Source organism: Mycena indigotica, assembly GCF_014461135.1.
Source record: "Mycena indigotica strain 171206Taipei chromosome Unknown Mind.scaff0007, whole genome shotgun sequence".
In the NCBI taxonomy this organism is placed as follows: Eukaryota; Fungi; Basidiomycota; class Agaricomycetes; order Agaricales; family Mycenaceae; genus Mycena; species Mycena indigotica.
In genome coordinates this window covers 1,095,422-1,166,239 of record NW_023503006.1, presented here as the reverse complement: position 1 = coordinate 1,166,239, position 70,818 = coordinate 1,095,422, and the positions used below count along the sequence as shown (strand labels likewise).

Genomic DNA, 70,818 nt, shown 5'->3' with positions numbered 1-70,818 from the left:
CACCTGAGGAGGAAGTTGGCAAACAGGCTGTCGTCAAGACCATTTTCGGCGACAGCAGTCCTCTTTCCGACCTCGCCGAACTCGAACACGACGAACCCTCGGCCGCTGAAGGGCCCCTTGAGCCCCCATCTATCCAACTCCCCCCTCCAGTAGCCCAGACTCCTGCCGACGAAAATCCTGTTAACGAAAATCCTCTTGACGCAAACCCGGTCGACGAAAATCCGGTCGACGAGAATCCGGTCGACGAGAATCCGGTCGACAAAAATCCGGTCGACGAAACTCCGGTCGCCGAAAATGCTTCTGTCGTCAGCGCTAACGAGGCCGACGGTATGGATCTCGATCAGCTCATATGGCTGCATCTATGCAAAAGATGTGGGTAGCATCCTAGGGGGGTAATGCAAAAGATGAGGGCAACTGCTTGGAAATTAAATTAAATAACACTGTTTTCTTGTTTGTGGCTGCTATATCAAGGTATCAGTGATGGGATCAATGGCAGCTAGGTATGTTGATCAATGTGGAACGATTTTTGATTGCCATCAGAGCTTTTGATGACTGCATCTTGCTACATCAACCTTACTTAATCGATTATTAATTTTTTGGTCCCTGGGCTTATAAGTCCCAAATATAATATTACGAATATTCGGCCCAAAGAAAAGGTGATTGATCTTCCTATATGTATTTTTATATTAGTCATATCTCTTGATTCCAGTGAGAAATTCATGAAATACATCTGTCACAACATCTTTTGCATTACCCCCTTGGGATGGTACCCACATCTTTTGCATAGATGCAGCTATATGTACTGTCTCGATGAGCAGGAGGAGGACCAGCTCGTGTCTGACCATGAGCGCGTGTATGACGTTGAGCAGAACCTGCTCGGGGGTGAAGTGCCGCCCAACGAAATCATCGCAAACGCAACCACTGTCGAAGTCGTCAGTCGCTGACTCGTCAGTCGCTGACGCGATGCAGGAGCCCAAGAGCAGCAACGATCAAGCGGCTGTCCACCCAATGCCGCCGTTTCAACCGAAATTCTACAAGTTCGCCCCTGCTGTGCAGCTTGCTCTCCCGAACGAGAAACCCAGCGGCAGCGAAGAAAAGAGCAGCAAGAAGAACAGCCGCCAGGAGAGCAGTGATGAGAGCAGTGATGAGAGTAGTGAGGAAAGCGATGAGGAGGAGAGCGATGAGGAGGAGAGCGATGAGGAGGAGCAGGCTGCTCAACGGCCGGGAAAAGACGGCCGGGGAGAGCAGCAAGGCGGCCAGGAGGAGAGCAGCGAGGAGGAGAGCGATGAGGAGGAGCAGGCTGCTCAACGGCCGGGAAAAGACGGCCGGGGAGAGCAGCAAGGCGGCCAGGAGGAGAGCAGCGAGGAGGAGAGCAGCGAGGAGGAGAGCGATGAGGAGGAGGCAGGCTGCTCAACGGCCGGGAAAAGACGGCCGGGGAGAGCAGCAAGGCGGCAAGAAAGAAGAGCAGGAAGTGCCGCTTCCCCAGGGCCGCTCTATCGACATCGAAGGTGGACGGCCTTGGGAGGTTGGTGCTTGGGATGCCAAATCTCGTGTCTATGCCATCAATAAGGTCGAATATTGGCACCCGCAGCAACGGCGCTGGCGGAAGTGGGCTGACTGGGACTTCAAAGAGCTGTACCCAAGCGACTATCGGCCGTATTACGTGGGCGACGACGTCATGCAAGCCTTGCTTCCTTCGGGTCGCTCTATTGCCATCGAAGGTGGACTGCCCTGGGAGGCCGCGGGCGTTACTTGGGATGCTGCAGGTCGCGTCTATCTCAACAAGTTCAACCGCTACTGGGACCCACGAGCACGTCTCTGGCGGGAGTATCACGACTGGGATTACCAACAGCTGTACCCCGAGGACTATGTCCCATATGCTGATTTTGAGTCGTGGCAGCGGAAGACGGGCCCTAGGTATGACCAACCACACACTCAATGTACCCATACTGACTAATTACAGGCCTAAGGCAGCAAATGTCGTCAATATGAACGACGAGGATGAGGATGACGGCGGGGGGTAACAATGGAGATGCCCAGAAGCCACCAGCACCGAGGGGAAAGTCGGTGTCGCTGCCTCGCAATGAGGCAGAGCTCAGGGCCCAGCGCAACAAGGCTTCCGCAAAGTATCGTCAAGAACACCCAGCGCGGAGCCAAGCCTCTGCCGTGCAATCCTCCAATCGCCGCCGCATCGTCTTTTTCTTTGCGGAGGAAGCATGCAACATCTCCGCAAAAGGCGAAGGCGGTAAAGACAAGCCTATCGCCCTTATTCGACAGCAGATCAAGCAGAAGTTGGGTGTGAGTGTTTTGCCAAGCGTTGAAGAAATGGAGAGGCACCCGGGGGTAATGCGCCGCCAAAGGAACAAAGATGCTGGTGCTCAAGCTTAGCTGACACTCCCGTCAACAGCTCCGGGCACGAGCAAGTACAAGTCCAAGGCGATTATCGACGACTCCGATGAGTCAGTGTTTCTTCGTGGCCGAGCACATTCTAACCAGCATACAGCAACAGTGATACAGCTGTAGCTGCAGCTCCGTCTTCCAAGAGCGTGGGGAAGAAAAAGGCAAAACCCCCAGTGGATTTGAGGTAGGATCTTATCGCACATTCATCAGCGACAGCGACTGACTCAGGTCAGCGATCTACCTGTTGTGTCCTTTGCGGACATATCTTGCGAACCTCCTTCCCTCGTCTACACACTTCCTGAGGGCTGCATCTTCCCATACACCCAGACGGCAGTGAAGACCTGGTCCCAGCATGGCAAGTTATTGGTCGCTTCTACTAAGGGCTTTTATGTCCGTCTCGCCAAGGACAGTTGGTTCTGCTTTGCAGACAACCTTGGTCAACATCACCCCAAGGCTCGGGAAATTCTGGGTGATGTGCTTGAGCTTACGCCGACTCCTGGTGGCGGAACTAGTGGTGCTGACCATGCCAACACTCAGCCAGACCTGCAAAGCAAGCAAGGGTGAGTGACTAGTTGATGATATCACTCACGCGTTGAGAATATCACTGACGTTACCAACTTTATAGTGATGATGGACGTGCTCCTGTGGATGACCGCCGTGATGGCCCATCCAAGCAGAAGAAGCACAAGGGCGACAAGCTGTGAGTTGATGATATCACTCACGCGTTGAGAATACCACTGACGTTACCCTTTTAGGCTCAACTTGGCGAAGTTGCCCAAAGGGCCTGTCAAAGTGTCCACCAAAGCAAAAGATAAGACCACCCAAGTGTCAGTTATTCTGCTGATGCAGACCATGGTGACTAACATCTAAGTAGCTTCGACGGCGTGGAGCTTGTCCGACAAAAGCCAGGAGCAGCTAAGGGCCAGTCCAATGTGCTGTCCTCAATCCCTCCGCTGCCCTTGGTCCCATATGAGCTCCCACCCAACACCGAGATGGATGACGAGGGAGTACTCCCTGCTGGGACCCGCATCAATGGCCCAACCTTCAGGTTGGAAAATCAAGTAGACATTTGCTGGTCCCGCCACGGCCGTGACTGGGGAATGTTTCCATCGGGTCTCTGTATTCTGGCCACATCTGAGCATGGTCAAGAAGAGGACACCTGGTTCGAGGTTGGGGATTGTCGGGGGTTTCTTACTGAAAATGGACGCAGTTACCTGATGGATATCGACTGGTCGTTGTGAGCTTGTACTGCTTTTGTCGTGTTTTTTAAAATATTTTGTATACAAAGAATAGAATGCACGATTTGCTGTCCTGTGATGTGGGATCACCAAGGCAGTGATGACTGATGCACGCCAAAATGACTGATGCGGTTCGTGTGACTGACGTGATTCCTATGGCTGACGCACGCAAAAATGACTGATGCGGCTTGTGTGCCTGATGCACAGCATCAATGACTGACTCGGAATGCTTGTCCTTGATGCTAATACACTTAGAAAATGAGCAGTAGAGCAGATTAATGATCAATCAAACTCTAACCAAATCAAATCCTAACTATTGTGTGTGTGTGAGTTCGGGGTTTCGAGTTGCAGGAAACAACTAGCGAATTTAAAGTTTACTTCAAAGAATTGTTGTTAATTATTTGAGTTTGCTTTCAATTAGAATGAACAAAAACAAAGAGTTATGTGATTGTATTGATGGAGGAGCAATATGGCTCGACTCCCCTGCACCTGCAATATTAGTAACCTGCAATTTACCTGCACCTGCACCTGTTTATCCTGCACCTGCACCTGCAATATTACTGTGCAATTTAGAGAGTTGATTTCCACAGCAAAACTGAATAGATGTGACGGCTGAGGTGTCACAAACTACCAGCCTTCTGGGGATTAATTGATTGCCTATCACAAAATACATGCAGCCTTATATACCTAGTGGAACCAAATAACACCAAATAGCCCAAATGCTAATAATTCGACTTCCTGTGACTTTATGTGACGTTCTATACCTTATTAGGACGCTCTAGAACTCCGAGTCATAGAGGCTGTGGCTCTAGAACCTTCCTGGCGCTTCCCATGAGTCATATTTACTTATTAGTCCGTTGGAGTCATTCATGAGTCATACTCTTCCACAGCCTTCTGGGTGCTTCCCGGCTAGAAGCCTGCACTGCCTGGCGCTTCTTATGACTCCAAATGACTCTCCCACTGAACCTTATCTGCGCTCTAGGGTCTAGATGAGTCCAGAACTTGTACAACTGCTCATAATTGATTGTTTTGCATGTTTATGCATGTTTTTGTGTTCTGAGTGTGCAAACATTGAAAATAAAATTATTCCAGTGTTTAGGACGATTTTAGGCGTGGTCTATTTGCCTGCCTATCAATGCATTAGTCGATGCTGATGTGCCCTTTCCCCCCTTGAATCCAACACAAGTTTTATTCTATTTTGTTAACATATCTAAGTATAGATAAAATTGAAGAAAAAGATGAAGTCCTCTTAAGAGAAAAGGCTGTTCATATTGTATGAAATATCCAAATCTCTGTGCATCGGTTGGCGATTATAACGTTGAGGGCGCATAGATGCATGGATTGGATCATAACGTGCAGATGACTGATATGTCCCTCGGGATGGTGTGTGGTACTGCCAGTGGTTGGTAGGCGTCAGTGACTGACGCGTTGGTGATGGCTGGCCCTGGGGTGTTAGTGACTGACGCGTTGGTGATGGGTGTGTGTGGTACTGCCAGTGGTTGGTGGGCGTCAGTGACTGACGTGTTGGTGATGGCTGGCCCAGGTTTGTCAGTGACTGACACGTTGGTGATGGCTGGCCCTGGGGTGTTAGTGACTGACGCGTTGGTGATGGGTGTGTGTGGTACTGCCAGTGGTTGGTGGGCGTCAGTGACTGACGTGTTGGTGATGGCTGGCCCAGGTGGTACTGGTTTGTCAGTGACTGACGCGTTGGTGATGGCTGGTCTTGTTCCATATGGTAGGGGGTTGCCTGCTGATACATCGGTGATGCATGATTGTCATGTGGTAGCTGACGCGTCGGTGTTCCCCACTGATGCGTTGGAAACTGATGCATCGCTGACGCCTGACCTTGCATGAAATCGAAGCCCTGAGTAGGAAACTCAGAAATCATTGACTGGGCCTCCATGGGGATCACTGACGTGCCCGTGCTCTTCGACTTCCCTTTTCCTGCACCCTTTCTCCCCACTGTACCCAACAATTCCTCATCAACTCGACCCTGCTCCGGATCAAGAGACTCGAAATAAATCTCAAAGCCCAGAAGCAATGAATGGAGGCGCTGTGCAGATGGAAGATTCAAGTGTGACATGGAAACACCACCAAACTGGAAATCTGCTGGCCGGATGAGCCGGACGTTGTACCGGGCATAGTATGCATCCAGGTCAGCATCATTATAGTGGAGCTTTGGCACAACACTAAGCACAGGCATTGCAGCCTCTGTGCAGGAATGAGACACATTATGATCAAGATTAACCACTCACTCAAGGACCTCTTTAATAACTCATGACAACGACTCCGAAGCCTGCCAACAGTCTTGATGGGGCGAATTGGATTGTCATTTTTCAGAAACATGGCCATTCTGTCAGCCTCCTGCTCGATAGTGAAACTTGGTAGCTTGACAAGGTACCCAGTGTCTTTCATGGCATAGAATCCCTCCAGACCACCAGTTGTTATAGTGATAGAATGACCAATCTTGTTGGTGGCGATGTTTGGGATAATGGTGAGTGACGGTGTTCCAGTTGCCGTGTATAATTTATTGGCCTGAAGTTCACATTAGCTCATGCAAATGTCAAATCAGCCAGAGCATCTGACGTGTCAGTGATGGTGAGCGCGTCAGAAGCTACTGACGCGACACCGTTCATCACTGATGTCGCTGATGCATACAACGTGTCAGTCATGCCCACCACTCACCAATGAGTGCATCTTGTGCGCCATACCCTCAACTGTCTTGCGGTCCCCATCCTCCATTTTTTTTGCTGACTTTCGAGGGATGGCCTTGATATTCCTGTGCTTTCTGAGACCGGCCAGGAACTCATTTTTTTTTGCTGGTGTCCACTTCTTGTATCCACGCCAGTGGCCACCTTCCTCCTTGGTCCTGCGGGTAAATTCTTCATTGAGGACAGCCTGGGTGGGGTTGCTGCCTGAGCAATCTAAGCAGCTATCAGTTATGGAGAAATGACCACACACCTTCTTCCCTCAGTTCCTCAGCCAAGCTGTGCAGCATTGCATTGCGCAAATTAACTTGGCGCTCCTTGGGTATGGCACTGAACACATAGGCTCGCACCTCTGCCCTAGATGAGGGGAACTGCTCAACAACCCCTTCAATCAAGACATTGATTTTTTGCTTCAGCACAAGAAGTGCCTCATTGAAGGCAGCTGTGTTGGCGTTGCGCTTCCTGGCACTGTTGTGTACATCACGTGTGGTCGTTTGGGGGTTAAGGGGACTTTGGGCGGCTCCTAGTCATTCTGAGTTGGCCATGTTATGAAGAAAAAAAAGGTGATAGTGTCACAGCCCTCATTGCCCGTTGCCTGTCATGTCGGCTAAATCACTGATTCTTGACTGTCGCATCAGTTAGCGTCTGCGACAGTTGACGTCTGTGAGAAATTACTGATTCCGAACTCTCGTGTCAGTTGGTGTCTGTGCTATTGCTGATGCAGGCAATCGCATCATAATGGCCAAGACCCCAAACTTCCCCATACCGGCCTAGAGGCTTTCTGAGTAATGTAACAGACTGGGATTACCTGCCCGCCAATGTCACGCTAATTAGCAAGGTTTACAGTGAATATTACATGCCACAGCCTGTTTGCAGGAGTGATCGCTTCACATTGACTCCTGGATATCTCCATTACACAAGGGCCTAGAAGGGCTGCTAAGGGCTTAGAATTGCAGAGTAATGTTGCCCGAAGCCCAAAGGGTGTATCTCTTGCTTACTATGGAAGGTGAATTTTTAGCTATAGTTTTGGTAGTACTGAAACGACCAGATTGCAAGTGGTGATTAGAACTGTTTTGCTTCTGACCATGCTTGCACACAATAAAATTCTCATCGCCCTCAATCCATGTCTTACATGTGGTTAAGACCTGACTGGATAGTCTCTCTGAATGCTCAGATTATGTGCAGGCATCTCTGTGCCCCTCCAGGGACCAGAACTTAGATATGTCACTGACTCTTTGACTGACGTGAAATTATCAGTTACTGATATCAAACATATCAGCAATCTCGCGTCAGGCATGATGGCGACCAACATCAGTCATCTGGCTACATCGGTCATTTGCCCTCATCAGTTATCTCACGCAATCATGACGCGTATGTCAGTTATCTTGATGTCGATTGGTCAGTTATTTTGGCTTCAGATAATACAAGTACATAATTCTGCGTGCCAGCGACATCTGGTGTGCTGTAAATGCCCTGCCTGCAAGAGTGGCAGGAGGATAGCTGCTACTTTTCAGCCACAAGTCATCCCACTCCTTCAACAGGCGCCGAACCTCATCTCGCGCAATATCCTGAGCCCTCTTCCGGCTTTTTTCCATTTAGCTGGCCCTCCCATTCAACCTTCCACTTGTGGTCACGCCGGAGCAAATAGCCTGACACAATATCATGCAGCTGATCTGGTGAAAAGCCACATTCTGAGGTGCTGTCCTTTGCTTGGCCAAATGGTAGAGAAAACCAGTAGGCTAAAAATTGTTCCGCTGTTGCATCGAAGCCATTCTCTAGGAGAAAAGCTGACTTGAACCAGTAAGAACCATCCACCAAGTCGGGTTCTGGGCCAAACTCAGCCACAATGGCAGGAATTTTTAGGCGTGAGAGCCAGGACTTGCGGACTTTGCGTCGGCTTCGTGCTGCATTAGCCTCTTGCCGAACTCGCCGTCCACTGGGCTTGATCAGATAATGTGTTGACACTGCATTGAGTAGGCTCACTGGGGACTTGAATTGTACTTCTGCCTGCTTGCCTGTTGAGCTGCTCGACGGTCACTATGGGTTGGCGGCATGGTGGTTTCTGTCAAGTCACAGCAGTACTTGATGTGGTATCATCTAACGCCAACTCGAACCATGACTGACGTGGCCCTGCATAACTGACGTGATATCTTATACCTGATGTGGGCTGTTATGACTGACACAGGTCATGTATGACTGATGTGAGCTGTTGAAACTGACGTGGTCTACGTATGACTGATGTGGGATGTGATAACTGACGTCGCTCATGTATGACTGATGCGGGATGTTATAGCTGACGTAGCTTATGTATGACTGATGTGGTATGTTATAACTGACGTAGCTCATGTATGACTGATGTGGGATGTTATAGCTGACGTAGCTTATGTATGACTGATGTGGTATGTTATAACTGACGTAGCTCATGTATGACTGATGTGGGATGTTATAGCTGACGTAGCTCATGTATGACTGATGTGGTATGTTATAACTGACGCAGGTCATGTATGACTGACGTGGGATGTTATAACTGACGTAGTCCCTGCATAACTGACGTGAAGTCCGATCGCTGACGTGAGATGCCATGCATGACGCAGTTCATGTATCACTGACGTGAGGTCTTAGATGATGTAGACTAATGGCTGATGTGAGGTCTTGACACTGACATGGGTCACACCCTCTCCCAATCACTGACTTTGAACATCCTACTGAGTATCTGCTGCGACTATAGCTGCTGCAATCACTTCCCCTACATCATCTTCAATCTCACTGTCCTCCTCATCTCCATCTTGGGCTCCAGCAGCACCTGCAGAAGTTGGAACATCTTCTTGACCTCTGGGATTATAAGTGGTGGAATCAAACCCATGTTCAGTGGTAGGTAGAGGAGCTGCTGCTGCTGGCCGACTCACAGGAGTCGCAAGCCGGCTTTGATCTACACTGACCCCTGCTTGCACAATCCAGTGAGGTGCACCTAAATTCAACAGTGACCGGAGGTTCCTTCGATGCATATCGTCAAAGCGCTCTCGATCAGCACGTTGGAGATAGACATGGAATGCAAGCCCAGGATTGTTGTCAATATTCCTCAGATGGTTCTCGTAGGATTGAAGAAACTTGCTTTCATCCTCCATCCAAGTCCAGAAGCGGCGGATCTCTGTATGCAGCCGGGTAATCTCCTCATGGGCACGCTCAAGCTTGAAGTTCAGGTCCATAGCCTGGCGAGCTGGTCCTCCAGGTTGCGACCAGGGCTGATCTCGGATATTGATGCGACCGTCACGTAAGAGATCAAAATCAGCGACAAAGCTCATGTTGGTCAAGTCTGCATCAGTGAAGGTCGGCCGTGGCGGAGACAGGGCAACTGCAGCAGCATTATACTGGGCTAGATGTGTTCCAATGGTTTTAGAGCGGCGCTGTGCGGCCCGGTGGATATGCTGTCGTAAGCTATACCCTAGTAAAAGCAAGTGAGCCAGTTTCTCAAAATCAGACAACACATCAGTGACTGTGCAAATCACGTCAGCGACATGTGTCGCGTCAGCCAGCAGCTGACATACGTCAGCGACAGGTGTCGCGTCAGTTTGGCTGATGACGTGACCTCAGTCACTGACGCAAGAGCAATCACTCACCAGTTCCAGGGAGATGCATCCTGGCAACCTCAAAGTGGTGTGCCACTACGTCACTCTCCAGAGCATCAAGAGCCTTGTGATACTGACGGAGCTTGACAAGCTCAGCAGCCTCCTTGTATTCCTCACTGTCTGGGTTCCACCGTTCTGTTCCAAGGACACGCTCCAACCGCTGAACTTCATCAAGAGCTCGGTCATTCTTCTCTCTGGCATGTCGACGCTGGGTCTCCAGACGCTGCGTGATAGAGACAGATTGATTATAGTCACCTGATTCAATAATAGTGTCTGGGCTATCAGCCTTGACCCTATCCCACACAGCTCTGTGTAAACAAGCTGTTAGTTAATCTGTAGTTTGAAAGTCCCAGAAGGTAGCACATACTGAGTGGATGCAAGTTTAAGCAAGGCATGATAGTACTCCATCTTGGTGGTCTCAGCTGGTAGCTCCTTCTGCAGGCCTGCCAGAAATGCATGCTCAGCTTGAATCCAACTATTAAGCTGCTCTCGTGGTATTCCAAGCTGGTGAAGGAGACGTTCAAGGACAGGCTCTTGTGCAAGGATAGAAACTGCATCCTTGTACTTTGTCACCAATAACCTGGCTAAGATACATAACACAAATCAGTAAGAAATGAGGAATGAAGCCTGACTCACAGAGTCCCCCATATGCATCCCTTTTGTTGGCATGCTCTATATATTGCACAATAGTCTGCTGACAGTGGAAGCGAGTGGCTGTGCGAGTTGTCGAGACAAGGTTATTGGACTTGGAGAACCAAGCCTCACAGCCTTCAAAGAACTCCAGACCAACCCCAGTACGGTACCGTGGAAGATTGAGGCATTGACAGATGCGTGAGTGACCAGTTCCATGAAAGGAGCCGACCAAAAACTGTATTCGGTACTTGTGTGCCAGAGGCCCCAGCACAGGATGGCTCCTGACAGCCTTACCAAAGGTACAGTAAAGAACTCCAGACCAACCCCAGTACGGTACCGTGGAAGATTGAGGCATTGACAGATGCGTGAGTGACCAGTTCCATGAAAGGAGCCGACCAAAAAACTGTATTCGGTACTTGTGTGCCAGAGGCCCCAGCACAGGATGGCTCCTGACAGCCTTACCAAAGGTACAGCCAATGTCATAACCAAAAGCAATTGACCGCTCAAGAGTCCGTGCCATATGGTTTACAATTGCAAGCCCATACTTGAACCTAGAAAATGACACATCAGCGAAGTCACAAAAAAAATATGGCTGATGTGCTAGCGACACTCAATGCATCAGTCAACACACTCATGCATCAGCCAATTGCGCACGCATCAGTAGTGCTGACTGATGCGTCAGGTGTCACTAGCGCATCAGTGACTCATTCCACATACATCTCACCACTGCGAACCATGTCAACCAACTTGAAGCCAAAATTGTGGCGACAAAGACATGGCATGACTCCAGTCTCCTCATAAGCCTGTTGAGTCAAGGCAGTGAGACTTTCCTGCATGTTCTTCCAGTGCTCGTCAGGACAGTGAGGTTCTTCGCCTGGCTGATAGTTTGCATTGCGCAATTCTTCCTCATACTGGGCTTTCAGATCTTCAATGTTTTCCTTGGCCCACTTCTCAACCTCCTCCCGATCGAGGAAATAATCCCCTGGTGCTTTACGGTCATCCAGTCGTTCCTGCCGTACACCTGAAGTGAAGCGCTTCAGGCTGTTGTTGCCATCAATTGTACACTCCATTTCAGGCTCCAGTGGTGTCTCTTCTTGGAGGCAGTATTGGCAATGAAGGGCAAGTGTTTTGGATACGCCAATTGGGAGCATCACGACCTAGTGCAGCAGCAGATCGCGCATCAGCAGCGGCCCGAATATCAAGATATGCATCCAGGGCAGTGCGAAAGAGAGCCGGAAAGTTGGAGTTGCATTGGACCAGGTTCATATCACACAAGGCTCGACAAAATGCTTGGATTCCAAGACGTGGGCAGCGGAGAGAAAGAGTGCGATACATTTCCAGGGCGCGAACTGTGATAACAGTATTGATAGTCTCCACTGTACAAGGAAAAAGTCCCATCCGCACATAGCATGCAGCAAGAGTCATGCCAATATGAGGAACTTGGAGATGCGCCATCCGTGTGCCTTGATAGACAGTCAAAGAAAGGAAAGGAATCTCAACAACGACATACCAAAAAGATCCACTACATGAACTCGAGTGGTAAAAGAACCACCAACAGATGTCCATTTTTGCTCCCATGGGGCTGCTGCACAGGCAGGATCAGCTCTCCAATCCAAATAGGCATCCGTCATGCGATCTCTTTCAATGCGGAAGCCATTAACCACCCTTTGTATACGATCACTACGGTCTCGGATATCTGACCCTCTAATGACAGGTCAGTCAACTGGCACATTTCTCACGAATCAGTTATCACTGACGTGACAGCACTATCACTGACACGACAAATATGTCTGACGCATCAGTCATGGCTATCACGCTGGTGATAACTGACGCGTTAACCTGGACGTACCTCAGTGTCGTCATCATTTCCTCCATCAACCTGCGACCCTCCTCACGCTGGGCCTCAGTTCTACGAGCATCCTCCTCCACGATTTGATCCATCGCCGAATCAATCTGATCAAAGCTGGGGCCTCCAGTATCGAAGTCATCATCATCTGAGATGGCCCCGAGGTTGCGTGCTTCTTCATAGTCTTTCTCAACTTGTGCTGAGAGTAGTGGAGTTAAGAAATATGTTCGGAGGGAAAGAATACTAGGCACACACACCTGCATATGCTGCCTCTTGTGCCTCTCTAGCTTGCTCTTGTGCTCTCCTGCCCTTCTCAGCAATCTGATTGACTGTTTGTATGGGAGGGAGTTTTCTCTTCTTCCCCCCCCTCCTTGGTGGCTGCTCTTCACCATTAAAGTGACGGGAACCACTGGATAATGTGTTGGAAAAGGTTATTGGCATGAGACAAGCAGTATGATTGTGATTACTGTGACATTGTCTGCATGACTACAACACATGATATGTGTGATTGATATCTGGCCAATATTGACAAACGCATATTGTTGACGTGCACAGCATCGCTGATGCGACAATATCATTGACGCATTTAGTATTGCTGATGCAAAAGTATCATTGATGCTATAGTATCGCTGACGCAAAAATATCAGTCGTCCTGTTGATGTCATTCTACACCATGGTCCCTAATAATCTTCACCCCACCCTTGACCCCACGACCTTCCAGACTTTGCCCGTACATCCTGAGAAATAAATTGCACCTGGTCCTTCAAGAAAGCAAAAGCATCATCACGTGAACTGGCTTCAGAGAAACTAGTGAGAAGGCCTGCAAGCTTGAGATCATATGCAGCACATTGTGCAAGATCCCTTCTTCTTAGTCAATGGTATGTCTGCAGGTCAAGAGGAAATACAGACCTATCATTGAGGATGCGCACCTCATTCCTGCCAGAAACCACCCAAAGAGCAGCTGGATGGATTGGCAGAGCCACAGGCACAAGTTCCTTGGCTGTGGGTGCTAGTTGCATTGTGCTAGCCTGGGGAGAGGCAGGTGGGGTTGCTGTTCCACTGACTGTGGGTTGAGGCAAGGGGTAGACTCTGGGTGGAGGCAATGTCTTGATAGTCATGAGCTGAAGCAGAGGGGGAGGGATAGGACCAGTGTGCTTCTCTAAAAAGATTGCCTGGGCCACCTCAGAGACGGCAGTGCAGTAGTCCCGTGAAAAAGGGATGCTTGTCTGAAATTCCCAAGCAGCCAAGGCCTCCTCACTTGGATAGATAGTGTCAGTAACAACCAGGAATTCATGAACAATGGCGCACAATGAGGTATAGACCCCAGCATGCAGCCCTTTTGAAACCTTGAACCAAACTGATGGTGAGTCTGAAGCTCGGTGTGTCCTGTTTGTACGAACATCCTCCCAGATGTCGTAGTATGAGGAGAGAAGATCTTGATCAGTGGGAGTGTTCATGAGAGTTGCAAGTCAGGTGTGACGCCTCAGCTCATTCATCAACGCCCATCACTGACGAGCTAACTATCACTAACGCGCGCTCATCTGGTCTGACGCATCATCTCAGCACTGACGTGTGGGTGATTGCCTTGACTTGACTAGGACGAACGCTACATCACGGAGTTGCTATTCTCAGAAAGAAGCTGATCATGCATGACAGGCATGGCAGATGGCACTCGCTAAAGGCTAGTTAGCCACTGCCAAGCCCCCCTTCATGCCAGCTAACTAGCCGTAGTATTGGGGTACTGTAGGTGGAATTAATTTGCCTGGGTTTACATATATTCCGCAAAAGTCCGTGTTTGAATTGGTCTCGATTGCGAACCGGGAGCCTGGGAGTTGTGAGTAATCGGAATCGCAGGAAGAGGATTGAAGGAATCGGCGAGGAAAGTCTGGTGACCGAGACAGGCGCGCAGGGCGGGCCACAGGCGGGAGGCGCTCCGTTTCTCCGTTGGATTAACGTTATTGGAGAATTGAGTAGATACTTCTGACTGTGGACGGGAGCGATGGTGGCGCCGACGTGGCGACGACTGAGCGAAAGACGAACGGCAAATATATCTGCTCGGCACTTGGCAAGGGATCATAGGAAAATGCTGAGAAATCAGTATAGCAAGATGACTATGTCGCCAGCATCCGGCAATGCAAGCATTCTCCTTGACGGTGTTTTTGACTTCTGAAAGGCCGGCAAAGCCGTCAAAACAGCGCAAAGGACGGAGGATCTCACGACAGCTGACAGGCCACAGATCCCGCGCTGGGAGATGTATAGTTAGAAAAAATTAGAAGAGAAGCATGCAGGCAGGCATAACGTGCGCAAATGCCAGCGAGTGAGCGTGGCGGGCCCTGGATGGAGCTGTCGTTCTGATTCAAAGTCCGAAACAGATTTCATGTCAGGCTTGTCGGCCGCGTCCGCTCCCGATCGTCCTCGGTGATGAGGGTGTGGCGGAGAAGCCTTCGAAGTCTCCATGCGGGCGGTTAGCTCTCAGTGGCTGGTACCAATGTCACGCGCAGCGGTGTCTCCTCTTGTGGGCCGGGCTTGCCCAGAATGAGCTTGGTCTTGCATTTGTCTCCGTGGACCACAAGGGCTGAGATAATCCAGCGAATTTATTCCGAGGCTCGTCGCGGACCCGACAATAGATTGCGTCTAGATCCAAGCCCTGCGCCTCTGTCCAAGCAAAGCAGCCGATCGCCCGTCGCTTTCGATGTAAATGTGGCACAGAAAATGCACAAATAACTTGCATTTGATGCGCCATTTCCCTACATTGCAATCGTGGTTAGCTTTTGGGAAGTAAGGACCAGAAATGGACGAGTTATATTCGGGCTTACCAGGAACGACCTCAGGCGGGGACCTCAGTAGTTGTGGCTGGTGGGTGAGACGAGCGTCAACGCCTCCCACGACGCCATGCAACTGTCCAACAACGATCGTTCAGTTAGAACGAGCGACACAGCCATTCTCGTTGGACTGCCCTCCGAGAAGGTCTGAGTATTACAAAGGCATATCAATCACAGTGAGAGGGAACAGTGTAAAAGCTTACATCGAGCAGATCTCCCAATTCCTCGTTTGATTTGTTGCCTGCGGACAGCCTCTCATAGCGCGCGCGGCACAGAGACGCTAGAAGTTCTGCCAGCTTGAGAATGGCATCGTCTTCGTCGTCATGGCTTAGTGGCGTTCCCTCTGTGATTGACCGTTCCAACGCTAATTGGCGCTGAAACAGGTTCTCGAGTCGTGGCACAAGACCATTTATGGGAGTTGTGGGAATGATAACTTGGAACGCGAAGACCAGCCACAGCGAATGCGAGATAGAACCATCGTCGTTGAGTGAGAATCGAGCGTCCCGATATACCATTTCGGATTCCTCTATCAATTCCCAAGGCAGTATAGAAAGGGAAGGCATTATTGTCTCGATTCGGCCACAGTCCACAAATTGCGCCAGGTCTGTCGCCGTCCAAGTCAAGCAATCGTTTTCGTTGACATCCAGGATGAATCCGTACTGCACGAATAGTTGCGCGTTGCTCAAAGAGTCACCATATGTGTTGAATATTTCCTCGTTGGGACCGATCGTCCTGTTGGAGACCATCTCATAAAAGTCGTCTTCGTTGCGCTGTGCCTCTTCGTCGATCGAGTCGTTATGGTCATCATGCAGGCACCGATTGAGTGAGCCACATTCAGGACACACATCGAAATCACTCTACGCTGTCGATTTCAAGATGGGAAAACTCGGCGAAATGTGGATCGCACCTCCAAGTGAATATGGTTGTCCTGAATATGGTTGAATCTGGCTTTGATTCAACAATTCAAATAATATGTTGAACTGCACATACGCATCAGCTATTGGGACCATTGCAAGCCCATGGTAGGAGTCCACCAAAAAGGCACGCGAGGAGACCAAACCGTAGGCAAAACGGAATTCCGATAGACTCGGCGGAGATAACGGCAGCTGAGAGAAGACTGAGGCCGCAATTTCGTCGTAGTATTCGTCTACTTCCTCCTGCAGACTGTATTAGCAGGAAAGAAAAGAGCGATTAATGAAGCCAACTACCACTAAATTGACCAAGAGTTTCGCTGCCTCTGTTCCATTCAGTAGTTCCATGTCGAAGTCGCCCGCGCCACCGACCCAGAACAGCCCAGGGAGGTCTCGAGGCAGTGATTGCAGATAGCCATGCCACGCAGACGTTTCTCCATTCGCACTTGAAAGGCGCCTCAATCACTATATCAAGAGAAGCACCACGAAGTACAAACATCTCAACAGAGAGCGCCAAGGCTAGAGACAATTGGGCAGCGCGTCCGTACGGGCTGGCAGGTATAAGGTCCGATATGGGAGAGGATTTCACAGAGAGAACCGATTGACGCGGAATATGCACGACTGTGGTTGACAGTCAGCAAGTAAAAAGGAGCGAGCCAAGGCATACGAGTAGTTTCTGTGGGAATTTCAATGTCTTCGGAAACAACAGCCACGCCATGTGAGCCAGAAACGATTCGAATGCGCGGGTCAATCCAGAATTTGCGAGAGAAGCACCACGCAAGAAGCGTTTTGATTGAGTCGGAGTTCATATTCCTGTAGGTGGCGTAGACTCCAGGCCGCAAACGAGTACACTTTCTGGCTCACAACTCTTCTCGTAGACAGTGCAGTTGATTGTTTGTGGAGAAGAGTGACACGCGTGACCCGACGATCATTCCCTCTTTTTTTCGGCGACACCTGGTCGTTCTGTGGTCGTTTGAATGAGGTATCCCTTCTTCACCCGTTGCTACTCAGTGCTTACATTGAACTAGCTCAACTAGAGCACGCGCTATGATATGCCGCTGCAATTTGGATGCTGGAGCTGTAGCGGACCTGCCGGGAACGGGCCATTTCATGTGTGCGTGTTCGATGCTCTAACGGCAGTCTTTGAACTTACTTTGCAGTCTCATAGAACCACAGCCATACCAACTCACTCATAAGCCTGAGACCAACCACAACCTTGGAAAGATATACTATACGTGGTATGTCGTTTCTTGGTACTCTCTCAAGGTGGCTGACCCTCTCAGGGCGTGGCTCTTCGTCTGAGAGTACGCAAATACTATAGGAATATGAAGTTTTCATTCTGACCCCATCCCAGGAGGACCATCCATTATATCGTGAAAGTCTACCCATTCTTCCAGCCGTTCACCTTTCCTTCCATTTGGGCTTGACCCTGCCGAATCCGACTCATCCACACGCTCTATGTCCATCTTCTCAAGCAGCCGTGCCACTACATCGTCTCGCCCTTCATTCCTTGCTACTCCAAACAAGATGCACAGCAGGGTGTCGCTACACAACTCTGAGTCGACATAGCTCGTTGTGTTACCTTTGTCGTCGGCTTGAAAAAGGCAAAGAGCGAAAACAATATCGAGCGCCCAGGCCCGGAGCTGCAGAAGATGGTGTCGTTTGGCGACTTCGGCAAGCCTGAGGAGGCGAGGAATGTTGGGATAGCCGTGTTCTGGCCGAGATAGCAGGTGGATTTCGTATGGCCTGCCGAAACCAAGGTGTGTTACTGTTAATACTTGCTGGAGAGGTCACTTACAACGCGTACATAGCCCAACAAAAGACGCGAAAATCCTCCGCGGATCCGTTGAAAATCTGGCGGTTGGTGTCGGACGAGTGGCTGTCGCGGTCGCGAGAGAAGATTGCCCGGTGTACCTGCCGGTGTTACATATGACGAACGAGCGGCGTGTCAAAGCGGTACCTTGAAAACCACTCCCTCGAGGCAGATCGTGACATCACCCGTTGGAATATAATATATTTCGTCTTGTTCCAACTGCGAGCTTTCGAGTGTTTGGCTGGAGGCGTTACTTGGCTGTGGGCTTGAGGCCTGCCTCAGGCTTTCGCATGGGGGAAACGATGATGAGGATTCTCCGGGAGTGGCCATTGGTTTCATGAAGAAAGTGGCGTTGTTGTAGTTGGATGTGGCAGAGGCGAGGATCAACCTCGAACTTTTCGAATGAGACGTGGAAAAAGAATGTTGTAACCTCTGGTCGTCTTCGTCGCGTCTTATATCCCTTACTAAGAGCTTTGTTCTTTGTTGTTAGCATCAGCGGGGACTATCGCATAAACACAAAGAAAATGACTATAACGTTCACCTGTCAGTATTACTCTCCATTTGTTGCTGGACAAAGGCTAATTCAATGTGGATTGACCTAACGCCGGTTGGGAGGAACGAGAATACATGGAGGCGGAGCATTGAACATGGGTGTTTATACAGATCAAGCTATGGACTGCTTGGGTCTGGTCCTAAGAAGTAGCTAGCAAGGTCATCAGGTATTTCATTTGATTCCGAGGCCATGGATCGCAAATGAGATCCAACGCATTCAAGTTCGTAGCGGTAAAATGGGCTGTCCGGAAGAGTCTTTTCCAAGGCATTTTGGCCGCCGTAAATCCAATTCCGGTCGCCGATGTGGGTGGGATAGGGAATGCTTTTGTCCCAAAACGTTTGGCAGGGTTTGTGGTCGTGGCAATCTGATAGTCGTGGCACGAGATAGGGTCTGTCGGCCGCAGTTCGCATACAGTGAGACAGCAGGGCATGTCCTAACAATAGCCTATTGAGCTGCGTGTCGGTCAGGTTGAAGGCGGAGAATCCGAGCTTTGGAGACGCAATTTGCGGCCCTCTAGTCAATCTAGTGCGGAGATTCCAGTATATCTCCCCTTGGAACTTTCTCCTCCCATACAGTTCGCCTGCGGTCAGGGCTCGACTGTGGGGGAGGGAGCCATCTATGATGCGCGCAAGCCAGGTAGACTCGACAAGCTCCAACAGCTCGGGTGCGGAATCTTGGCAGCGAACGGCCAGCATAAGCGTGTGTTCAAGTTCGTCTTCAGCGGCGATCTTGAGGCGGGCGGGCACCGCATCGGAGGCATGACGCGCCATCATCCACGCCCACGCTTCGTACTCCAAGAGCTGGTATTTATGCGCGATGTCGAGCACACGAAGATACATCTGTACATCAATGTCGCCCGGTTTGGCGAGCATTTTGTACATTTCGGTAGGTCTGGAGTAGCTTATCAGGACTCTAAACTCAATCACTTGTGAAGAAAAGACTACACACCGAGCAAACATCGCCCAGCAGAGGGCACGAAAATCTTCTGCGGAATCGTCCAGCGGAATGGGTGCCAAGTCGTCGTCGTCCTTTGCGACGGCGAACATATCTGCAAACATTGAGTTGGCGTCCTGACACAACGCAAAGCGAGGAAGCTGGACGGAGCTTGAGTAGTATTCTGGCGCAATCGTCTCTATCCAACTAACTTTGAACAGAACTTGCTCGACAAGAAACGTGCAGTCGCCGTGTTCGAAGTAGTATTGTCCGTCTTTGACTGGAGGAGCTGGCAAAACCGTTCTAGATTAAGAGCAAGGACATTGGTTGACATTGGAGCCTACACATTACGGCCATCTTTGAAGGAGAGGAAAGAGAATCGACAGGTAGCACCGCCACCAAATTCTTTCCACAAGACTGTCATGAAGTTTCCTCTTCGCGGCCCAGAACCCATGAGTGCACATGCGGTGGAACTGTCGTTGCACAATCTAACGTGGATATGACTGCAGCCCCTTTCGTAGAAAGTGCAAGACCGGAGCGAGACAGGAGCACATCTCTCAATGCGCCCATCGGCTCGGGCTGTCCTTCGTTTTCCTCTGTCCTCGCCTGTGCGCGTATTCGTGGCCGTCCTGGTCCTGGCCTCTGTCTTCTACTTGCGCTCCCCTGAAAGCTTCTTGCGGGGTGAGACAAGGAAGGCACCTGGGCCACCGGTGTTATTGAAGGGGTTTCCGACGAGGGCTTTTGCCGGTGTGTTTCTCTTCCTCACTCTCGAGTAGAATAACTGACTTCAAACCCAGACAACCTGCGCCCAGATGTGCAGTATATCACGACGTGGGTGCATGCTGGCTTCAGTGAGTGCCATGTTATTCACATACCACTTCCTCACTATTACAAGCCAACGACGTTATCATATTCGTAAGACCGCTTTTCTACCCGTCCTTCTCCTACTCATCCAATCAAGATCCACTTACTGTACCTTGCTCTTCTCACTCAACGGGTCCCCATTATCCCCCATTTCGTGCCAACACACATTCTTGGCCCGGAAACCAGCCAAATCGACGGTTTCTCTGGACCCGACCTCGACTTCGGAGAAGTTTTCGATCTCCCGCGGTACAGCCGGTTGACGAATCAGGCGGTGTTGGAGTGGTGGCAGGTGAAGGACCGGGAAAGCGACATTGTAGACCCTCTGGGGTGCTGGGAGGCGCTGGTCACCAACAAGCACCACCGACGAGCAAGTCCTCACCGTCTCAAGCTTGGTATGTCGACCAAATGAATCTGGGGCTTGTCTTATTATTGCACTAGACGTTTCATACACAACCGCACCAAACTGGACGAAGATTTCTTCTGACCCACACAATCCACATCTATCCTTCTCGGCCCTCATGGCGCTCACGTTCCCGACAAAACGCAACCAGCATCTAATTCCACCCACACACTCTCCGCTACTCAACCACACACTCCCTCCGAACGAACATCTTTTCTGCTTTGACAATCTTTACTGGGTGTGCGAGATCGAAGAACACGACCTCCAATATGAGTGGAGCGCTGCGTGGCGGCTTGTGGGTCAACACCTCCATTGGACACCACAAATACTCTCTTTGTCGGATGACTATCTGCGACACGCATTCGGTCTCGAGGCCACAAACGCCCCCATCCCACCATTCATCGCTGTTCATGTCCGTCGTGGCGATTTGTATGTCCTATCCTACTTTATTGTTAGACTTTGGTGATAACTTTAGGACAGTGCAGACCCAAATACGTGCGACAAGTTCCCCTCCGAAGAATGCTACGCGCCAATCTCCTTCTACCATATGCGTGTGAAGGAAATGCAGGCAGAGCTGCTCGCATCCAACGGCGTCGTCGTCCAACACGTCCTGCTTATGTCAGACGAGCAGGACGAGACATGGTGGGCACAGGCGCAGGCTGCTTACTCTTCCGAGGGTTGGGCGAGGGCGAGCCATGTAGAGCTGCAGACGGTTGAGAAGTATGGGATGTGGTATCCGATTCTGATTGACTCGGCGATGCAGACACATCGGATGGTGCTGGGCATTGTTGGCACGATGAGCTCGACGGTGTCGGTGATATCGGGAAAGCGGATAGCGAGCTGGAACGAGGGGACGGCTCCATTGAAGATGGTTCCGTATGGCCAGTGGATAAAAGAGAACCTAAAGTAGGGTTTGAGGGACATACTTAACACTCGTATCTTAATATTGGGCTCGCTGTCGTTCTAAGACTGATGTATAGGCAACTGGACTGAAAATTCATTGAATTTTCTCGTGTTCTGTATTGTTTATCCCAGCGTAATGCTACTAGCAAGAGCTCGACCCATTTTAGCGAATAATGTAAACTGACATTTACACGCCCAGGCCGCCTTGCTGTGTACTAGGGACAACGATACTTTCAAGTGGGAATTATAGAATAAACTCCTCGCCGAGGATCTGTTCCGTGAGTTTCCAAAGCTTCTCTGCGTTTTCCTACGGACAACGGCTGAGTATTGTACACAAAAATGGAGGGGCTGGAGACTCACTAGATCAGCACAGATGGAAGTCCGTTGCGCGTTGGCTTCGGTAGCATCAACGAGGTATGCGCCGGATTTATCTAAGAAACTTCCGGTGAGCCCCTTTTTATAACGAACATGGAGTCAACAAACCCTCCAGACGGGGATCGAAAGCAGCGGCGACCGTGCTATCGGAGAGTGTTAGTAGCCCTAAGCCGAATTTGAAGAAACTGCATTACGTTGAAGCACCTTCGGGAATCGTCTTCCACTCGATCGTCTCGGAATTGGGTTTGCCATCCTCATTCAAGCTTCCTGTGGTATAGTCAAGATGGAATTCATCCATGTCAATCAGCACAACCCAGCACTGACCGACAGCCTTCAGAATCGGGATCGTCGACTCCTTGGTGAAGACGTTCGTGTAGATCGCTGGAGACTCTGGTTAAACAACTGATACAACAACGTCGGAGAAACACTCACTCCCTGGATGCAAGCTGTATGCCTTGATCTTGCCCGCGCCCCGACTCGCGAGACCCAGCGCGAATAGCACGTTCGCCGATTTGACCTCGTGATAGCGAAGGAAGTAGCTCCCTTCCGCTCCCGCAGCCGGCTTGCACAATGCAGCCTCAGTGAGCTCAATTCCGGGGCCCATCGCATGCGCGACGGAGGCGACGAAAACGATACGCGGCGTATAACCGGCCGTCTTGCTGGCCACTACCTTTGCGAGAATGAGTTTGGTCAGGAGGAAGGGCCCGAAATGGGCGACCGCCATTTGGCCGTCGAAGCCGTCTGCCGTGATACGGTAAACACCACTGGAATCAGCAGCGTTGTGGATAACGACCTTCAAGGGAGTTAATTTAATTGTAGTCTACTAAAATGTCAATGATACATACGTGAAGTGGTTCGATATAAGCATTGATTTCCTTTGCAGCTTCTCTCACAGCAGCCAGCGATGAGAGGTCCAGCGCAAGGGCACGAATGTTGGCACTGGGCTGATCCTTGCGAATAGCGTCGACGGAGAGCTGGAGCCGGTCCTTGTTGTAGCCGGTGATGACGACCAATGCGGCGTACTTCGCAATGGACCGAGCTGCTTCGAAGCCAATGCCCTCCAGCGATGTGCCTGTGATGAGGACTAGCAAATAACAGCGACAGTGAGCATCTTTCTAGCGGAACCCGAGTAGAAATGTACCGTTTTTGCCAGAAATCTGGCTTGAAAGCGCGTCTGCAGCCTCCTCTGCAGTGGTGTGGAAGCCAAATGCTGGAAGTTCAAGAGACATGTCGATGTTTTGTTGGAACGTTAGCAATAGCGTTAGCCTCTGCCAGTTGTTTTAATGCCCCCCATTTCCGGATTTGACTCAGCCAGCTTTCTCATATGTATTGCGTTGCTGATCGGTTATTTTCTAAAAGCCGTCGATGACAGTCTCGGCGTCATATCGCTTCGTAATGCGGATGGTTGGCGGAGCGTTTCCAAGACCCGCAACACAACAGCAGTCGCATTGACCCTGTTTGTTGCCCTCTCTCGATCTTCCCACACGTTCCACCGTTGAGCTCGGCTTGCCCCCATGGATTCGATTTCGTTCATCCTCATTCCACAGCCAGACCTCTCCACACAGTACGAGGAGTGTGGACCACACTCCTCGTTGTTCTTCGTCTTCTTGGACGAAACCGCGCGAGAAACAGCACCGTCTCGCGCGTTGTTGGCGTCTCCAGCGAGGCCCACTATTGGGCTAGCTTCGACAAGAAGGTGTGGACTGGTTCGGACCCGATCATACGGACCCTGGGCGGGGCGGCCTATCACCAAGAAAAGTAGGTATTACGTTTGCTGGCGACAATAAGAGTAGTTGACCCAGCTTCAAGCGGAAGCAGTGCGATTAGAGCGAGGTATCCAATCACCAAGCGTATGGCGCACCTCAGGCTTTGTCTACAGAGTCCGACTAACTGTGCCTCATAGTCTTGAATGTTTTCTTCACTCGTGCTCTTGCTGCCCGCGTCTCGCCGCATCGCGTTGTCGTCAACACCGTCACCCCCGGGATGTGCAAGACTGAGCTGGCGCGCGACCTTCCCGTCATCCTGCGCCCGCTCGTGTGGCTTATGCACACACTCCTTGGGTTCACCGCAGAGCAAGGATCCCGACAGCTCATATTCGGCGCCGTAGCTGAGCCTGCCCACCCAGAGAAGCTGCATGGACAGTTCATCATGGGCAGCAAACCCACCGAGCCGAGCGACTTTGTTCTGAGCGACCTCGGGAAGAAGTCGGAGGAGCTCCTATGGGAGGAGGTGGTGGAGATCCTCGACAAGGTGGACCCAAAGGTGAAGCAGGTCGCCGAGGAGTATCTGGCACGAAAAATATAGAATTCTCTTCTTCTTTTTCTCCTTCACATCATGGTTCCTACTATAGAAGAAGTTAATTGTGTAGAATATGGAATATGCATCGGCCTTGAACCACCCAGATGACCGTGTTTTGCGTGTTATGAAACCAGGAATATGTGTTGGAAGAAGCAATGAGAGACGAAAGGTGGCTATGCCTGGGAATCCTCGGGCATCATTGGCCGGGGCCATCGGCACGTAAAAAATTTCGGTGCAAGTTGTCTATAATAGATGCTCACTCCTTATTCATAAAATAAACATGTCTAGAACAGATGAGAGTGTATATTTCTATTGTTTTTTATCTCTTGAGAAGAGTAATGAGAAGAGTAAACTTGTAATACTCACTTAGGAAATATTAAATCTATGGTTATAAAGTGGTGCCTATCATAAATGAAGTAAATCAAGGCAAAAAGTTTCATTGTTGAGACAATAGCACTTTCTAATATATTTGTCCTTACATGGGTACATTGTGCAATATTTGACTACAAAGCTTGGAGGCATGCTACAAAGACATCCTATCTGCTATATATACTACAGGAGTGAGGAGTTTTACATTTACATACTTCCCTGGTACTATCAATACCAGTAACATGTTCACTACTTACTGCTTATGAAATTGAAATGTTTTTCAGCTGAAGTTAAAATGACAGTTTGCTTCTCTGTTAGCTACAGATGCTACATATTGGTATATTGCACTACTGTTAGCTACAGTTAACTATATCTTGCTACAAATCAAATGCAGATGTTATATTGACTATATATCTTCCCACCTGGCTACTGTGGGAAAACTTTTTTCCTGATGTGAACCACCCAGATGACCGTGTTTTGCGTGTTATGAAACCAGGAATATGTGTTGGAAGAAGCAATGAGAGACGAAAGGTGGCTATGCCTGGGAATCCTCGGGCATCATCGGCCAGGGCCATCGGCACGTAAAAAATTTCGGTGCAAGCGAGACGTGTGGCTCTCTTGTGGAAGGAGAATTGTGGCCTCCACAGCAAGACGCATTTCTATGCAGGCTTAATTAACTACTTTACCAATGTGCTGTGCGGCAAATGTTTTGTTTACCCTGTGTTTTGCGACACGTGCCCGTGCAACCCCTTCTCTGTCGCAGCCAACATCATCAGTCGCGGGAACTATTCCCCGACGTTTCGTCAAGACAGCAAACCGACCATCCCTCCGCCTCCTCATCATACGCTGGCTCCTACCTACCAACAGACTACTTTGGACGGAATCTCATTGACACTGATTGCTCACAGGCTGGCATTGCTTGACCAGCAGAGTGCCTTCCGATGAGGCGAAGTCGGGCGATGAATGTTTCCTCAGTTGGACCGCTCTGCAGGTATCGGAGCTCGTCACTGTCCACGTCTGGGGGCCCATATCTTCGGCGCGCCTGGCCCTAATGGGAGCATTCATCAGCACTATTGGCATCAACCTTGCCGCTCTGCACGTCGAGTTTGGGTACTAGTACGATGGTGAATTCACGCTGCTTGCACTGGAATTGAGAGCACGACTGACCACCCCGAATAGCCAGCTACATTGCCTCTTTTGACTTTTCCGCGCTCCCAGCCCTCACATCGCTGCGACTCACGTTCGGGAACGGTCACTTGCTCAGCTGGACCGCTTACTTTGAGCACCACTTGCCCCAGCTCCTAGAGCGTCTCCCAATGGACAACATCATCGCCAACCTCACAGTTGACATGATCCGGACCCACACAATCCTATGGTCCTGGGGCCTTCCGGACTTTTCTCGCCTCCGCACCGCGCTCCGCGGAGCAAACGCTTGGAGACCCTGAGATTTCATGCAAGATGCAATGGCCACACAGTGGACAACAGCGGGGTCCTGGCCGAGGGGCATTACCCTGACCAAACCTCTGGTGAGCAACTCCAACACAGGCGGATGTGCGGGTCAGCGCTTCTCGTGCGTAGCAGGGGGTGGTGGAGAACCTCAGATTCCCAATGGTTGGGAGCAATCTCAAGTATTTAGTGACACTCTTCGACGACTAGTGCTACTATACATCAAGTTATAGATTCAGGTTTAGATTCTGGACCAACTTAAAGAATATGCACAACGTCACTGAGAGGATCAGTCACTTAGCATACTTACTTTTTTTTAGTTACACCAAACAACATTCAAGTTACCGGTAACAATGTTGGGAAAGACCTAAAGCGAAAGACCTAAAGCCACCCAAGTCAGGCGTAAATCTTAACGAAGAAGCGTTTCAAAGATACAAATGCGCCAAATATGTACATATTCGAGTCTCGCGTCTATTATGTAAGTAAAGAAAACGAAGGAGAAACACTTGATTCATAAAAGTACTTTTACTGTGAATTACCGATCGCTATCATCGTCCCAGTCGAGAACATCCCAAGTACACCTCTCCCCGTTCACATTCTGCATGTCCAAGCACTCGACACACATGACCTCCATCCACTGCGTCTCCTCCCTGATGGCCATCCTCCCGTCCTCTCCACACCGGGCGCAAATGATCAAAGACTCCTCCTCCGCCATCTTGACAGCATAGTATGCGACAGTCTCGGCCGCGCTGTCTTCGCCAGGTTCACCCAACCCGCTCCCCTCCTCTTGCTTGTCTTCCGGGACCGGGTCATGTTCTGATAGGCCGCCGTCATCGACGGTATCAGGCGCTGTTGTCGTGCAATAATCCTTGCAGCTTTCCTCCCGGTCTAGGGTGCTGTGAGCTGGAAGTGTTTCGAAACCCGTTTCGAAACGGTTTCGAAACACCCGTTAGTTTTGAAATGTGCCGGTGATAAGCCGCAGTCTGGGACAGACCAGGAAACGACTATTTTTGTCGATTTTGTTGCTCAGCGCACGTCTCAGAGTTGACATGAGTCCCGAATGGTCAACTAGGGAGTTACCTGCACAAGAACATATCAAAATCCAGTCAAATCCTATCAAATCGCTCATAGTGATTCCAAAGTCTTGACTAGGAAAAGTTCGCAGAGCCCGCTTCTCGCTAGAATCCATCCAATTCTATGCAAAATACCCAAAGGGAGTGTATTCTAAAAGGCATATTCGGTTTGGCGCTCAGTGGAGACTCGAAATCGACAACTCCTAGACTAGGGCCACCCCTATCTCTGTTGGTATCGACGACTGACATCATTGGAACGTGGTTTCGGATCATGCTGGAGGATCGGGAGTGCCAAGGGACGGTTAAACGGTGAAAAACCTACTCAATTGATTGGGGCCTGGACCTGTGATCAACGGCGACTCTAAAACACTGTCGAGGAACTGATCATCTGAACATTGGAAATGCGCCAGGAGAGTTGGGACAACTACCGCTGAGGCCATACGCACAAGATACGAGTTATGGGTGTCAATCGAAAGCTGGGAAGCAGAGCTATCCACTTATCCTACTCAAGATCGAGGGATTCTTCACAAGCAAAACTAGATGGTCGCGAACACGGAAGATTTACACAGGTCATTGACTCCAACACACGCGATACCAGTCATCTGGACCTGGATTTTCGACTCCGGGTCGTATGGCGAAACGATACCTATACAATTATGCACATGGACGACTTTTCTTACTCGAGATTTTCCCTGATTCTATCAATTTCTGTTTAGTATTTATACCTCTGTTTTGTATTTGGCAGGTTCACGGATTGCCCCTCTCTACTAGGTGCATCTGGGGATCTAGCTCGTCAATTTATCTTGCTAGCTCTTTCGAAATAGTATCATCGCGTCGAAGGATTATTGGTTGAGGGTTTCGGTTGCCGTTTAAAAGAGAGTTCCGGTTGCTGTTTATTGGGTTTCGGTTGCTGGTCGAGAGTTTAAGGCAGTTAGTTCCTGACTCGAGACAACTCAGAGGGTTTAAGGCAGTTAGTCCTGATCCAACGAGTATAAACTCTCCGGGCATCGTATTGGCGCTTCTCTATTGCTGAGTTTCGTCGATAGTACGCTTTGGGGCACAACAAATCAACGTTTTTCGCAAGAAACTCGTATCAACCCTACAACCTTACACATTTGTGCCAAGGCTCTGTTCACAGGGGTCTGTTCTCGCACAAGGAGTCGACGATATTTTTGGGTTTTGTGACTTTCCCTACTCGACATTATACAACTTTCTCTCTATCTCAAGTGGAGTTTTGGTTGTTTTTGTTAGTTTGGTTAGTTAGAGGCTCATTTGCTTTGTCCCCACTCCGCACTCATCATCTGGAGCCCACCGCGAGGGGTGATCGAGTATTGCTGAAACTTGGTTTCGTGCAATTTGTGACAAGCGAGAAGAAAAGCAAGCGCCCACACGCTTGGATCGAACGTCAAAATACCACCAAAAGGGAAACAGCGAGATCTAACTGATTCCCAACCGAACGATTTTCCGAATCTACTACGGGAGTTGGAGAACTGAGACCGACACCGTTATTCGTACCAAAAACTATCTGCGAACGCGAAAACCGAGGACTACCCGTAACTCGCAAGGCGATCAAATCGGACAATCCCGACAAAATCGACAAAATCTCAAGCATCTTCGTCGAAAAGACCGACTCAAGCATCAACACAAAAGCGCGTTCAATCGAAATCTACAACAAAGCGCAAAACCAACACAAACTCAGCGACTGTCGAAGAAGAACAACAATCTCCGACACCATCTTCGCCTCTAACCGACTTATCAGAGAGCGAAATCAACACAAATCGGCTTAACGAACCTCCGATTCAACAAAACAACGAAAACATGGACGATGGAAATGGTGGAAATGGCGGGAACGGAGGTGGCGCGGGTGGCGCAGGTGGAAACGGAGGTGGTGGAGGAAGAAACGCTCAAGGAGGAGCAGCGGTGCGGTTCAAGGTGCCTGAAACATGGGATTCTGGTTGTCCTAGCTTCGATGGAAAGACTCCTGCCAAGTTGGAGAAGTTCCTAGAGGAGTGCGAGCGAATCATCGTGCAGGGAGGCATCGACAACGACGCGGAAAAGAGAGGAGACGGTGCTGAGGTATCTCGACACTAAGCATGTGAAGGAGGCGTGGCGGAATCTGACAGCGTTTGCTGGAGGAGACTTCGATGGGTGGAAGGCGGAGATACTGAAGATGTATCCAGAGTTGGAGGAGGTCAACGAAGGATCGAGGAGACGCTTGAAGGAAATTTGCGCCGAGGCACGGGGTGCTAGTCGTGAAGATCTGGGTCTAGTGATTCGATTTTGTGCATTCTTTTGGCAGAATCCGAAAAACTCCTCAGACCACCATCGCAAATCACCAACAAAGAGTTGGTATCGTCGATTCTTGGTACGCTCAGCGATGATTTTGCTTCGGCAGTCGAAGTTGTGTTGAACCAACCGAATGTGGCAAATATCTTGGGTCCGAACGCGAATGCGGGAAACCAAAACGCGGGAAATACTCGAAGAGGCGATAAGTGGAACTACAAGGACGTCTTGAAGGTGGTGGAATGGTTGGCGAACAATTGGTCTGGACGGGAGGCAGATGCGATGATGAGAAACGACTCGAAACCCTCGAATTTGCTCTCGAGCTCGAAAAGCGGAAACTCTACGAACGATATTAGAGTGAAAAACGAGTTTCGTGATCAAATGGAGAGTTTCGCCTTAGAGATAAACGCGTTGAAGGACGTTATGGCCGTTAGGGATAAGCAACTCATCGAGACGATGAAGCAGTTCCATCAGGCTACAGAAAATAAGTCCAAGGAGCATGCGCACCCTCAATCGGGACCGCCGCAACGCGATTATCAACAAGGAGGAAGTCGTGGGTATGGAGGACAACAGAGTGGAGGGGACCAGTGTCATTTCTGTGAAGAAACTGGACACATGGTGCGAGATTGCCCAAAGAAGAGGATGTTGTTGGACCAAGGGAAGATCGTTATGGAGAATGGAGGCTTGCGCCTACCAGGAGGTCAATATATTCCTAAGTATCCTGAGAATGTCTCGAGGTATCGACGAATTCTCGACTGGTATGGCAAAGGCGGAGGGAATATTGTGTCAGGAAATGCACAGACGAACCTTCAGTCGTCGTTCTACAACAAATATACTCCCAGCGAGCAGTATAATTTGCTGTATGACACGAATGAGGACGAAATCCGTTCATTGAGGGCGCAAATGGCTGCTATGACTAGGCAATATCAATCGAATAATGTCTCAGCTCATGAACCAGCAAGATTCTCGAACCAGCCGGGGGCGATCCAATCGTTTCCACAAATCCTACAACGAGATTCAGCGTCGCAGCAAGGGATAGGAGGTAGACAACAGCAGAGAATGGGGGAGACGGGGCAAAAGAGTGAAGCGTACCCTGTGTACCTTCAAGGGCCTGTTCAACCAGGCTTGCCCCCGGTCGATCCGAACTTTCAACAGTTCATGACGATGTACAATATGGTTCAGGCCATGCAGAACCAATCTGGATCCAGTTCGCAGTCCGCGAATCAGTCGATGGAGTCCCAATTTGCGAATACGCGTTCGGGAAAAGACTCTAACGCTGGGGAGGGACGAAATTTTTAGATAGTTCGAGGAAGGAGACAGGGAGCTGGCGAAAGAAAAGCTCCTGAGGCAACGAAATCTCCTGAGAACCGATCGAAAGTTGCGAATAAGGAAAAGGAATCGTCGAAAAAGAAGGAAGATCGAAGGAAAAAGGATGATCCTGTCGAGTCTTCAAGTGAGGAGGAAGAATCTGAGCCGGAGGTGCTGGAGAAAGAGGATGTGCCGAAGAAGAAACGCAAAGCTCGATTCAGAGGAGAAGATTCTGAGGACGAAAAGTTGGAATATGCTGCCAGGATGGTACCCAGTTCGAATCGCCCAAGCGCGAGACGAATAAGAAGCGAGATGTAGAAGAGAGGGCGTATAAGTTGGCGACGAAGTTCGACGACCCGCATATAATTAAGCGAATTGTGGAAAAGACAGAAAATACAGTCGTGCACGATGTTACTGTGGGCGATTTGATCTCTCTTTCTCCAGAGTACGCGAAAGCGATGCAAATCGACGAATCGGACTCGACAACCTATAAAGCCAGTCTTGTTACATGGGAAATTGGATGAAGGATCGGAATACCCGTTCATGGAAGATGAGAACGTTGAAGTTCGACTCCAAAATGACGCGGTAGACATCGACGAATTGCCAATGGTGGACTCGTTCTACATTTCTACTGAAGAGGATAAGCAATACGGAATAAGGGAAGGCTCATACGTGAGTACCGACCCATATCTCCAGTATGTGGCTTCTCTCCCACCGGGAGAACCGCCCAAGCAAGTCTTCTCAGGGAAAGATTCGGCGTCGTTGAGGGTTGTGTGGCCGTTAATCGCTGCGCGAGAGCGTGTGGAGTGTGTTATTGACAGTGGATCGCAAATTGTGTCGATGGCATTGTCGGTAGCGGAAAGATTGGGAATTCCTTGGGATCCTGACTTGCAAATCTACATGCAAAGTGCGAATGGGCAACTGAAGAAGTCTGCTGGGTTAGCAAGAAATGTATGCTTCTTGTTTGGAGACATACCCGTCTATCTGCAAGTGCATATCATCGACCAAGTGGCTTATGAAGTTTTGCTCGGACGACCTTTCGATCTAGTAACGGAATCCAAGTTAGAAAACTTCGGGAATGGGAACCAAATGCTCACGATTCGCGATCCTAACCGAGAGCGAAGGTGTGTGATACCGACTCAGGCAAGGGGAACTTATTCTGTGGTGTCGAACTCGAAACGGGTCGAAGAACCTGGGAAAGATCCGCCTGTTCAGAAGGAGAATCGAGAGCATAGGGCCAAAGTCGAGGTGGAATCGGATTTTCAGAACTCGTCGAGGAACTAGTGGGAGACTGGGGAGGCGAAGAGCTGTGTGTGTGTATGGGAATTGATGAAAAGGGCGAAGTTGCGAGTGGAGGGATACATCGAACCTGAGGACGGGTGTCGATTTGAGGATGAAGAACTGCAATTGGCGTACCTAACAGCCAGTAAAGAGTCGAAAACCATGTCCAAGGACCGAAAGGCAAAAGAGTTGCTCGAGGAGTTTGTCCAACAGCGAGTCGACCACTCTTCACAGAGTAGGAAAAGTGGGCTAGTGGTAAAATTCGAGTCTGAATTGGGTGTCCGTCAAGGACCAGACGAGGAAGTTAGAGCGGCGGTAGAAGCATCTTATCTGGGGAACGTACATCAGCATGAATCATCGATTCCGTGTCTGAAATGTGCCGACCTTGGGTTCGATCGAGAGAGAAATGGTTCACCTGTGGAGGCTGGAGTCGAGATTATGGATACATTCGCTGGAAAGAAGTATAAACCGGTTGCGTTGAAAACGAGGCCAGTTTATGGTGAGCTTCCAGAGAAATATCGCATAAAGAGGGAAATCATCGGGGATCCTTTGGCTGAAATGCCTAAGTTATCACCAAATCCGAGTGAATTCGTACCTACCGAGAGATATACACAAGAGAGGATGGAAATTATCGATAAAGTTCACAACACTGGGTTCTTGAGGAGCGAGGAAATGAAGGTTATTCATAATTTCATGATGCTTCATTGGCCTGCGTTCGCTTGGAATGACGAGGAGCGAGGAACTTTGCGACATGATTTCTTTCCGCCTGTCGAAATACCGACGGTCGAGCACAAAGTGTGGATAGAGAAGAGTATTCCGATCCCGAGAGGACAACTAGAGGAGTTTTGTAAAGTGATTAAGAAGAAAATCGACGGGGCGTGTACGAACCGTCAAATGCTTCATATCGCTCAAAGTTCTTTGGTGTTCTCAAGAAGGATGGCAAGAGTATTCGACTCGTTCATGCTTTGGAGCCGTTAAACGCGGTTACAATTGCGCATTCAGGAATCCCACCTGCGACAGAAGAGTTGGCAGACCACTTTTCGGGTCGAGCGTGTGGAGGAGTTTTGGATTTGTACTGGGATATGATCATAGGGACCTTGCGGAGACCTCGCGGGACTACACAACGTTTCAGTCGCCCTTCGGAGCGTTGAGATTAGTGAAACTTCCTCAAGGATGGACGAATTCCGTACCAATTTTCCATGACGATGTCAATTTCGTCTTGCGAGAAGAGGTTCCCCACGTTTCGATGCCATATATCGATGATGTACCTATTCGAGGACCAGCAACGCGGTACGAGGATGAGAACGGAGAAGAGGAAACGATACCTGAGAATAAGGGGATTCGTGGATTCTTCTGGGAGCATATGCAGAACGTGAATCGAGTAGTTCAAAGGCTGAAATACTCAGGTTTGACGGTTTCTGGCATGAAAGCGGTGTTGTGTGCGGATGAATTTGTGGTCGTAGGCCATACATGCTCGTACGAAGGAAGAAGGCCGTCGACGGATCGAGTAGGAGTCATTACACGATGGCCTCCTTTGAAGAATGTCTCTGAGATAAGACAATTCTTAGGAGTCTTGACGTATATCAAGCACTTCATTCAAGATTTCCATATTATGAGCAAGCCGATGACGGATATGCTGAAGAAAGGAGTGGAATTCGAGTGGGGAGAGCTTCAAGAGGCTTCTATGGCGTTGATCAAGAAGGCAGTGGCGGAGTGTCCGGCGATTCGACCGTTGAACTACTCAGAAGGATGGACGACAGTGATTCAGATCGATAGTTCGTACAAGGGAATCGGAATCGTGATCTACCAGTATCATGAGAACAACCCAAAGAAACGATACTACTCAAGATTTTCATCAATACCGCTCGACGAGAGACAGGCGAACTTTTCTCAGGCGAAACGAGAGTTGTTTGGCATAAAGCGAGGCTTGGAGCACATGCAATATTGGATTTTGGGCTGTAGAAATCTGGTACTTGAAACAGATGCGTCGTATATTAAGGGAATGCTGGATAATCCTGGCATGGGCCCGAATGCAACGATAAATCGGTGGATTGAACAGATTCTCATGTTCCATTTCGAGTTGAAACATGTAATCGGCAAGACCTTTACGCCAGATGGACTCTCGAGACGAGACAAGGTACCGGGAGATGAAGAGTATGAGAATACCGATGATGGACCCGAGTTGGTGAAGCCAGGAGTGCATAAAGATTGGGATTATTCGATTCCTCAACCGAAGGAGTATGATGATTTCAAGTCGGAAATTGATACGAGAGGTGGATTCTACTTTCGGAGCGTTGGATCTCGATGAGCACGACACAATGGAGAACGAAGCCTGGAGGGAGCATGGTCAACTTTGCTTGGATACCTATGTGGAATCAATGGATGAGGCAGAAATTATCAGGGATACTTATCGCAGAGAAGGAATTGAGATGCCACAGTACATTTCATCGTTCGTGCGAGAGCCTGAGAAACTCCTACCGAATTCAGCGTTCAAATGGGATGCTAAGAAGAGGGAACCATATCCTGAAGAGCATCGGACGACAGAAGGAGTACGCGCGGATGAAAAGCTCGAGTTGGTTGAGAAGTGGCTTCGAAATACCAAGAAGAGACCGACTGGATTCACAGATAGGGCCTTCGAAGCGTTGATAAAATACGCTCGGAAGTTCTTTCTGAGTGAGAAAGGAAGGCTTTTCCGTCGAGATAAGGATGGAATGCACAAGATCGTTGTTAAGAAGGAGCATAGGATGTATGCGATGCGTTCTGCGCACGATAGTTTGGGTCATCGAGGAGCGTATGCAACGAAATCCTTGATTGAAGTCAGATTATGGTGGCCTCAGATGGATCAAGACGTATCTTGGTATGTGAAAACGTGCCATATGTGTCAAGTTCGTCAGAGTACGATGATTCGAATACCGCCTATACCTACGAAGACTCCGAGCTTGTTCCAGAAAATCCATACCGATGTGATGGTCATGGGAGCGACTTCAAACGGACACAAGTTGGTCATTGCGGCGAGGGATTCATTGAGTAGATGGCTGGAAGCTAAGGGCTTGAGATCAGACACGGCGTCGGCGATTGGGATGTTCTTACTCGAGAATATTATCTGTCGTTGGGGTTGTCCTGCTGAATTGGTGACGGATAATGCGCCCCAGTTTCTCGCGGCTCTTGAGTGGCTCGGAAACAAGTATGGCATTACTGGAATCAAGATTTCACCCTATAATTCGAAGGCAAATGGACCTGTGGAGAGTGGACATCGAGATGTTCGACAGTCGATTGTAAAAGCGTGCGCTGGTAACCCTAACAAATGGTTTTATTTCTTGCCTCAAGTTACTTGGGCGGATAGAATTACCATTCGGAGAGGATTAGGCTGCTCACCCTATTACGCTGCGACTGGTTGTCATCCGATTTTGCCATTCGACATCGTGGAATCGACGTGGTTGGTCGAATATCCAGGGAAAATCATCAGTACCGCTGAGTTGGTCGGATATCGAGCGAGAGCATTGGTGAAACATCGAAATCATATTCAGGAGATGAGAGATCGAGTCTCAAAGGAGAAGTTAGAAGCTGTTCGTCGATATGAGCGCATCCACGCTGCTACTATCAAGGATTATGACTTCAAACCTGGAGATATCGTCTTGATTCGTAACACTCGCATCGAGAAGAGTCTGGACAAGAAGGCAAAACTTCTTACCTGGGACCAATGGTGGTTGTGAGACGGACAATGGGTGGATCTTATCTAGTATGTGAGCTAAATGGAGCCATGGTACCAGGAAAGATTGGCGCATTCCGAGTAATACCCTATGAAGCCAGGGAGAAGATTTCTTTCTCAAAGGACATCGAAAAGATGATCGACATGACAAAAGGAGGAACTGGATGAGCTTGCAGAAGGCCGAGAGGATGTGGAAGGAACGGATTTGCAGTTTGGAGACATAGATCTTGACGAGGAAGAGTCAGATTCCGAGAGCGAAAAGTCAGATGACGACGCTTAAGGAGGAAGACTGCTTCAAAATCGAAGAGAAAAAGTGTCACAACGCAAGAATACATTAGTTCGAGGTGTGAAGACATAGTACAGTTCAAGTAACGACCGGAACGGCTGATCTGGAAAGCCTTGGAAACGAGTGTGGGGGGTATATAGTACTATGGGAGAAGGGATTTCGATGGAGCAGTAAGGGATTTACTTGCGGCCATGGGAAGGACTGTTGGGAGTTGCGAGACGAGCATTTCCGCGGATGATAGCCAAGTACTGGGACGGATCGCTGACGAGGAGAAGTCAGAAATCGAGCACTATGACGAGACTGAGAGGGACGGACGGGAGTTTACTATCAACTTTCATGTTGCGGTCCTTCGCGAGGTCGAAGAGTGTTTGGTAGCGACGAGCGACTACTTCAATCGAGTCACGGGCATATGCCATACGCTGGACAGCGATGAGCACTTGCTGCTGAGCGAGTTCGAGGCAGGCGGTCAGCTGCTTATTGGTGATTCGGACTTCGGTTCCTTGTGCGAATTGATCGAGAAGTTCTTGAATGGTCTTGTACTCGAGATCAGCAGGAGCGGAATCGTCAACCGGATAAGGATTGGTCAAAATCTGGGAAATTCAAGTCAGAAACTTCAAATCTGGTCAAGGAAAAGTTACAATTCCGGCTACGGCAGCCGCGGGGATCTGCGAATATGCGAATCAGCGATAGAAGGGACATCGGATAGAGTCTACAGACAGTTGGGAGGTCCTTGGGGTCTTTCTTCTTGAAGGATAAAGAAGAGATCGGCGCAGGGGTTTTGCCAGACTCGTCTATGAGCTCGGGAGAACTGGCTTTGTTGCGCTTCTTCTTAGAAGGACTCTTGTCGGTATCGCCAGAGCCTTCCTAGATAAGAACGCACCGAGTCAGGGAGATTGACGATGAAAACGTTCGACTCAGAGTCGAAGAAGAGAGAACGAACCTCTTCTTCTTCATCTTCGGGTTCAGGGAACGCTGTCGCTGGAGTAAATCAACGTTCAAGGAATATTCAACAGGGAAAATACCTTGTGCGACTGGTTAACGGTCGAAGAACGAGTATTCTGACGCGATGATGAGTTGCGGAGGAAATCTTCGACGGAGAAAAGTGAAACCGGAGTGTTCTTGGACGAAGACGTCTGTCACTGATAAGATAGTGTCGCTTCCGTTTTGGGAAATGATATTACCTTTTTGGTCTCAGGGGTCTTTTTCTTGGATTCATCCGCTTTGTTGCGATGAGCCGCGAATGTGCGTGCAGACGCGTCGATATAGCTGCATATGGGCGATACAAGTGTTGGTGTCGCGAAGATGTTGATCGACTTTGGCGGTCCACTTGCCGTCGTTGCGAATATTGTTCTGAATCGCATGGAGTTTTTGGAGCGCATGAGGAAGGTCTTGATAGATCAACTGGCTTGCAGCCAAACGGTCAGGACCTCTTCCTCCTTGAGCTGAGGAAGCTAAGAACGATGATGAGTACCATTATTCCGACTAGGAAAAGTGACGACGCGCACCAAATACCGATACAACAAGTGAATTTTACGGACATTCTCGTCGTTGGTACGAATGCGCAAGTCGGAAACGGTGGTTATGAACTCGTGAACGTCGGCTTCGAAGTTCTTCTGGAACTCCTTCCTCGGGTTCGCGAGGGGCATACATCGAGTCTGCCATTTTGTGTTCAACTGGAGACGTCTGAGGGTTCATATCGTCAGTACTCAGGCTTGGAGGAGACTGTGGAGGAAGTGCTCGTACTGGTCGAGATTGGAAGGGAGCGAATGTCTTTGGATAGAGATGCGAGAGAAACTGGAATGGGTTATCGAACCAGGACATCTTTTATAGGCGATGGCTTATTGCTGGGACAGCAAGATCTTAAAAATGGGGGAGATGGGCTCAACGTGGTGCACGTTTTGGCATAACATGGAGAACATGGAGCGCAGCATGGTTGTGGACCGCAAAGCATGGTTCTCTCGAAAGAGCGAAACACTTTGGCGATCTGGATCATGTTTCCACCCTCAAAGATATGCTATTACCGTCGAGATTGCCACTTTCTTATGAAATGCAAGCATGGAGAAGGATATACCCGGACCTGGATCTTATGCAGGACTGCCAAGGCAGCCTGATCGCAGTTTCTGGAAACGAGATCTTCGGTATCAACCAAATCTTCGAGTAGGAAAAGTGCCGAAACAGAGGAAATCAAGGAACAACACGCCCTTTGTGATTCAAAACGCTACTGTAACGACAGGAATGATTGTAAACGACGGTAACGACAGATAAGAAGTTGGATTAAGGGTTTGCGCCGTTGAGATTGTCAAACGACATGATCAGCAGGGCAAGGGTGGAAGGAGTGAGCCTGTGCGGATGGGCAGGTGGAGCAAGCAGGAGCGTCAGGAATGCCCATTGGGACGGAATGGATCACCGGGAATGTTCTCCATGTTCAGGGATCGTTTCCAGTGCGGGCATATCAGTGAGAGAGGATGCAGAGGACACGGGAGAGTCGATTGGGACGTTCATGATCATGGTGTGGCCATATTCGTTCATGAAATCGTTATCTTGGGTATAACCAAAGAGCGATGCCTGAGGGAAATAGGTCAGATCGACAAGAATGGACGATTCGCAGAGGGAAATGACCTTGGAGTGAGCAGATTCGAGTCGAGCGAGTAGCTCTGAAGCGTATTTGTACTCGTTCTTGAGGGATTCGACCTTTTTACGAATTTGCTCGCGACGAATCTCGGCCTTGTCTTCGAGTTGGATGCGGGAGTAATGAGCGAGCTTCGAGAGACGCATGGTACTGGGGTTCCCGTCGAAAATGGCTTCGGCCTGATGGAGTTCGTCGTGGCCGAGTGTGGAGAACAAGCTTTGGACGCCACATTCGAGGAGTTTTTGGGTTTTCACGCGCATAGCGTCGAGGAACGCTTTGAGATGGCCGTTGGTGCGGAGTTCCTCCCACTTGCGAAGTAGGACGAGGGTCTTGGCCATCTCTTCCTGCTCGTTGGTCGTCTTCTTATGATCTTTGTTGACAAGAGAAAGTCAGAAATGCCTTTTTCCTGTCAGGAAAATACCAAACGCACCAAGAAATGCCAAATGAGAGTCACGATTGAGACTATAAATGACATGGAAACCTTCGAGAGTGGAGAAATCGCAGGTGTCGTCGCGATTCAGACCACAGGGGATGCAAGGAAGACCAGCCATGAGGTGGACACAGTCGCGATTGAGGACTTTGCAACAGTTACATGGGCCGATGAGCTGTTTCCCGTCAAGAAATTGCAAGATTTCGAGTGGGAAAAGTGACATACTTCAAGACTCGCACACATTTTGAAGATGGATCGATAGACTTCGTCCACGAAGATGCCACTATAGAGGATAGGGATCATGGGCTCGTTGACGTACTTGGGAATACCGTTGTCGGTCATGGTAGAGGGTCAAGACAGACTTTTCTTAGAGATGGAAAAGCTTTTATTCGACGAAACCATTACAAATTCGACCACACAACATCAAGGACGTTATCTAGGCGACCGATCGGAGTTGCTACTGGTGGATTGCTGAGAAGAAGACATGTGGGGAGTTGTGGATTGATGGGAAATCCGCAGATCTCGAACAAAGATTGTCGAGTTGATGAATTGGGAGGGAACCCAAGTCCAAGATCGAGTCAAAATACTCAGGACTTTGCATTGGGGACTTTTCTCAGATGAATTTTACTTAAGTTCGGACGAGAAAGGAAGGCAATGTGAAAATACTGATTATTTTGCCGGTCGTAAAGTACAAGCAAAGTACTTTACGCCGGCCGCGCACTGTGAAATATACAAAAATTTTATAGTCCGTAGACTTTCGACCCGCCGACGAGCTCCCAACCATCGAGATGCAACCGGAAACCAGACCAAGGGGATCTCACCCAGATGTGGATGGACCCGCCTCGTTGGAATCGGGTGGAGCGATGGGCATCTCCGTGTCGCCCAGCAACTCGTCGTTCTCCTCCGTCTCCTCGTCCTTCTTGTCCTTCTCGTCCTTGGGACCGTTGGGATAGTTGGATCCTACAGAGGAAAAGAGTGTTAGCGATGGGAAGCTGAGGAGAGAGATGTGGAAGTACCTTTGCGAGCATTGGCAAGGAGCAGCTGGTTGAGGACCGCGGTCGCGGACTCGTCGCCAGTCTCGAGAAGGAAGCGTCGCTCGAGGCCTTCGGAAGAATGGATCTCGACAACCGACTCCAGGTGCCACTGGAAGGATTCGAGTGCCCGTTTGACCGAGGACATCGCCAGGCGATGGGCTTCACGAGTCTGCGCTGCCAGCTCGAAGACCTCCTTGAGGTGGATCAACTCCAGATGAGTCTCGCGGTTAGAAGACGCGATGAGAGGCGTGAGATGCTCGATGACTTTGAGTATCTCGTCTGAGGAGCGTTGGTGGTCGCAGAGGTGACCCTTTTTGCTGTCGTGGTTGCAGTTGTCGCAAGGAACACCGTATCCCAAAGGGGTGCAGTCTCGGCGGAACATCATGCACATCAGGCATGGCCAAGCGGGAAGAGGGGGCTGGTCCGGGAACGCTCTCTTGAGGAAAGCAATTGGGACGGGTGCGGACTCGACGTAGTAGGGCTCGAAACCCTTCGACTGGATCGTCGATTTGCCGGGGTTAGTTGAGACGGGCGAGTCGAAGGTCTTCACGAGGGCCGTCCAAGAGAGAGAGGCAACGCTTGGGTAATGCGGGACAAGACCAGCCGGACGCGATTGTTGGGGGTGAAGGAAAGGATGTCGCGCATGAAGCCGCGCGGTTGGAAGAGACGAACCAAAAGCTGGTTGAGCTTATGGGTGTGTGCGGGGTCAGACGCGTCGAAGGGGGCGTTCTCGTCTGCCGGACGATAGCGGAAATACCCATCAGCGCCTGGCACCAACTCATCGTTTAGCTCCTCAGCATCGTCAAACTCCAGCACCGGCCCTTCTCCTTGGCATATTTCGACTTTTTGGCGGGTGGCTTGCCTGAAGAACGAAGAGTTAGTGGAAGCAAGAAGTGAAGGAAGGCTTGAGAACGTACGGGTGGACTTGGAGACTTTCTCTGGAGAGACAGTCTCTTCTCCAGAAGAATCTTCACGAACACGCTTGCGGACGGGAGCCTTGCCCTTCTCTTTCTTGACAGCAACAACGGACTCTGAAGAAAAAGAGTGTCAGTACAATCCGGTTTGGGGAAAGGGAGATGAATAAGACGTACCATTGTCGTCATCTTCACCGTTCTCTTCCTCGGACTCGACTGGAATGACAACCGGGGAGGGTTGCTTGGCCTTGGGTTTGGGCCGAGGTTTTGGCTTCTTGTCGTCGGCTTGGTGTTTGGCCAACGGGGCGTGGAGGCTGGGCAGTTCGAGCTCCTTGAGCTTCAGCGTCGCCGGCATATTGCTAGGGAAGGCTTCGTCGGAAATGTCCAAGTAATATGAACCAAGGTCCTGAAAAACCGAGTCAGATAATCGAAAGGAGGAAATAAAAGGAGATACGCACGGTGAAGAGCGCAAATTTACAAGTCAGGAACGCCCAGTCCTTGTCCAACTCTTTGGAAGGGAGCAGGTCCCGCAATTTGATGGTCAAGTCGACGAGGAGCACGATATCGAGGGATGCATATTCGGTGGAGGCTCGCGAGAGGGATTCGGTGTATTGGAAGATATAGCGCTGGAAAGGGGTGATCAGAAAGGGGAAGTGCGAGAAGAAAACGAGAAGACTCACGAAATACGGGAGTACTCCGTTGAGGTGCGACACGAGAGGAGGAGTTTTCCAGTGTGGCTTGAGGGCAGGAGTAGACGGGTCTTCGGCGGTGACGCGACGGAGGGTGTTGAAGAAGGATTGGCCGGCCTTGTTAACGAAGCAAGACCAGCAGGGGTTGGAGGTCAAGGGGATGATAGGAGTTAGAGAGTCGTCTGACAGAGAGGGCGAGGCTGCCCGAGCCTGTTTCTTCGACGGGGAGGTCTTTTTGGTGGACATGGTGGAAGAAAGAAAGAAAGAATGGGACGAAAAGAGGGGCGGACAAGCTTTATACGCGCGAGCGTAGGGCTGTGAAGAAGAGTGAAGAACAAAACGTGACAGCAAGGACGCTTCTGAAGCTTAAACCACATGCACCGGCTCCGGGGAATTAACTTTCTCTTGCGCGCAGTCGCGGAACCGCTCTATTTGGTTAGCAGCTTAAGTGTATTGGGTGAATCTGGAAACCCGCGGTAGAATTAAGGGAAGCTTGCGAGACGGAAAGGGCCGACCGGGCGCCTGAACGGAAGCATTCCTTTGTCCGAGGGCAAATCAGTGATCACGGCAACGCCTTTGCTTGGCAGAACCAAAGATCCGACAGAGAATGTCAAAAATTTGAGTCCGAAGTGTCGATCCTTGATCTTCGCTGACGGCAAAAAGTGAAAGATGGAGAGAATTCATTGATGTTGTTGAATTCGAGTATTGCCAAAGACGACTGGGGACAGTCGAGATTTAAAAATGGGGGAGATGATAAGCCGCAGTCTGGGACAGACCAGGAAACGACTATTTTTGTCGATTTTGTTGCTCAGCGCACGTCTCAGAGTTGACATGAGTCCCGAATGGTCAACTAGGGAGTTACCTGCACAAGAACATATCAAAATCCAGTCAAATCCTATCAAATCGCTCATAGTGATTCCAAAGTCTTGACTAGGAAAAGTTCGCAGAGCCCGCTTCTCGCTAGAATCCATCCAATTCTATGCAAAATACCCAAAGGGAGTGTATTCTAAAAGGCATATTCGGTTTGGCGCTCAGTGGAGACTCGAAATCGACAACTCCTAGACTAGGGCCACCCCTATCTCTGTTGGTATCGACGACTGACATCATTGGAACGTGGTTTCGGATCATGCTGGAGGATCGGGAGTGCCAAGGGACGGTTAAACGGTGAAAAACCTACTCAATTGATTGGGGCCTGGACCTGTGATCAACGGCGACTCTAAAACACTGTCGAGGAACTGATCATCTGAACATTGGAAATGCGCCAGGAGAGTTGGGACAACTACCGCTGAGGCCATACGCACAAGATACGAGTTATGGGTGTCAATCGAAAGCTGGGAAGCAGAGCTATCCACTTATCCTACTCAAGATCGAGGGATTCTTCACAAGCAAAACTAGATGGTCGCGAACACGGAAGATTTACACAGGTCATTGACTCCAACACACGCGATACCAGTCATCTGGACCTGGATTTTCGACTCCGGGTCGTATGGCGAAACGATACCTATACAATTATGCACATGGACGACTTTTCTTACTCGAGATTTTCCCTGATTCTATCAATTTCTGTTTAGTATTTATACCTCTGTTTTGTATTTGGCAGGTTCACGGATTGCCCCGCTCTACTAGGTGCATCTGGGGATCTAGCTCGTCAATTTATCTTGCTAGCTCTTTCAAATAGTATCATCACGTCGAAGGATTATTGGTTGAGGGTTTCGGTTGCCGTTTAAAAGAGAGTTCCGGTTGCTGTTTATTGGGTTTCGGTTGCTGGTCGAGAGTTTAAGGCAGTTAGTTCCTGACTCGAGACAACTCAGAGGGTTTAAGGCAGTTAGTCCTGATCCAACGAGTATAAACTCTCCGGGCATCGTATTGGCGCTTCTCTATTGCTGAGTTTCGTCGATAGTACGCTTTGGGGCACAACAAATCAACGTTTTTCGCAAGAAACTCGTATCAACCCTACAACCTTACACATTTGTGCCAAGGCTCTGTTCACAGGGGTCTGTTCTCGCACAAGGAGTCGACGATATTTTGGGTTTTGTGACTTTCCCTACTCGACATTATACAACTTTCTCTCTATCTCAAGTGGAGTTTTGGTTGTTTTTGTTAGTTTGGTTAGTTAGAGGCTCATTTGCTTTGTCCCCACTCCGCACTCATCACCGGGGGTTGCCCCGGTTTCGAAACCGGCACGTGCTTGCCCGGCATGCCCGACCTCGGCTATCGGCGATTGCCCGGGTGGCCAACCATCACCAGACTGGCAGCTCCCCTACGGGAATGGCTTGGGAATGGCTCGGCTGTGGCGCCACCCCTTGGCGTGGACCGGCATGCCAATGTTTGACATGGGATCTTGGTTGGCACCTCGGCCGGCTGCTGACGGAGCGGTCCGGGTCCGGTAGCCGGCCGGTTTCGAAACAGTTTCGAAACACCCCTGTTTCGAAACCGGTTTCGAAACAGCTGTGAGTAATTCCTGGGGAATTACTCACAGCACCCTATGGACCCGGTCGCCGACATCGTCGTAATCCTCCTCCGACCAAGCACACCCCCGTTCCGTCGTCAGTGTCGCCGTCGTCCAAGATCAACACGCAGGAAGCCGTGCTTCTCCTGGATGATCATAAATGGGTTTGGGGAGGATATTTGCTCCAGGCGAGCACAGAGGCGGAAAAGGAGCGTAGTCCAGCCGTTGTTGTTCAGTTCAAAGCCATAGAAGGTCGGTTTAGGGGGGAAGAGGGACGGAAATTGAAGGCGGAGGTGACTATCGAGGTATGGGTGGAATGGCATGGGAGCTGAAGAGCGCGTGATTCGCGCGCCATTGGAATCAGCCCAGATGCCCACAAGGGGCATCTTTTGGAAGCACGACACCGCGTTAGCGGCGCGTGACCCGGAGATGCGGTGCGGACCGGCGCGAGAACGACCGGTGGAGCGCGGGGAAGCCTAGGCCGGGGTGAACGTGTTCGCCGCTGACTGATGGAGGCGCTGGAACTGCCAGCGATTGGGCAGTGCCGTTAACGCCAGAAGACAGCGAGGATGGAAGGGTGGGTGTGGAGCACCCGTGTGGAGCGATAAGGACGCGTATGACGCGCGTCAGATGGCGGGAACGAGCGCGACAAGAGCGCGCGTCGGTGGACACGTGACCGAGCGACGGCGCTGCGGCGTAGGCCGATCACGGAGGCCGATCAAGGGGCCGGACCGGCGGTGCTTCCGCCTCAGCAAAAACATCAAGGAGGCGCTTTTGGCGCGTCAAGGGGAGCATTAAGCCCCTGGAATGGAGAGCGGTGTGTCAAGGAGTTAGAAATGGAGGGTACTGCGTCAAGGAGACGCGTCAAGGGGCTCCATTTTGGGGTTTAACCTTGCAATTTAGCTCCGCAGGCCGAGTGCGGGGGCCGATCACGGGGTCGCGTCTCGGGGAACGTACTCAAGAGGATCAAGGAGTCAAATTCAGGAGGGGCCCGATTGTCGGGGCCACCCCCCCGATGGTTTGAACGCTGACCAATGCTGGGCACCTTGTAATATAAATTGGGCAGGCATTGTAGTAGTACAGGAGTGAAGTTTGGCTTGCCCCGGGCCCTCGCGGGGTTGTGTTTTGGTTCCGTTACGTTGTCTCCGTTATCGCCGCTGTCTACGATTGTCTCCGTTATCGCCGTCTGGTCCGTTAAGTCCGTCTCCGCCGTTGTATTGTTCCGCCGTTGTCCCCTCCATTCCGCCTCAAGTCTTGTGACTGTGTTCAACCCCGTGCCCCAAAGTTCAAGATTACCTAATCGCCTGCATTGTGCCCTATTACATAATCGACTCGAAGTTGTTGTCTGAATTGCAACTGCTATATACTTTAGTAGGAGCCCCCCGAACTTGCGCGCTTGTGAAAAACCAAACTACCCCAAATCAAACTCCGACGTGATCCGATTGATCCGACTGATCCGAAGCTCGGCATAGGTGGTTTAGGTCCCAAATAGGTTGTGTGTTGTGTTGTGTGTGTTTGTTTGTTCGTGTTTTGTGTAGGAGTTGGGTTTTGTGTGGTTTTGTGTTTCTCTTTTAGTGTCTGTGTGTGTTCACCATTCCAAGCGTTTCATCTGGAGCCCACCGCGAGGGGGTTCATTCAGATTAAACAACTTTTGTGTCTATTCCCACGCCTACCTGCCAAATTAGGAAGGCACCCAAACGTGACTTGATCTATCAAACTGTCGAGTCTATTACCGATCTTAGAGGATTTTGAACCTTCATATTCAAGATCACCATCCCTTTCCGTATCCGATCAACCTTTATTGTCTGAAGAAGAGCTTGAACAACAAGAGCTTGACTATCATTCGGACGATTCATATCTTTTCGACTGGTCTTTCCGTTTACGTCCAGTTACACCAGAGTTCTTTCAAACTTCTACTCCAAAGAAATCTCAGCCAAAGAATAATATGGCCAATCCACCAGCTAATCCACAAGTTTCACCTTTCAAAATTCCAAGAGCTTGGGAGACCAGTGCTCCTAAGTTCACATCAGACAACAAAGAAGATCTGTTGGACTTTATAGATCATGTGGAGCAAATCTTTGATTTGGCCAGCATTACAGATAATGCTGAGAAGAAGAAGTTATTGACAGGCTACTTAGGAGCCAAGAAGAGAACAGTGTGGAGAGAACTGCCAGAGTATAATGATGTCAACAAAACATATGAAGACTTCAGAAAGGCAGTTATGAAAGTATATCCAGAGGCAGATGAAGAAGATATAGGTTCTCTGGAGGAGTTAGAGGAGTTGTGTGCAGAGTATAGGGGTATTAGGTATACTGAAGAAGGAAGACTGGCTAGGTTTGGCATGAAGTTCAAGGCTATGGTGGTCAAATTGTCTAAGCCACCAGCAATCATCTTGAACAAGGAAGCTTGCACCAAGTATCTGGCAACATTGGAGAGAGGTTTTGCACAGTCACTTAGATTGGCTATGAACACTAGGAACCTCTTGAAGGAAGATACTGCTGCACCACCTGCTGCACCACCTGCTGCTGGTGCTGCTCAGCCAAATGATAGGAGGGAGGACCCAATCAAATTAAAGGACCTAATTGAAATGGCAGAAAAATTCTCACGCTCTTGTAAGGGCAACCCTGGAGACTCCGACGAAAGCCTAGCAGGGGAGGATCCAAAGCGTGAATAAGAGCTACGGGAAATACACGGAGGGACCGACCTAGCAGGGGAGGATCCAAAGAGAAGAAACTCTAAGGGTCCGCCTGCTAGGGCGCCAACTATATACTGGTCGTCCGTAACTGCCGACGTAGAGCGCAGAAGGCCTGAGCGGCGTCGCAGGCTCTGTCCCAAGGTGATCGTTGGGAGGGTCTTGACGGATCGGTGATTGTGCGGGCGAAGGAGGCCGTGGACGATGGTCGGGGTGGGTCGGAGCGTCCGAGGGGGCGCCGGTCGGATGCGCCTCGGATGCGTTCGGAGGGTCCGAAGGAGGCCGAAGCGGGGGTTCCCCTGACATCACCCCCCCCTTTGAATGCGGCGTCCCGACGCATAATACGGAAGGGCAGCGAGTCGAAGGTTGCTGAGGCGATGTGCCGTGGTTTACCCGGGTATCTCCGATAGAAGTCCGCAATCTTGTCTGGCGCAAAGACACGGTCGAACCGAACCCACGAGTCGTGTGAAGCATCGTAGCCTTTCCACCTGACGAAATAGTTAAGACGCTTATACCTTATCCTGGCATCCAAGATTTCCTCGACTTCCCATTCGGGAACTCCGTCCTCTAGTTCGGGGGGCGGTTCGTCGTAGCCGGGTCGTCCATCGAAGGGGTCGTCCTGAGCGGGCTCGAGCTTAACAACGGGGAAGACGGGGTGGAGCTTGGAGTAACGCGGGGGGAGGTCTAGCTTGTAGGCACCTTTGCTAACCTCTGCGAGCACCTTGAACGGTCCAAGGCGCTTGTGGGAGAACTTCTCGGAGGGCCGAGTCGTTCTAATGTCAGAGGCGTCCAACCAAACCTTATCACCAACTTGAATATTCGGAGCGTCCGAACGTTTCCGATCGTAGTACCGTTTATACTCGTCTTTGGCTTTAACGAGCGCGGCCTTTGCCTCGGAGACGCCGTTTGCTATCCGATCGCGAAACTCGTTCACCGACTCCAACTCTGAGCGGGCGCCTGGCTCGAAACCCATTCGGGGGAGCCGACCAGTGTCAGTCATAAAGGGTACCTGTTGAGTGGAGGAGTGAACGTGGTTGTTATAGGCGAACTCAGCGGCAGGGATAAGCTCGTCCCAGTCGTCTTGTTGGTAGTTGGTGAAGATCCGGATGTACTGCTCGAGCTCTTGGTTAACGCGCCGGTTTGTCCGTCGGTTTGCGGGTGGTAAGCCGTGGAGGTAGCCGGTTTGACGCCAATTAAGCGCCAGAGTTCGCGCGTGAAGTCAGCGATGAACTGCGAGCCACGGTCCGAAATGTACTTCTCGGGGGTTCCGTGGTGCCTCCAGACATTCCGATAGTACAAGCGGGCAGCTCCGACCGCGTCTATTGTCGTATGGCACTCAGTGAAGTGGGCGCGCTTTCCGAGGGCGTCGACCACTACCATAACCGCGTCATACCCATGGGCCTCGGGCAGCTCGACAATGAAGTCTACAGTGACAGTGTGCCAACGCTCGGGCGGGACTTCGGTCGGATGGAGCTCTCCATGCGGAAGCCTTCGGAGGGCCTTCGTGCAGCATCATAAGTCGCAGGTCGCGACGTAGGCGTCCGATATGGCGAGACATCTGCGGCCACCAGTAGTTGCGCGAAAACCAATTCTAAGGTCTTGAACCGCCCGGCGTGTCCGGCGACTCGCGTATCGTGGCAGAGCTCGATGATGCGCCTCCTTAGGTCCTTGTCTTTAGGGACTACAACCTTGCCGCGGAAGTACAGGAGGTCGCCGGAGACGGCCCACTCGTCCGAACGTGATGAGCGGGGGCCCCGAACTTGACCTCGGACCTTCAAGAGTTGCCGGGCCGCAAGCGCGACGGGCTCCTCTAGGTCAGGCTCACCGGATAGCGCTTCCTTGATGTCGCGGACAAGTTCGGACCCAGGCCCAGAGACGGTGACGGCCTCAAGCGCGAACGTGGAACAGTTCGGGCGTAAGAGGGTGACATCCGAGTTGTCGTCGGAGATACCGTGGTCGGGCCGGGCGAGAGAGAGCATCGGGACGGCCCATTTGGCGACCTGGGACGTGGTGCAGCGTAAAGTCAAACCTGGAAAGGTACAACGACCATCGGGCTTGCCGACGGTTAAGGTGCTGTGCCTTTCGGAAATACTCCAAATTCTTATGGTCAGTCCAGATCTCGACCGGATGCGCGGCGCCCTCGAGGAAATGCCGATACTCCTCGAGTGCGGGATGATCGCGAGCATCTCCTTGTCGTGAATCTCGTAGTTGCGCTGGACATCATTTAAGCTTTTGGAATAGAACGCTACAGGGTGCCACTTCCCGTCCGGGGCGGATTGTTGTGAAAGAACCGCCCCCGTCGCATAATCTGAGCTGTCTGCTTCAAGTCGGAAAGGCCGGGAGTCGTCCGGGATCGCTAAGACGGGCTCTGAGACGACCGCGTCTTTGATAGCTTGAAAGGCGGCGGCTTCGGTCTCCCCCGGGCCCATTTCTGGTCTTTCTTGGTGAGCGAAGAGGGGTTGCGCTAGGGCCGAGAAATCCCGAATGAACCTGCGGTAGAAATTAGCAAACCCCAGGAACTGCTGGACGTCCTTCTTGTTCTCGGGGCGGAGGCCATGCGGAGACTCCGGCAACCTTAACGGGATCCATTTCGACGTGGTTGTGAGAGATGATAACCCCCAGGTACTCGATTGACGATTTCTCGAAGTCGCACTTCTCCTTGCGAAGGTACAGCTTGTGCATTCGGAGTCGCCGAAGGACTTCGCGGACGATCTCGCGGTGCTTACGGAGGTCCGAATGCGCGATAAGGATATCGTCGAGGTAGATCATGACGTCTCCTGAGAGAATGAGATCCTGGAAAATGTCATTCATCATCGTTTGGAAAGTCGGGGGGAGTTCGTCAGGCCAAAATACATCACCAAAGGTTCGAACAACCCTCGGTTGGTCCGAAAGGCCGCCTTCCACTCGTCTCCTTCTTTAATCCGGACGTTATTAAAGCCCCAGCGAACGTCGAGTTTGGTGAAGTAACGGGCGCCCTTAAGCCTGTTGATAAGGTCATTAATCAACGGGAGGGGGTACCGGTTCTTAATCGTCATTGCGTTGAGGGCGCGGTAGTCCTGGACAAACCGAAGTCCTCCGTCCTTTTTCTTAACGAAGAAGACGGGGAAGCCATCGGAGATTTCGAAGGGCGGATACGGCCTGTGGCAAGTCCCTCCTCGATGAACTCGTCAAGTTCGCGCTGTTCAAGGGGGGAGATCGGATACACCTTGCAATTAGCGGGCTTCGCGTCGGGAACGAGTTCGATAGCGTGGTCCCAAGCCCTCCCGCTCTGGTAACGTGTCGAAGGACTCCTTGTCAAAGACGTCTTGGAACTCCTTGGCCCAGTCCGGAATCTCCGAAGGCGGGGGGCCGAGTTACGGGCGAAGGCCTCTGCAAGGCGTTGGGACACGGTGCTCCCAGCGCGAATCTCCTCGATTGGGCGAAAGGAGGTGTAGAAGATGCGGTCGCCGTCTTCAAGATGCTCGTCGTCGTCAAGGTCTGGTGAGCGCTCCGGAGGGTCCGAAGGAGCTCCGAAGTTCGTCGTCGGCATCGTCTGGGCCAGCGATATCGATAGCGCAAACGGTGGGGAAGGCGCCCGCAAGCAAGCGCGATTTAAGGAGTCGGAGGCGGCGAACCTCAGCGCGCTCGGTCCGTTCCTCGTCGCGGCAGGTGGAGCAGCTTCGGGGGCAGCGGCTCATTTTCACCTCCTTTGTTTCCCAGTTGATCTCGGGGTTATGCTTTTGAGCCAGGAGTACCCGAGTATCAAGTCCTGTTTCCCGAGGTGGGTTACAGCCAGCTGAACGCGTTCGGAGTGTCCGTTGTATCGTAGGACCAGGTCCGCGATTTGGCGAATAGACCCAGCATCATTGGGGGTGCCGTCGACATTGTAGACCGGTATGGGTACTGAGAGATTTCGGACTGGCACGTTGTTTCGGTTGACGTATTCTGTGTCGATAAAGTCCGATGTGGCTCCGCAGTCGACCAGACCTGAGAGGGAGAGCTTGAGCGCTTCGCAGTGGACTCAAGCTCAAGAGGAAGGTGGAGCGAGTTAACCCCAGGGGCGGCAGAGATGGTATAGCTGCCAGGTAGCTTTTTCTCCCAGGCAAGTCGGCGAATCCGAACGGGGGGCTTCGGAGGGGGCAGGGGGTGCGTCTTTCGTTTCAGGCTCGTTGTAAGGCAAGGGAGTTGATTCATCATACAAACAAGTGAAACGATTTATGGACGCGAACGAGGGCACACCAGTCACTCGTCGCGGGGGACAAAATCCTCTGCCGGAGCCTCCGAATGCGCCTCTGCTAAGGCCGCGGTGTCGGACAACCGCGCAAGTAGCTCTCCCAGCATCTCATCGCCAAGTTGCTGGATCACCTCATCGAGGATGTCCATATGGCGAACATCGGCGGGGAGCGGACAGTCCCGAGCCAAGTGATTGGGGTCGCCGCATCTGAAGCAGGCTCGACGAGGGGCGCCCCGAGCCCTAGTACGATCCAACTCCATGGGGACGGGAGCCGGAGGTACCGGGACGGGGCGCGGGCCGCGGGTGGCGCAGGTGCGGCCACCGGGCGGATGGGGAACGGAGTTGCCGAACGAGTGATGGGGAAGGCGCCGCGGAGCTCCCGGCGGTCCGCGGGGTAGCCGTTCCCTTAATGAGCTTCGCTCGCACCAGGGCTTCATATTGTCGGAAAGCCCGAGTGCGCCAGCCCAGATAGTCACGGAGGTCTGGGGGTCGTTCAAGACGTGATGCCGTTGTTGATCAGGGGGTCAAGTCCGTGGCGGTACTTGGTTACCTTAACCAACGCGTCTTCGAAGCCAGCGAGGTCCATCAAGTCCTCGAAGTCGTCGGTGTATCCGTAGACATCCCGCGTTCCCATGTGATAACCCGCGCTTTCCAACTTAGCGAGCGCGAGGTCCTGTTCGTTCTCCTCAACGAACCGAAGGCGAAACTCGGAGAGGAACTGGCTCCACCGAGGGAAGGGGAAGGGGTTTTTGCTCCCATGACGCTCTGCCCATTGCTGGGCAGGTCCCTCCGCCATATAGGACATGGCGTAGCGGACGGCCTTTTTCTTCGCTCGGCTCTCCGTTGACCACGAAGGCCTCCGGGGCAAGCCGAGCGTAAGTCTTGACCGCGTATAGGAAGGCGCGGCCGCGTTTGCGATCCCCGTTAAACGCAAACGGAGGGTTTGGTCGTAAGACCAGTTTTGAGGCGACAGTAATATCACCAAATAACGCATCCGCGTCGGGGGCATTCGGAGATGCCGGCGGTTCGGGAGCTGCCGAAGGTGGTGCGGCAGCGGAAGCCTGGGAAGCAAGGTGGGTGAGGATATTGGTGAGGTTGTCTAGTTTCGCCTCAAGTGCGTCCTGCGCCCAGCGTCCCGGAGCAGCTCCGGTGGACATAGCGGGCGTAAAGACGACAAGAGCAGAGGAGGAGGGGTCAAGTGGCAGGGGCGGTGACGAGGGGGGGTACGGACTCGTACTCCGAGCCTGAATCAGCGCCAAACCTGGCAATCTTGACCGGTTAATCCCGTAGAGAGTTTCTTCTGCTGTAAGGGCAACCCTGGAGACTCCGACGAAAGCCTAGCAGGGGAGGATCCAAAGCGTGAATAAGAGCTACGGGAAATACACGGAGGGACCGACCTAGCAGGGGAGGATCCAAAGAGAAGAAACTCTAAGGGTCCGCCTGCTAGGGCGCCAACTATATACTGGTCGTCCGTAACTGCCGACGTAGAGCGCAGAAGGCCTGAGCGGGCGTCGCAGGCTCTGTCCCAAGGTGATCGTTGGGAGGGTCTTGACGGATCGGTGATTGTGCGGGCGAAGGAGGCCGTGGACGATGGTCGGGGTGGGTCGGAGCGTCCGAGGGGGCGCCGGTCGGATGCGCCTCGGATGCGTTCGGAGGGTCCGAAGGAGGCCGAAGCGGGGGTTCCCCTGACAGCTCTGGTGGAAGTGATACTTCCTTCAATACAGAGGCTCCAGAGATCAAAAGGTCTGAAAGATTTCCAAGGGTCAAGCTTGAAGAGAGAGATGTGAGGTTGGATGACCTTGAAGGACAAGTGTCTGGTCTTAGAGATGCTGTGGTTGTAGGACAGAAGCAGACACAAGCTTCTATTGATGAGTTGGTCAAGACTTTCCAGAACCAAAGAAATGCACCACCACCTAGGGATGATTATGAACATAGGCAATCAGCTCAGAACTCCTATGGGCAACAAGAACGTCAACCTAACCGTGGGAATTATGGTGGAAATGGTTGGGGAAATCAAAGAAACAACAACAACAATGGAGGAGGTGGATGTTACTATTGTGAACAGCCAGATCATTTTGCTAGGGACTGCCCAGTCAAGCATAGTCACCTTGCCAAAGGATGGATTGTAGTGGAAGATGGAAGACAGAAGATGGCAGATGGAAGTGCTATACCAAGAGGACCAATGCCTGCATCAAATAGAGTGGAAGAGTACTGGCAGAAGAAGAACACCATGGGGCAACATATGTATATGGAGGGACCAGCAGTGACTGATGATGAGTTTGACCTCCTCAGGGATGAAGTCAGAACTATCCATGTCAAACTCAGTCAACTCTCTGACAAGATGAAACCAGCACCAAATAGTGGTTATCATCAATCCAATGTTCACCCTTCTTATCTTGCTGCTAATTCTCAGGTTTCTTCAATTCACTCTGCTAGGTCTGTTCAGAATGGGAATAATGATGTTGAGGCAATTGGGAGGGCAGTATTGAATTTTATCAACTATCAAGATGAATTACCTGAGCAATATGTTCAAACTCGGGGTCGCAATGGAGCTAATTCGTCTGGGTCGGATTTTTAAATATCTCGATGAAGGAGGCTAAGTCTAGGAATAAGCCGCCTGAGAGAGAACCATCCAATAAAAATTCAATAGAAAACGCCAAAAACAAGGAGAAAGAGAGGAAAGAAGTTTCCAGAGAGAAGGAAGTGGTAGAAGAAGTGCTGAAGGAATTGCCATACAAATTTGTCAAAATTGGGAAGAGTGGGGCTTGAACTCAGCCACCGCCCAATAAGGCAACTCCAAGGCAAGACAAAGAGGAAGATGGGAGAGCATTTAAATTAAGGGCACCAATTCAGAGGGAAGGTCTGACAGATGAAATACTGGAGCGCATCAATGATACAGAAGTCACTATCAGACTAGGGGATTTATTTGGGCTTAGCAGGGATCTTAGGGAACAGGAAAGACTTAGGTTGACCAAAGTCAGGCAACCAGTGGACACTATTCAAGAAGTGCCAACAGTTTCATTGGCATCAAATGCTGCTCAACTAGTGTCTGAACCTGAACCCTTCAAGTTAGATGTGGATGCTGTGGAAGTCAGTCAATTGCCAAGTGTGGCTGGGGTATTTGTGGTGAATACTGATCTTGATGGTATTCCTGCTGGATCTATGGTGGCACAAGACCCTTATCTGCAGTATCTGGAAAATCTTGATGAAGATGAAAGACCCAAACAAATTTATGTGGCTCAAGATTCAGTACCTCTGAGGGTTACCTTCCCTCATATTAATTCAGTTGGACCTGTGGAGTGTGTTTTGGACTCTGGATCGCAGATTGTATCTATGTCGCTGGAAACAGCGCAGGCTTGTGGACTTATGTGGGACCCTTCTATTAACATATTTATGCAGAGTGCAAATGGACAGCTGGAGAAGTCTGTGGGGATGGCAAGGAATGTAAAGTTTAGATGGGGAGAGTTGACTCTATTTCTTCAAGTTCATGTGATCCGCGGACCTGCCTACAAAGTTCTATTGGGACGACCCTTCGATGTGCTGACTAAGAGTCGAACCGATCATGCAGGAGACAACCAAATTCTGACTGTTATTGATCCAAATACTGGTCGACATTGGGCTGTTCCAACTCAGGATAGGGTCAAACCAGGATCTTCTAAACAGGGCAATGGTTCAAATGGCAACAGGACTAGGGTTCCTCTCCAACATCAAGAGGAAGAACAGGATTTTCACATGTCTTCGATGAATTGGGCCAAATGGGACAAGGAGAAGAAGCTGCGGTCCTTATAGGATTTGATGAAAAAGGAAATCCTCGCATAGAAGAACTGTACCAACCTGTTGGAGGGCAGATGACAACCAGGAAAATTGTGGAGTCATATTTATTGGCATCGAAAAATAATTTGGCTGGATTCGGAAATGACGAAAATGCCACAAAAATATTTGAAGAATTTATACAAGCCAAAATCGACAATTCAACTGGAATACCGCATACAGTTCTGGCAAATGTTTTGGTGGACCCCAAGGATAACAAGCTGGAGCATAGGGATAGGGGAGAGAGATGTGTATGCTGTCAGAGCATTGACTTCATTGATCCGCCAGAAGACCCGAAGGCATCAGAAGCGAATGAATTGATCGGGGATCAAGATCAGGAACCGAAGTCTGTCTTTGCGGGGAAGAAGTATAAGCCCGTGGGGTTGAAGGTTCGACCGGTGTATACTGAATTGCCGGACCGGTACCGAATTCGAAGGAAGATTACGGGTGATCCGTTAGCCGAAATGCCACCTTTAAATCCAAACCCGCCGGAGTACCGGGATAGGAAGCGATATACTCGGGAGCGAATGGAAGATCTGCATAAACGGCATTCGGACTTCTTGCAACCTGAAGAAATGAAAGCATTGCATGAATTAGTCAGCAATCAAGAATATGCTTTCGCCTGGACAGAAAATGAGAGGGGAGACTTCAGACATGACTTCTTTCCACCAGTGGAATTTCCAGTGATTGAACATGAGACTTGGGTAGAGAAAACCATTCCAATTCCAAGGGGACAGTTAGAGGAATTTTGCAAAGTGATCAAGAAGAAAATTGATGCAGGAGTCTATGAGCCATCAAATGCATCATATAGGAGCAAGTTCTTTGGGGTTATCAAGAAAGATGGGAAAAGTATTAGACTGGTTCATGCTCTGGAACCTCTAAATGCTGTTACCATTGCTCATTCAGGAATTCCACCAGCAACTGAAGAACTAGCCAATCACTTTGCAGGGAGAGCTTGTGGTGGATGTTTAGACCTCTATTCTGGCTATGATGCCAGGGACATTGCAGAAAGTTCAAGGGATTTCACTACTTTCCAGACACCTTTTGGAGCTATGAGACTTGTCAAACTCCCAATGGGGTGGACCAATAGTGTTCCTATTTTTCATGATGATGTGACTTATATTTTAGAGGATGAGATTCCACATGTCACTCAACCATATATTGATGATGTACCACTAAGGGGACCTGGATCAAGATATTTGCTACCAGATGGAACACCTGAAACAATCCCAGAAAATCCTGGCATTCGCAGATTTATCTGGGAGCACTTTCAAAATTTGAATAGGATCTTACAGAGGATGAAATATTGTGGAGGGACTTTCAATGGGGCAAAATCAGTGTTATGTGCTGAAAAGTTCCATGTTGTGGGGCACCTCTGCTCTTTTGAAGGTAGAACTGCAGATGCTGATAGAGTTGGAGTTATTGCAAGATGGGGACCTTTGAAGGATGTCTCTGCTGTTAGGCAATTTCTAGGAACTGTGGGAGTTTTGAGGATGTTCATCAAGGACTATGCTTTGATTGCAAGACCAATCCAGAAACTCACCAGGCAAGATGTAGAATTTGAATGGGGTGAAGCACAGGAGAAAGCTATGGACAGGTTGAAGCAAGCTCTGATAAATGCTCCAAGTCTCAAACCTCTCAACTATGAATGGGACTCAGACATTGTCATGGCTGTTGACACCTCTTGGATGGCAGTTGGCATTCAGATTTACCAATGTGATCCAGATGACCCAAAGAAGCGCTACTATGCCAAGTTTGCCTCAATACCATTGAACAAGAGGGAAGCAGAATTCTCACAGCCAAAAAGGGAGCTATATGGTCTCAAAAGAGCTCTGGATGCCATGAGATATTGGTTGTTAGGGTGCAGGAGATTGGTCATTGAAACAGATGCAAAGTATATTCAGGGCATGCTGAACAATCCAGGAATGGGTCCAAATGCAACAATCAACAGATGGATTGAACAGATTTTGATGTTCAAGTTCAAGCTCAAGCATGTGAAGGGAGCAACTTTCCCACCTGATGGACTATCTAGAAGAGAACCTCAACCAGGAGATGAAGTGTGGCCAGATGATGAAGATGGCTTGGAGCCAACAATTCCACCAGAAATGCATGAAGAATGGGATTATTTTGCAGAACAGCCATTGGAATTTGAAGACTTCAAGACCGACATTGATACCAGAGGAGGCTATATGCAAGATCTGACAGGTTTGGCAAACAGTATACAGGACTTTCAGCAGGAATTGGAGTCAGCTCAACAAGAAAATAAGGCTGTATACCAAATGGTCAAAACAGCGTATGCTGCTGAAGGACTAGAAATGCCTGTCTATCTGCAGTATGACACCTCTGAAGATCTATTGCTACCAGATGAAGCACTGAAGATTGATGAGGCTGAGAGAGAGCCTTATGATGAAGAACACAGACATAAGGGAGTTCAGCAACAGGATGACAAATTATCAACCGTGGGAAAATGGCTGAAGAATCCTTTGGAGCGACCAGATGATATGGAAGATGACCAGAAGTATAACAGGTTCATCAAGTTTGCAACAAAATTCTTCTTGGGCAAGAATGGCAAATTGTACAGAATTGGAAAAGACTCCATGCACAAATTGGTAGTGGAGAAAGAGCACAGGATGTATATGATGAGAGCTGCTCATGATGCTCTAGGACATAGGGGAGGCTTTGCAACTAAGGCCTTGCTAGAGTTGAGATTTTGGTGGCCTGACATGGATGGAGATGTGAGGTGGTATGTCAAGACTTGTCACTTTTGCCAGATTAGGAAGCAGAGCTTGATGAGAGCTCCGCCTGTGGTTGCAAAAGTACCAGGAATATTTCAGAAGGTCCATGCAGATGTGATGTATATGGCTGAGAAGTCATATGGGTTCAACTATGTGGTGGATGCTAGATGTGCTTTGTCAAGATATATTGAGGGAAGACCAATCAGGGAGCAAAATGCCAAGTCAATTGGGCTATTCTTACTTGAAGACATTATATGCAGATGGGGATGCCCTGGAGTACTAATCACAGATAATGGCTCTCCTTTTGTTGCTGCAGTCAAATGGTTGGAGGCCAAGTATGGCATCAAAGGCATCAAAATTGCACCCTATAACTCTCAAGCTAATGGAATTGTGGAGAGAGGGCACTGGGACTTGAGACAGTCATTATTCAAAGCTACTGGAGGAGATCTGAAGAAATGGTATTGGTTCTTCCGTCAAGTTCTCTGGGCAGACAGAATCACAGCCAGAAGAGGCATGGGATGTTCCCCATATTTTGCAGTTACTGGAGCACACCCAACATTACCTCTGGATTTAGCAGAAGCAACCTGGCTAGCAGAATATCCAGATGCCATTATTTCTACAGATGATTTAGTTGGACTCAGGGCAAAAGCATTGGCCAAGCATGTCACACATGTGGAAGAAATGAAAGCTAGAATGCTGAAGGAGAGGATCAAATCAGCAGTAGAATATTCCAAGAAATATCAACATGTCATCAAAGATTTCCATTTTGGGCCGGCTGATATTGTCTTAGTCAGAAACACTGTTGATGAAGATTCTCCAAGTGCCAGAAATAGGGAAAGATGGTGGGGACCTATGATCATTGTCAGAAGGACACAAGGAGGTGCCTACATTGTGGCAGATATGAATGGTGTAGTATGGCAGAAGAAGATTGGGAGATTTAAGAGTGGTTCCATATGAACAGAGGAGAAAACTCACTTTGCCCAGACCTATAGAGGAGTTAGTGGATATCTCTAAGGCAACTCTGGACCAGTTAGAAGCTGAAGATGAAGAGGATTTGGAGTATCAGGGACCTGACTATCAATTTGATGGGATCAATATCAGAACAGAAAACAACACTGGAGGTGCTCAAGTGGAAGAAGAGTTCTCTGATGAAGAAGAAATCCCTGAATTATTGGAGGATGACCCTGAAGATTCTGAAGAGGAAGGAGGACTTAGACGTTCAAAACGTGACCGAAAACCTAGGGAACGACAATAGCTTCAGCTGGAGTCGAACTCAAGATTTTCCACATTTGGACTTAACAAATCCTCAAAATAATTTAATATTTGAAAAATACAGGTTACATAAATATTCGATCGACGGTTAAGTTACAGGAAGAATCCTGGGTAATGCTCAATGGACTGAGTAGGATTGGGACCTGGTCTAGGATGATCAAAATTAGAGCAAATATTGTCCCACGAATCCAAGGAACTGGTGACCCAGAGAGAGTTGGGTTGGGCACGACGAGCGTTGGCCTTGGCTCTGAACTGGGCAGCCTCAGCAACACGAATATCGTAAATCAAATCTCCAGTGTGACGTTCGACAGGACCTTGAATAGGAGAAACATTGCCAATATTGGCCGATCTAGCCCAAGACGCATTATAAATAGCATGGAAACCAGGAAGTAGAGCAGGAGGAGGAGCTCTTTGAATATTCAGAGGAGAAAAAGTTGGAATTTGCAAAGGAGCCATATATGGAACTGGAGGAGGAGGTTGAGGTCTAGCTGGTGGAGGAAAAGTCAAAACGGGTAGAGTGAGATGTGCTGGTGGTGGGACTAGGTGTGGTTGATTCATAACTGACTCCATCAGAAAGTGTGACCAAGTTGAACTGTCACACCTCACCCTGCGAATATGCTGTATTCGAAGCACGAGATTGCGAACCCACACGAACTGCAGAAGAACTACCAGCTGGAGTCTCAAACTCAACAGCAACAAAAGAATTGGGACCAATAGATCCATCAGGAAGGGGTCTAGCTATGAGATGTGAGAATGGTGGAGGTTTAGGTCCGCAAGACTACGAAATTGGTTTTCAGCAATTTTGGGGAGTTATTCGAAAATATTACCATACGATAACCGGAACGTCTACCGCGAGCCTTACGAGCTGCTTGTTTCTTCAAGGCGATATGATCTTTGAAATTCTGGGCAATTCCGCGAACAACTTCGGCTTGGCGAAAATATTCACCACCCTGTAGAAAAGGAGGAGACTGCAAAAAGTCAAGTGCCTTGACAAGTAATTCTCCAGGCATAAGACCATTGGAATCTGGATTAGCAAGCCACAAGAGTTTGTTGGATGCTGACATCTAGAAAAATTATGTCAACATGTGAAATTGAAGATAATTTTATTTTCACCAGGGCTGGAAGAATGGAATAGCAAACAAAACTCTCTGCTGTGAGAGCAGTGGCAACAAAGACAACAGGAAATTTCTCTGCCAGAGATAACAGAAATGGAACCCAAGTTGGAACAAATAGGGTTTTAATCTGTGTTTGAAGATGCATGGGCAAAGTTGAAGAGGAGGACATGAGTGAAAATTGATGGGCAAAAGGGAAGGATGAATTGACTCCACAGGAGTGGAGATTTATAAATGGAGGGGAATACCACAAGTGGAAATTGATTATCTGACTTAGATCATCAAGAATGCAAGAAAAGATAACCAGCAAAAGATAGATGGAAGAAGCACTCTGGCATCATTCCAAGCTTAAAAGGCTAAATCTGTCAACAAAAGAACAAAATATTCAGAAGATGATCAGCAATGATAAATATATTTCAGCACAGATAAATAATACAGGTGGTCAGATAGGAAAAACAGAATATTTACTGAGTATAGCGAACTGGGCAGTCGCGAACCAAGTGCTGGTTCGAGTGACAGAGGTCACAGGTTCTGGGAGGATTGCTGGAATAAATCAGCACAAGTCAAAAGTTCGAAATTGAAGACATACTTGAAACGAGTACGGGCCTTAATTTGCTTGGTCGACCTGCGAAGGCGAGGAGGGTCGCCAGAGGGGCTCGCTGCAGTCGAGGACGCTGAACTGCCATTCGATGCAGCGTTGGTTGGCCTCGATGTTATGAAGATCCGCAAAGAGAGCGGCAAGAAACTGGTCGGCGGCATCATTGGGGTCGCGGTTGTAAGAGTCGACTCGTCCTCCATCGGTGGGGTTACCAGCACAGAAGGAATGCTCGGAAGAGGGTGAGTTCGGGGCTGCGAAATGAATTAGAGCAGCACAACAGGAATCACGAAAAACAACGGACCTGGAATGGAAGAGCCAGATGGTTGAGGGGAGTTGCACTGCGAGTTGGCAGCGGCACGGCCGCGTTTGGCGACAGACTTGCGGTTGCGTCGGCCACGGCGGTTGCGTCGGGAGCCGTTACGAACAGAGCGGGGGCGCGGACGGCCTCCGGCTGGGAGAAGTTTCGCATCCGAGGACTTACTGGGGTTGCTATTGGCGAAGAAACATTCGAGGAGCCCTGGAATTTCAATCAGAACAGACAAGAAAGAAGAAATAAAGGAAACTTACCTGGGACAGAGAGCTAGAAGCGATAAGAGAATGGATCAGATGCTGGAGTTCGGGAGAAAGGCGAGAGAACGGGGTAGGACCTACTGGACTCAGCGTTTGCATGAGAACGACAGCAAGACGAAAATTAGGACGTACCCTGGGTGGATGGGCCGGCTACATTGGCCGCGCTATGGTCCGCGTTGACGAGAGTGGGAGTGCTGAGCGACGCGTCGGCAAGCGCGAGAAGGCGATCGGCGTTGGCCGCAGACGCGGCGGCGTTGTTGGCAGCGATACGGGCGGCGGCTACGTCGAAAGCCACCGCATTCTGGTCAGAAAGAAGGGTTAGCAACAGCAAAAGAAAGAAGAAAAGGGAGACGTACCTCCCATTCGGCAAGGTTCTGGCGATATTCGAGCACATCTTGCTCCTCTTGACGGGTAGCGGCGAGACGAGCGTCGCGAGAGCGCATGAGTTGGCGCACATACGCGCGCTGCTCGCGGACGGTCTGATTTTGCTGCATAACGTCGGGCGCAGAGGGCGCGAATGTCGTGGAACGTCCGCTCGAAGGTTTCGGATGTGTTGGGCTCAACGCGGTAGAACGCGTTGCGGACTTCAAAAAGAATGTTGCCGATTGGAGGCAGCTCGGAGAACGAGAGTGCACGTCCGCGCAGAGCAAGCTAGAAGAACAGTTAGTGGAACAACAGTCAAGAGTCGACGACGACGCACCAAGCGGTTCGCGAGAGAAAGCACAGCCGCGCGATGCTCAAGCGGGTCGCGGACCGCGAGCTCTTGAACACGCCAATAGGCCTCCAGAAGGCCTTCGATTTGCTTGTTGGTAAGGCGAGAAGGACGAGAGAACGCGGGCATGGTGGTGGTTGGAGACAAAGAGTAAAGCGTGTGAAGATCTGCGGCAGTGACGAGAGATTGAATGGGTGACCGGGTAAATGTCGGATGGCTTTTATATGGGAACCGACTGGCCGACCGGACCGACCGGACCGACCGGGCGCTCGATGTGGAAGGACCGCCGGTGCGCGATAATCAAGCACAGCTGGGTGGCGGCTGCCCTCCAGCAACAAAATGATAAGAAGAAATTGGATTCTAGGGCATCTGATAAGATGGAAGAGCGCGCCAATTCTTCCAAAAGATATCAAAATGAAAACTGATAAACAAAAACTCAAAAAGTCAAGTTCTTATCTGTGATATCAACTAGAAGAAAGGCACAGGTATACACTGGAACAAGCAATCCAATAAACAAAATAATGGACGACATAAATCACCAGAAATAAGTCCGAAAAAGGAAATTTGGCCAAAATATTCAAGAAAAATTAAATTAAATTCAAGAAAATTCAACAAATAATTTTAGATAGTACAGGGAGAATCTGGGTCAGACTTGACCATTTCTAAGCTTGGAAAGATGAGAAAGAGCTAGGGAATGCAAGTCACCAAAAACAGGATCTAGAATGGAAAAGTGATCCATAACAGCAAGAGGAAGAGAAGGAGTTTTGGAATTAATAAGAGCATGGTGAAGAGCAGCAAAAGGGGAGCACTTGGGAGAAGCTAGAGAGGCCTGAAGGAAAATCAGAGAAAAGAAGCAACCCAAGAAAACAAACAAACCTGGAACTGATCAAACACCACTTGAATGGCATTTTCCAATGCAGAAATCTTGGACTGCCATTGCTTGGCTAGAACAAGAGTCAGGAGGAAGAAGAAGAAAAATACAGAGCTGAAACTCACCAGCATCCAGGAGAGTCATGTTAGAAGACATAACCGAGCACGACAGAGTAGTCCGAAAAGCAACCAGCTCGTCATGACGGAACTCGGCCATGAGCTCGAGTAAGCGGTCGGGAGTGGTGTAGCAGCAGGGTTTGCCTGGATTAAGCAGGCAGAAAGCGCAGGCATCACCAACGCCATAGCGATAGCAACAAAGGCCAAGAAGTGCGCAGTTGGCGCAAGAAGAAAATTTCTGGTCGGAAAAATCAGGAATTTGACAAAATATAAGCAAAGGCGACACACCGGGGGGACAGAAATTAAGTGCTGACTCGACGTCGTCGATCGTAGCGCGTTCGCGGAATTTAGAAACCTGAGGAAGAACGATGTTGCCTAGGCCATCAACTGTGCAAGGGGCAAAGCCGGGTGGTGGGAACGGGAAGCGAAAGGACGAGTCAACAGGGTCGAAATCGGGAGTATATGGCGGTAACAGGACCGAGGAACGCGTCGGCGAGGACGCCAGCCAGCCCGAAGGGATATGCACCCCAGGCGAGATCAACGGCGAAGATGGTGCGCTGGAGAGACCAGAAACCAGTACGCTAAGCGGCAGCGCCGGCGGCGGTCGAGCACGCGCCTTAGAGGCCGGAGAGGACGATGGGGAAGTCGTTGGCCGGGTGGTGAGGTAGGACGAGGCAATGGTGGCATCTGCATGTTGAGTAGGCTGTCGATACAGCCGTTCGCGAGTGGCTGGGAACGGCGTGATGACTGGGGGCGCCGGACGCGACCACAGAGGCAGACAGAATGGCATGGGGGAAGGGAAGCAAGGGAGGAGCGATCCACTCACCTGTTTAAGTGAAAAGACCCACTCAGTGGCGATCTCGAGAAGAAGCGGAAGTGTCATCTGTCAAAAAGTTAATCAACAAGGAAGACCTACGACTTTGGGTAACTGTCACACCGGACGCGGGCCGGCGCGTGGTCAAGAAGACCGACGGTTGATGTCGGCCTATTCGGCCTTACTCGGACGCGCTGGGTTCAAATCGAGCCAAGACAACAATATAACATTCGACATAATATTAAATACAAAACAAAAGCACAAGCAATGAGCAGCAAGTATCGACGACGGCGCGGTTAGGATTCGAAACGGGAGTCCAAAGCAAGGCATATGACGCGGGCCAAGTGGTCGGATTCGCTCGACAACGACGCGAGGTCTGTGTAGCCCTCGTTGCCGAACGACGAGAGCAAAGAGGAAAGAAACTAGAGAAGGGTCAGCTGGAACAAAATGAGCAGAGTAATCCACACCTCGAACAGCGCGATCGCGCCCTGGACAGTTTGATCGATAAGATCCAGAGCATAGGTGCGACAAATTGCTGGAAAATAATTAGATCAGGCCGCGAAGATGAAAAGAAATTATACCGAGTTGGTCAGCATCGGAGACCTGATCCTCCAGTTCAGTCCAGAGCCCAGCTACCTCTCCGTGGCGCCACTCTTGAAGCGAGAGCAGGAATAGATCGGCGTTGACGAAAGAGCAGTCGTCCTTGCATCCAAAGACGCAGTTCGCGCAAGGGATACCGTTGGAGCGGAAGCGGCAAGGGAGACTGTTGGCAACGCAATACGCGCACTTGGCGAGGGCCTGAACACAAAGGTTAGCAAAGAAGATGGAGAAAATGCAAAATGTGCACGCACCGTGCCACGAGAGTGGATGGCGCGGTAGACATCGGGAGTATTGGCAGCACGCGCATGTTCGTGAACGCGCGGGAAGACTCGCTCGCCATTGGGACCGGTCGACATCTCCAGAGGAACGGAGGTCGCCGGAATTTGAGCATCTACAGCCGAAGAATAGACCGGGCTGTCGCAGAAAGACGATGGGTCGGATACGAAGAACGCAGAGTCGAAGTAGGTGGGATACACCATTAGCATTCGGCGAGAACGAGCAGGCAAAGTGGAAAGCAAGAGTGGGGGCTGAAAAGCAAGGCTAGCAAGAGGCCGGCCTATATATGCCAGCTGGCGGCGGCGCAGCAAAGCCAAATCATCATCAAATCAGAAGATTCTAATGGAAGGATGGACGAGAAGCGCACCTTTATATTGAGTGAGGACACTCAAGATTTATTTTGGGGGGAGATGAAGAGCGCGTGATTCGCGCGCCATTGGAATCAGCTGTTATATCCGTGCCGACTCCGGCATCCGTCTCCGATATCCGTCTCCGGTATTTGGTTTTTACGCAATGAAGATTTACTGAGCGTTTCCAATTACTCCGACTTATGATCTATGCAATCATCTATGCCTTGTTCCTCGTATGCAACTCCTCTTCTACTTTACTTGACTTTGTTCTAATCTTGTTACTTACTTTGTTATACCTTATTCCGTTTCCGTTACTTCTCGTACTATAAATACTTTGATGTATTATCACATACTTCAGTTTGTAAATTAACGTTGCTGGTCTCTATCTCCCAGCGTCGTCTCGACTCCGCTCTTCCCTTCTTGTCTTGTCTTGGTCAACTGGAAGCCCCGGTCACCCAAACATCCTTCTGTGGTGTTCCGCCCCAAGTGCTCTACGACTTGATTCCGTTTCCGACTTCGACTCCGTCTCCGTCTCCGTCTCCGTCCCTCTGGTCGACACGGCACTTAACAGTATTTACAAACTCACTTCCTTTTGACCATGTCAAACGTCGCCTCTCTTCTGACAACATTGACCCCGCCAATACTGGTCAACGGTGTTCATCCCGCTTCTACGAACAAATGGTTCCTCTCACTTCGCCTATGGCGAACCTCACCTACAACGCTGGCGCTCCTGTCACTTGGTTCCTGTTCCCGTTCCTCGGACACCTACTGGCACGACCAACCCTTTCCGGCCTGGTTTTGTCATGTCTCCGCAGGATCCTGATCCAAGTACTATCCCTATGCCAACGACTCCGCATCCAAACACGGGTCGTTTTTCTAACGTCAGTTCCCCTCCCGTCTCTCCTACTTTGCGTTACCGACCCCTCACTCCCACACGCCTTCACGACATTGAAGAAGAAAGCGAGCCAGTCCCGATGTATCGGCACGCTTTTAGCAGGCCCATGAGCCCTGCTCAAGGTCGCTCCGGAAACGGAAACGATTCCGGTCAAGGTCAACCAAACCGCAACCCCTCTCCGACTTTCAGCGGCAAGCCGAGTCCATTCTTGACTTCGCCCTCTGGCTCCCCTCCTGGCTCTCCCAGAGGTGGACCTCCTGGTGGTGGTGGACCTGGCGGACCTGGTGGTGGTGGACCTGGTGGTCCTGGTGGCGGCCCTGGTGGATCTGGAAATCCATTCTGGGGTCCCCCTAGAGGTGGTGGTGGCGGAGGAGGCGGAGGAGGTGGAGGTGGAGGTGGTGGGCCACCTGGTGGAGGTGGTGGTGCCGGAGTCCCTCGAGCTGGCTCTCCGGGCCGTGATCTTCAACGCGCTATGATTGGCGCTCTCCAAAATTTCCAACATTTCCTCACCAACTTTCCTCAGCGCAACAATGCTGCGCCCCGTTCCAATCGGAGTCTTCTCCGGGCACCGGACACGTTCGACGGTTCCGATCCCGCGAAGCTCGTCCCTTTCCTCACCCAGTGCTATATGCACTTTGCCGAGCGTGAGCAAGATTTCTCTACTGATGATGAGAAAATAATCTACATCACCTCGTATCTGCGCGGAAACGCATTGGCGTATTTTACGCCTAACCTGTATGCCATGAATCAGGGCCAGGCTATTGCGATTCCGGCTTGGGACGGCAATTTTCCTTTGTTCATCAAGGAGCTCCAGGACAACTTTGGTCCTCAGGACCCGGTTGGCGACGCGGAGGACAAAATCCGGAATGTGACGATGAAGTCCGGTGATAAGATCACCACTTACATTATCCAATTCGACACCCTCGCTCTCATCACCAATTGGGGTGATTCCGCTCTCCGACACACCTTCTATTCCGGTCTTCCTAAACGTATCAAGGACGACATGATGCACTACGTCTATGCTAATACACTGGACGGAGTCAAGCAAACTGCCCGTCTCATCGACGGCAAGTATTGGAAGCGTGAAGCGGAGAAGCAGAGGGAGCGGGAGTTAAGAGATTCTCATGGTGGTGGATCTGGTTCTGGTTCGGGCTCTGGCCATTCCGGTGGCCATTCCGGTGGCTCGAATTCTGGGTCTGGGGGTTCTAAAAAGGACTCCTCTTCGAAAAAATCGTCTGGCTCTTCTGGCTCCTCTGGCAACAACTCCGGAACGGAAACGTCTCCAGGTGGTAATTCAATTCTGGCAACAAGGGCTCCAACAGCTCTCAGCAACAGGCTTCCTCGTCGTCTTCCAACAATAACGACAAGACGAAGACAGCCAAAGCGCACGCTTCCCTTCTTGGTCCTGATGGGAAGTTGAAGCCAGAAATACGCGAGTTCAGAATCAAGAACAAGCTTTGCCTTTTCTGTGGCAAGTCTGGGCATATGGCCAACGAATGTCGAAAGAAGAAGGCTATGTTGGACGCACGCGCCACTACCATCACTCCGGTGGCTGCGTCTCCGGCGGTCGCCACTCCGGTCGACAACACTGAGTCAAAAAAATAGTCAGCGACTCGGTCCCTCTTGCAGCCGAACCGAGCCGCGTTGACTCCAGGTTGCTACCGGAGGTACGTCTCAACGCGTCCGCTCTTTCTTCTCACGCCCTTTTTCTCGATCTTCATGTTTCCGCTCTTGTCCCGTCTCCGGGGGTCCCGGACTCGATCCTGTCAGGAATAGAGTCTGGTTCAACCCCAACTCTTTCCGTCGTACAACGCATAGCGGCGGGATTCAACTCCCGCTTGAGGACTCTTATCGACTCTGGATCATCTCATTGTTTTATATCTGCCTCTATCTGTAAAATGAAGAATCTTTTGCCCTATGCTGTTTCGCCTGTCAAGCTACGGTACCTCGACGGCTCCTCATCAACCATCAACCAACAAATCCGTCTTCTCATCCGCTTTCCGTCTGGCGAAGTCCACCTTGTGGAATTCTATGTTACCCATCTGGACTCTCCTTGCGAAATGGTTCTTGGATATAGTTGGCTCAACTGCTTTAATCCGTTGATTAACTGGTCTGAAGCCACCGTCTCTTTCCGTTCCAACACGTCTAGGGAGTCTTTGTCGACAAAACTGGCTACTATCACGCCTGCTCCTGTTGCGATCAGCTCCTCTACGAGCGAGGACACTCCGAATCGGAATCGACTCCGCCCTCTCCGGTTGCTCCTATATCGCCCCCTTCGCCAACAAATCTTGGTCCTGTATTGGACGATCCGTCTCCGGTTGACACTCCGTCTCCGGCCATAACTCTCACGCGCAAGACTCCTCTTGTCGCGCCCCAAATCTCTCTTGTTTCTGCTGCGGCTTATCGCTGTATTATTGCGGATAAAGATACGTATCAGTACACTCTTCGTGCAGTCCCTTCTGACGAAGCCTTTGCTCGAGCAGCTCAAGCCGAGCCTGAGGTTAATCGTCTCCCACCCGAGTACCAAGACTATGCCGATGTGTTCTCGGAAACGGAAGCCTTCAACCTTCCGCCCCATCGCGAGTTTGATCTCAAGATCGAGACCGTTGATGGTGAAGAACCACCCATCGGACACGTCTATTCTCTGTCTCAGAACGAGCTGGATGCTCTCCGCAAGTTCATCGACGAGAATCTCCGCTCCGGGTTCATTTATCCTTCGCGCTCTAGTCATGGCGCGCCTATTCTCTTCGCTAAGAAGAAAGATGGCAGCCTTCGCCTTTGTGTTGACTATCGCGGACTCAATCGCATCACGAAGAAGGACCGCTACCCGCTCCCGCTGATCTCGGACTTGCTTGACGCACCGGGAAAGGCACGTATCTATACAAAACTCGATCTGCGCCACGCCTATCATCTTCTCCGCATCGCACCCGGAGACGAACCAAAAACGGCATTCCGCACTCGCTATGGCTCTTACGAGTTCAGGGTTGTACCTGAAGGTCTTACCAATGCTCCTGCTGCGTTTCAAAGATTTCTCAATAGTCTTTTCGTCGACTTACTGGATGTTACAGTTATCGTCTATCTTGACGACATCCTAGTCTACTCAGACGACAAGTCGAAGCATGTCGAGCATGTTCGGGAAGTCCTACGGCGTCTCCGCGAGGCCGGACTCTACTGTAAGTTGCCAAAGTGCGAATTTGGCGTCACGACTACCGAGTATCTGGGCTACATTCTCTCCCCTGACGGCTTTCGCATGTCTCCGGAGAAGGTCTCCGGATCACGGACTGGCCTACGCCTAGGAAAGTTAAGGATATTCAATCCTTCCTCGGTTTCTGTAACTTCTATCGACGTTTTATCTTCAACTACTCCGACATCACGATTCCGCTCACTCGTCTCACTCGTGCCAACGTCCGCTGGAACTGGTCCACTGAGTGTCAAGAGGCTTTCGACTACCTCAAGAAAGCCTTTGTCGAGGCTCCGATCCTTCACCACTGGGTCCCAGACCGCCAAATCACCCTAGAAACGGACGCCTCCGACTATGCTATCGCCGCTATCCTTTCCGTCTCCGGCGATGATGGTGAAATCCATCCTGTGGCTTTCCGGAGTCGCTCTCTGGGGCCATCAGAGCTCAACTATGACACACACGATAAGGAATTACTCGCTATCTTCGATGTTTACTCACTGGCGTCAATATCTTGAAGGCGCCCGATTCCGGTCGATGTGGTCACCGATCACAAGAACCTTGAGTATTTCTCTACTACCAAGGTTCTAACTCGGCGCCAGGTCCGCTGGTCCGAGTATCTTTGTCGTTTCAACATGACAATCCGATTCCGCCCAGGTAAACTTGGGGGTAAGCCTGATGCGTTAACTAGACGATGGGACGTCTACCCAAAAGAGGGGGATAAGTCCTATGGAAAATTGAATCCGCAAAATTTTCGCCCTATTTTCACGTCTGAACAACTCAACGCCTCTCTCCGCGCTACCTTCCTTGAAGAACCTGTGCTTCGTGCCTCCGTCATTCTGGATGCCAAGAAGCTTCACGACGACATCCGCGCTCATATCAATGACGATCCCGCTGCCGTCTCCGGCCTTTCCGCCGCGAAATCTGGCAACTCATCGCGCTGGAAACTCGATGACACTGGTCTCTTACGCTATGACGATCGAATCTGGGTACCACTCGTCTCCGGTACGTCTCCGGAGTTGCGACTTACTGTACTCCGACACCATCACGACCATATCCTCTCCGGTCACTTTGGCCAAAATCGTATCTCTCGCTCTTGTCCGACGCGAATACACCTGGCCAGAACTCAGAACCTTCGTCAAGGACTACTGTGCATCTTGTATCACGTGCAAGCGCAACAAGAAGCCAAGGCATCGACCTTATGGTCTGCTAAAGCCTCTCCCCGTTCCTCTCCGTCCCTGGGATTCTATCTCTATGGACTTCATTGAGCAGCTCCCCACATCCGGTGAATTCGATACCATTCTAGTCATCGTTGATCGTGCCTCCAAACAGGTCATTTTGATTCCGTGCGACACTCATATTTCGTCTCCGGAGCTCGCTCGACTTTTCCTCATTCACGTCTTCTCGAAACACGGAGTCCCATCCCACGTCACTTCTGACCGCGGAAAGGAATTCGTGTCCTCTTTCTTCCGTTCCCTTGGAGAACTACTCAACATGGAACTCCATTACACTTCGGGTTATCATCCTTCTGCTGATGGGCAAACGGAGCGCATGAACCAAACTGTTGAGCAATATATTCGCATCTATTGTTCTTACCAACAGGATGATTGGCACGAGTTACTGCCGATCGCAGAGTTCGCACTCAATAATGCTCCTAACGCTTCTACTGGCATATCACCCTTCTTCGCGAACAAAGGCTACGATCCCTCTATTACGATTCATCCAGAGCGTGATGTGGCTAATGTTTATGCTAAGGACTACGTCGTCGATCTCCAAGAGCT

The 70,818-nt window shown here is 50.3% G+C and overlaps 6 protein-coding genes across 6 annotated transcripts; 2 read left to right on the top strand and 4 right to left on the bottom strand.

Moving 5' to 3' along the window:
* Window positions 1-15,291: 15,291 nt before the first annotated feature.
* MIND_00811400 (SET domain-containing protein) lies at window positions 15,292-16,993 on the bottom strand (the record flags this gene model as incomplete). The annotated part of the gene is made up of 7 exons (XM_037364789.1): window positions 15,292-15,420; window positions 15,477-16,130; window positions 16,181-16,217; window positions 16,264-16,430; window positions 16,482-16,629; window positions 16,682-16,805; window positions 16,852-16,993. 7 exons carry the CDS (start codon window positions 16,991-16,993, stop codon window positions 15,292-15,294), a joined length of 1,401 nt encoding a protein of 466 aa, XP_037218031.1.
* Window positions 16,994-17,697: 704 nt separating this feature from the next.
* MIND_00811300 (uncharacterized protein) lies at window positions 17,698-18,336 on the bottom strand (the record flags this gene model as incomplete). Its single annotated transcript, XM_037364788.1, has 4 exons — window positions 17,698-17,729; window positions 17,767-17,930; window positions 17,983-18,098; window positions 18,145-18,336. The coding sequence occupies 4 exons, from the start codon at window positions 18,334-18,336 to the stop codon at window positions 17,698-17,700; spliced, it is 504 nt and encodes a 167-aa protein (XP_037218030.1).
* A 330-nt stretch (window positions 18,337-18,666) lies between these two features.
* MIND_00811200 (uncharacterized protein) lies at window positions 18,667-19,840 on the bottom strand (the record flags this gene model as incomplete). The annotated part of the gene is made up of 4 exons (XM_037364787.1): window positions 18,667-19,441; window positions 19,499-19,644; window positions 19,696-19,772; window positions 19,828-19,840. 4 exons carry the CDS (start codon window positions 19,838-19,840, stop codon window positions 18,667-18,669), a joined length of 1,011 nt encoding a protein of 336 aa, XP_037218029.1.
* A 203-nt stretch (window positions 19,841-20,043) lies between these two features.
* MIND_00811100 (uncharacterized protein) lies at window positions 20,044-21,657 on the top strand (the record flags this gene model as incomplete). The annotated part of the gene is made up of 6 exons (XM_037364786.1): window positions 20,044-20,230; window positions 20,281-20,334; window positions 20,379-20,398; window positions 20,445-20,739; window positions 20,786-21,176; window positions 21,228-21,657. 6 exons carry the CDS (start codon window positions 20,044-20,046, stop codon window positions 21,655-21,657), a joined length of 1,377 nt encoding a protein of 458 aa, XP_037218028.1.
* Window positions 21,658-21,894: 237 nt separating this feature from the next.
* Window positions 21,895-23,254, bottom strand: MIND_00811000 (uncharacterized protein; the record flags this gene model as incomplete). The annotated part of the gene is made up of 8 exons (XM_037364785.1): window positions 21,895-21,957; window positions 22,011-22,081; window positions 22,134-22,168; window positions 22,220-22,292; window positions 22,350-22,406; window positions 22,458-22,818; window positions 22,871-23,109; window positions 23,167-23,254. The coding sequence occupies 8 exons, from the start codon at window positions 23,252-23,254 to the stop codon at window positions 21,895-21,897; spliced, it is 987 nt and encodes a 328-aa protein (XP_037218027.1).
* Window positions 23,255-23,539: 285 nt separating this feature from the next.
* Window positions 23,540-24,329, top strand: MIND_00810900 (Retinol dehydrogenase 12; the record flags this gene model as incomplete). The annotated part of the gene is made up of 4 exons (XM_037364784.1): window positions 23,540-23,589; window positions 23,658-23,783; window positions 23,835-23,875; window positions 23,929-24,329. The coding sequence occupies 4 exons, from the start codon at window positions 23,540-23,542 to the stop codon at window positions 24,327-24,329; spliced, it is 618 nt and encodes a 205-aa protein (XP_037218026.1).
* Window positions 24,330-70,818: the final 46,489 nt, after the last annotated feature.